At 39.2% G+C, this 63,995-nt stretch overlaps 3 protein-coding genes and 1 long non-coding RNA gene across 5 annotated transcripts in view; all 4 read left to right on the top strand.

Annotated features, from left to right (window-relative positions):
* The first annotated feature begins 11,179 nt into the window (after positions 1-11,179).
* On the top strand, positions 11,180-14,766 carry LOC104113069 (UPF0426 protein At1g28150, chloroplastic). The gene is made up of 3 exons (XM_009623154.4): positions 11,180-11,366; positions 11,468-11,611; positions 14,405-14,766. The coding sequence occupies exons 1-3, from the start codon at positions 11,316-11,318 to the stop codon at positions 14,579-14,581; spliced, it is 372 nt and encodes a 123-aa protein (XP_009621449.1). The 5' UTR covers positions 11,180-11,315; the 3' UTR covers positions 14,582-14,766.
* A 4,064-nt stretch (positions 14,767-18,830) lies between these two features.
* On the top strand, positions 18,831-29,514 carry LOC104113068 (beta-galactosidase 10). 2 transcript variants are annotated; one of them, XM_070197392.1, is made up of 19 exons: positions 18,831-19,284; positions 19,592-19,687; positions 19,789-19,901; positions 20,135-20,201; positions 20,313-20,409; positions 20,858-20,997; positions 21,516-21,604; positions 21,913-22,018; positions 22,165-22,252; positions 22,379-22,497; positions 23,132-23,296; positions 23,804-24,012; positions 24,525-24,634; positions 24,803-24,912; positions 25,612-25,719; positions 27,616-27,726; positions 27,836-28,047; positions 28,508-28,844; positions 29,031-29,514. In XM_070197392.1, exons 1-19 carry the CDS (start codon positions 19,063-19,065, stop codon positions 29,139-29,141), a joined length of 2,610 nt encoding a protein of 869 aa, XP_070053493.1. In that variant the 5' UTR covers positions 18,831-19,062; the 3' UTR covers positions 29,142-29,514. The 2 variants fall into 2 exon arrangements, with proteins under 2 accessions (XP_070053493.1, XP_009621448.1); XM_009623153.4 differs by having other exon boundaries at positions 18,832-19,284; positions 20,313-20,405; positions 20,854-20,997.
* Positions 29,515-37,918: 8,404 nt separating this feature from the next.
* LOC138908288 (uncharacterized) lies at positions 37,919-39,086 on the top strand. Its single transcript, XM_070198946.1, has 2 exons — positions 37,919-38,081; positions 38,281-39,086. Exons 1-2 carry the CDS (start codon positions 37,919-37,921, stop codon positions 39,084-39,086), a joined length of 969 nt encoding a protein of 322 aa, XP_070055047.1.
* A 24,006-nt stretch (positions 39,087-63,092) lies between these two features.
* Positions 63,093-63,995, top strand: part of LOC104105629 (uncharacterized) — a 2,218-nt gene continuing 1,315 nt past the window's right edge. The window contains exon 1 of the long non-coding RNA XR_688409.4: positions 63,093-63,239. This is a non-coding gene — a long non-coding RNA (uncharacterized lncRNA). The remainder of the gene's footprint in view (positions 63,240-63,995) is intronic.

The following is a 63,995-nucleotide window of genomic DNA, read 5'->3' as shown; positions in this document are numbered from 1 at the left end:
TTTTAAGATCTGGGCATGAATTCCGCGTGCATGTCATGTTTTTAAAGCCAGCACTATCGAAACTGAAAATGATAAGAAATTAACAAAAATTAGGAAAATAAAAAGATAAAATTTTACTACGAAAATGGAACTTCATTTCATTGAATTTGAAAGGATAGAAGGGTTAACATCACAGCAAAGCAATTAAACTAAAATATCTGGATTACAACCCTTAAAATAATCCAAATACAGAAAAACAACAAAACAGGCTACCAAGTCTCCTTCCTGATGGGAAGAGGAATTGCTTCCCAGTTGCTGAGCGAAGTATCTGGACCAATCAGTTGAACACTTGCCCGGCTAGGGCCCTCCCCAACTTGAACCATATTGATCTCATAAAACATCTCCTTGAGACCCTGGCAAACTCCGTCAATGTCATCCTGAGTAGAAGGATTTTGAACTTCTTCAAATTGTGGCTTGACAAAAGAGTAGGCAATGTGAGGGATTGGTTTGGACAGATTCCAACCATTCTTTTTGCGGGCCTTGGCTCTGTGTATGTCAGCTGATGTTGGTTTAAAGCCCAAGCTAAAGGTATTTTTCTTCGAAAATAGAGCAATGGGGTTCACAATTCCTTGTAGAGAGGATCCCAATCCTTTTCCTGGTTCATAGCCATTCCTCAACATCAGCGAAGCTACCATCATAGATGTGGCTGAAAGACGGGGATGCAGAATTGGTTTTCCTTCTTCCACTTGGTCCACCTCAATCACCTCAAATGCTTGATATATGATAGATTCACATCCTTCCTTGGCGTCGATATATGGAATGGATGGGTCTTTATAGACAGATGAGTCGTCCTCCCCATGAACAATAATTTCTTGCCCGTCACACTCGAATTTGACCATTTGATGTAGGGTGGATGGTACAGCTCTGGCCATATGGATCCACGGCCTTCCCAAAAGAAAATTATAGGAAGTTTCCATATCTAACACTTGAAAGACAATGTTAAAATCAACTGGGCCGATTGTCATGGTGAGTTCGATTTCCCCAATAGTGTCTCTTTTTGAACCATCAAAAGCTCTGATGCTGACATTACTGGTTCGAATTCTGTTAGTGTCGATGTTCAGCTGTTGTAGAGTAGAAAGAGGACACACATCTACACTTGAGCCTCCGTCAATCATGACTCTTTTTACGTAGTGCCCTTCACATTTGACCATAAGATGCAAAGCTCTATTGTGGCCAGCCCCTTCCTCAGGCAAATCATCATCGCTGAAAGTAATTCTATTTACTTCAAAGAATCTTTCAGCCATTTTTTCTAGCTGATTCACCGTTGTCTTTTCTGAGACATATGCCTCGTTCAAAGTTTTGATCAAAACACGACGATGCTCTTCTGAATGCAAAAGCGGAGATAACAAAGATATCTGAGCAGGAGTTTTCCTTAGTTGGTCAATGATTGAGTAGTCTTGCAATTTCATCTTCTTAAGGAATTCCTCCGCTTCTTTTTCTGCAATGGGTTCTTTCACTGGCAAATGACCTTCTCTGGCTTGCTTAGCTTTTCTCAATTCCTCTGGTGAATAACACCTTCCAGAGCGGGTCAAGCCCCCCATTTCACCTGTTTCTTCAACTATCTCTTTTCCTTTGTATGTCATAACAGTCTTGTTATAATTCCAGGGAATAGCTTTTTTGTTTGTCACTATGAGTTGGGCAACAGGTCGGATCACGACTGGCTCTGTTATATTCCTCAAACCATTATTCGGAATAATCTTTTGAATGCCTCCGGGGATGTAAAGTTTTGGCCCACCCAATTGAACCTCAACCTTTTTGTGCTTCCAGGAACATAGAGAATCGTTTTTCAGAACATGCCAAGTTCAAACTAGAATTCGCACCTTTCACCATCAATGGTGCTAATTGCGGCGGGCTCACTATCACTTTTGGTTCTGACCCTATGGTTCTAACAACCATCTCTGTCTTGCCAGACTGCTTATAATCCCGATCATCACAAATCATCCCAATAAAATGTGTATTATCATGAGTTGGGAGCAGATTGTTTGTGATATTAGGAGTATCCTCATTGTTTGTTACCACAATTGCCTTTGCTTCAATCAAATTTTCAATGGCTTTCTTTAATGTCCAACAGTTTTCAGTACTATGCCCTTAGGTGTTAGAGTGATACTCACATCTTGCATTTGAGTCAAAACCTTTTGAATTTGGATTCACATAGCGCGGCATAATAGGTTCAATCAACTTCAACTGCATCAACTTTCGAAATAGGCTTGTATACGATTCTCCAATTGGGGTGAACTCTTTCTTTGGCTCCTGTTCTCTCACATATTCTTGTCGGGGATGAGGATTATATGGTGCCTCAAAATTCGGCCGGAGTTGACGGGAGCCTTGTGGAATCGGTGCCCGCCATTGTTGGTGATTGGGAGGCCTAGCATAAGCCTGCGCATTAAACACTGTGTATTGTTGCAGGGGAACTGAGTATCGGGGACCTTGAGGCGGATAATAATGTTGAAGAGAATTGGATAGTCCTTGTTGGAATTGCATGTAAGAAGGAGTTATTCCTCTTTGAACTCCTCCGAACCCAGATGCCATCATGGATCCTTCCTCCTTCTTTTTCCGATTTCCGAAATTGCCTGACCCGCTTTGAATTGCTTGTGTGGTTGCCTTAAGGGCTGCCTGACTCATAATTTTGCCTGACTTCATGCCATTCTCAACTATTTCACCAATCTTAATCGCCTCAGCAAAAGGTTTACCGATGGCGGCCAACATGTAATGGAGGTAATCAGGATCCTGAGCTTGGAGAAAATAGTCAATCATTTCTGCCTCTTTCATTGGTGGTTTGACCCTAGCAGCCTGCTCTCTCCACTTGATTGCATATTCTCTGAAGCTTTCTGCTAGTTTCTTCTTTATGTTGACGAGAGAGGAGCGGTCTGGCACTATATCAATATTGTACTGAAACTATTGGACAAAATCTTGAGCCATGTCATTCCAAACGTGCCAGTGAGAGATGTCTTGATCTATGAACCACTCTGAAGCAATTCCTGTCAAACTTTTCCCAAAATAAGCCATGAGTAATTCTTCTTTGCCTCCCGCTCCCCTTAGTTGGTTGCAATACCTCTTCAAATGGGCAACAGGATCACCATGCCCATCATACTTGTCAAACTTGGGGGTCTTGAAGCCGGGTGGCAAATGAACATGGGGAAACATGCATAGATCGTTAAACGAAACACTCTTGTGGCCCCCCAAACCCTGTATGTTTCTCATGGTTTGTTCCAAGCTCTTCATTTTTCTGGTCATTTCCTCTTGTTCCATATTCTTTTCGGGCTTTTCGATCTCAATTGGGAACACATTATGAGAAGTGTGCTTGTATGAATCTGGAACCTTTAAAGTCAGTTCTGGAGAGTAATGTTGGGCATCATGAGCATCCAATTGTGGATCATTATTGGACTTTTGAGCAAGAGCCGGTTGAGGGACAGTGAAAGTATGGACAATGGGTATAGTAGGTGGGTCATTTCTGAGAGGTGCGATTGGAGGACGTGGAATGGAGGTACTGGGGATAGTGGGAAGGTTAATGCTCGGACTGAATCCAGGTTGGTACAATGGGTTACTTGTTATGGAGATAGGCACTTGAGTGGCAACTGACACATTATGAAGATTATCCGAAGGCCCTATGGATAGTGAGGGCGGTGCTTGTCCATTCACCCAGGCTTGGTACATCTCTGCCAATTGTTGCTTCAACACTCTTACTTCTTCAACCAGTCCTGAACCTTGTTCAACCAATTGTCCATGGACATCATCATTATCTGACTCATTCTCACTGTTGTTTGCCATTCTACTTTTTCCTTTTGATCTCGTGTTGTAAGGGTGAGTCGCCAGTTTAAACCACAAACCAACCACCTCTGTTTTACTTTATCTTTTAAAATGACAAACAACAAACATGTTAGAGTTAGGCATTTTGCAGATATTAATCACACATTATATGTTATGCACCTAATGCCATTTTCATTTCTTAAATGATCTTGGAAGGCTTTATGTTTCATCCCGGCTTATTGATTTATTGGTTTATTTTCATCTTGAATTTAACGGGTTTTTTTTTTCATTTTTTTTAGATTAATTATGGTTATGATCGCATCCGATGAGGATTGCCTACGTATCATGACGCCACATGAATCAGACCATTACGTAGTTCAGGGGAAAGTAATAATAGTTTTTTTTTAACAAAACGAAATAATACAATAATAGAAAGGACATTACATTGAAAATGACTTACCAAACTCTGACAAGACTAAAAGACAGCGATTTTAAAGATTCAACAATGACTCAAACTAAAACATAACTACTACATAAAAAGTTCTAACAACTACGACTATAATTCAACTCCACAATCTTCTGGCTTTCAAACACTGGAACATCTGCTCATGGTGGGGCTTGCCCTGGTTGACCCCCTAATGTACGGTACATCCTTTCTAACTCTGCTGCAAGATGACGGGCAAAAGTAGGTGCATGCTCCAAAAACTTCTCATAATCCATCCCTTGGCAGTTCACATAACTTTGAGCGGTATAAACAGCCAAATTATGAACTTGCTCTTTGAAGTACTGGAAATTCTGGTCTCGATCTTGTAACTGCTGCTGGCGAGTGGTGGCTATCTCCCTTATGTGGCCCTCACGATCTAAGGCTGACTCCAACTGAGCCCGAAGTCTAGCCTGCTCGAGTCTCGCCTGAGCCATCTCCCTATCAAAATCTGCATGCTGGTATTCTCTATTGTACCTTCTCATTTCTTCCAACTGTGCATGGAGCTGAGCTTCTGAACGTACCCAATGGGCCTTCTCTCTCGAATTGAGCCCTCTTTTCTTCAAATTGTGTTACTTGGCGATCCTTACTTGATTCGGCCTTCTCATTTAGCTGTACGATCTTTTCATTGGCTTTGTCCAACGACTTTTCAGTCTTTGCCAAGAGGGAATCATAATCTTGCACTTTTTCCATCAGATTGGCAATGGTTCTATGGTCTTTCCAACTTCTCACTGGCACTTCAGAGGCTTTCTTCATCTGTTGAAGTTGAGCACGAAGGGCTTCATTTTTGCAGATTAGACTCTTCTTTTCCCCTTCGGCTTCTTGTTCTTGCAAGTCTTTCTCAAAATTGAGGTTTCTTAGCCTTTCTTCTAAGGCATGAATAGTTGTTTTGTATCCCTTTTCCCGTTCACCCCAAGCCAACCGTTCTTGGATTTTATCATCAAAGGCTTGAACATGCGGCCTTTTTGGGGGCCTTTTGGGCTCTGGCACATCATCCACGTAAGACCTCTTCCCAAACCATATAGCATAACCCGGATCTACCTCACCTCTCGCAGGATCTGGCACCTGAGTATCATATTTCAAGTAGCGACAACCATTCCAAATTTGCTTGATTAAAGCTTCGGGGAGTGGGGCTTCGGGGTGTAGCTTAATAACTTGCACACTTAAATCTTCATCCTTAGGTACTACTCGGTACCTTCCTAGCTGTCTTAGAACTCTGTGTGGCACATACGGCTGGACACTTTTCAAACCCAACAATAGCAAATAACTTTTTAGGGCCGACATGTGTATCACCTCTCTTAGCGGGAGCCATCCCAAAGTCCACTCAATTTGACTTGCATTTAAAGATCTTAGGTGGGATATCCAGGCTTTCACCCCTTCTGGAGAGTTGTAATCTTTTACTCTTTCTTCGTAACTCTCAATGAAATTGTCCTTGTTCGGACCATAGCTCATGAACTTGAGGTGATGTCGGAGATGCTCAATCAACCACATTTGTAACAAAATATTGCACCCTTCGAAGAATTTTGCCCCAGACTTGCACAAAGTCAACGCCCGATAAATGTCTGATAGAATGATCGGGGCAAGAGTGTGATGTTCTTTGGTAGTGAGGACCTGTACAACCCTGGCTATGCGGGTATCAATTGTCCGCTTCTCGTTTGGGAAGACCATAATTCCCAGAAACGCCACTATGAAGGCGAAGCGACGATGAATCTGCCATGTGTCTTTGTTCTGCTTGTTGTTAAGGCCCTTTTCATGCATTTCAAACCCATTTGGCTGCCCGAACCTAGAGTACAAGAAGTAGAAAGAACAACACCCTTCGACTACGTTGGTCTTTCTAATTTGCTTACTGATGTTCAGAAGATCAAAGAATCGGTGTACAGAAAGAGCCCTTGGGAATATGAGCTCCTGGTTTCTCAAATCCCTGCCAAACCCGGAATATCCAGCTATCTCTTCTAAAGTGGGAGTTAGCTCAAAATCGGAGAAGCGAAAGATATTGTGAACGGGGTCCCAAAAAGTCACTAGTGCCTCAATCAAATCGTCCCATGGTTTAATTTTCATAATATCTGTAAGGGCTCCCAAGTGCTTGGTGACTCATTTTTGCCCATCTTCTCCTAAATCATACTACCACATCTAAAGCTGAAGTGGAGTCTCGCCTACAACTGTGAATGGTGTGTTCTGGACAGTGCTCATTTTGTACCTGTGGGTGGCTAAGGTTAGGGTTGACACTAGTCTCAAGAGACAGAACCAATGCACTCCTTTTGCAAAACAATCTTTTGTAAATAACTCAATTTTAAGAAAAATCAACGAGAAGGGTGGCTATTTTTGCAACTATGGCCCCTTCTTACTTTCAAGGATAGCTTTAGGGTCGGGGGAAGGGCATTATGGTCAAAGTGATTCCCAATTGACAGACACGTCCGTTCTTGCGAGAACAACCCTTCAACAATTTTGAAGATGTTCTAAGGCTATTTTGACAGGAACGATTTGGGATTAACCGAAGCTGGGTCTGCTTATTTGTTTTTTTTTTGATTAAAAAAAAAAAATACTAGACACATTTCTTTTTTTTTTTTTAGTTATTTTATAAAAATAGGGCCGAACCCTATGAAGGTTGCCTACGTATCTCACATCCGGTAAGAATCAGACCCGCGTAGTTCGTAGAAATTTCAGGAATAGGATGACACTTTTTTTTTTTTGAAAAATTCAGGCTTTTTTTTTTGGGGTAAATACTGAAATTTTCGAAAATCGGGTAAATTTTCTCCCTCATATTTCCTTCTTTCTGATTTTCCCTCAATATTTTTATATTTTTATTTTATTTTAGAAACCGGTCAACATGCACAAACCAAATCAAACATAATGCACAAGTAGCACATAAGATGCATCAGGATGGTCTTGTAATTTCGGGTACACCTGTCCTAGACGGACCCAACTCCTGTGTTGAGTCCCCAAAGTCAAATGCACATGATGCAAACAAACGTTCCTACTAGGGATCTGGCATGAGGCTATGTTATTCTAGGTTTAAATCCTAAGGGGAGTATTTTAGACCTGGCTTACCCAAGCGGACAGCTCGAGTCGAGGTGGGAGTAACGTACCGGGAGCACGAAAGTCTACCCGGCCTAGTTACTGACCCAGCCTCGTTCTAATTGGTATGACTTCTAACAGAAAAGTGGGTCACGCGCACGTGTACACCATAAATTCAGAAGACTCGGAAGGGAGGCGTAAGAAGACAATTTAATACAGTTCAAATAGTATCAAAGCGGTAAATAAGCAACAATTAGCACATTAGGCCCACAAATATCATACAATCAATAAAGCCAAGTATAAATCACATTACAAGCTCAAATTCTGAACCCTGAACCAAAAGTTCTGGGTTCTTTTCCCCAGCAAAGTCGCCAGAGCTGTCACACCTCCTTTTTCCAGGGGGAATGGTGCCAAAGGAGTTTTTCCAATTTAAGTGACATTAATCGAAATGGAATTATTTATTAGATTCAGAGCCGCCACTTAAGATAATTTCTGGTGTCCCAAGTCACCGGTTTATTTTAAATCCCAAATCGAGGAAATTTGATTCTGTTTTACGGTCCGCGAACACAGAAGACCGGGTAAGGAATTCTGTTAACCCAAGAGAAGGTGTGAGGCACTCTCGGATTCCGTAGTTTTAGCACGGTCGCTTTAATCATACCTGGCTTAATTAAATTATTTAATTACTCATTTTAGAACCTATGTACATTTATCTTTTTACCGCTTTTAATTGCTTGATTATTCATAATTATGAAATTATCTTGAAACGAATCACGCGTACATGTATTCGTTTTGTTTGGTGGGTTAAGAATCATGCCGCGCATGCGTGTACACAATTACTAACGCTTTATTATTATCAAGATTGTTTGACCAAAGTCGCGCGAACGCGTACCTTGATTTCTTTTGGGAATCATAATTATGTCACGCGAACGTGTACACAATCATGATAATAGATTAAGTGCCTAAAGTATTCTATGAATTAAGAATTATTTTTCCTAAAAAAAAAGAAGTTTTGATATTATTGTGAAGCTAAAGTTATGGACGAGAAAGGTGATGTAATTTTGCTATGAATTATTGACGAGTGAATTACACGTGTGAATTATTACTTCGAAACCTGAAGTAATTTATTTGGCCCAATGAATTCATAATACCTACAGTTCATAATACCTTCACGCAGTAAATTATTACTAAATTCATAATTTGTTTAGTAATTTATTGCTAAAGTTAACAAATCATAATACCTACAGATTTTGTTTTAGACTAAACTAGCTAAATACTCCAACTAGCGTCACGTTAATACTTAATGACTTCAAAAAAAAAAAAAAATTATTCCAAACAAATCTACTGCATGACATAAAAAAAGAAACTAACTAATGACCTAAATTATCAAATAAAGCCAACACCCAATATTTAATTTAATATATTTAACCAGTCAAAAAGTTTTTAGTTCCTTCTTTCTCGACAGTAGCTATCCAAGACCAAAATGTCATACAATTTAATAACTGTACAATGGAACTTATTACCCCATATTTATTCTTCTATGGTTGACGCTACAAACATTATGAAACTTGTGAAACAAAATAAATTTTAACTTCACGCCTTATCTTTAAACAATTCAAATATACAAATTCACACGCTAATCGCAATAACAAACACCAAAATACATGAAAAATGGCCAGTAACAGGTAAAACGATAAATTCGAAATAAGAGTTAATAAAGTGAGGTAGAAGACATATAGTAATTTTAAAATCCTTTAAATTATCTTCAAGCCTACAATTCTAGTGAAAATGGTACAAAATTCTCATTATTGATTTCTTTAGCTTACGAAACCGGCCAGGAGCGAACATTTGCTTCTTCTTTTAATAAAATTTTACATCACACTAATTTAAGTAAAGATATAAGACAGAAAAGAAAACAGACGAGGGGAGTGCAGTAAAAGGCATCAATGAGATCTCGACATGAACTCTCAAATTTGAGATGAATAAACTATAATAAAAAGTATCATATTACTGCATACAACTCAGATATTTAAACCATAAAAAATTTACAATGAATACTACTAAAAATGAGAATCCAGACTAACCTTGAAAGCAGAATTTTTCTTTCAATAATACAAGGAATGTCCGCAAATACAACTCCAACGTCCCAACAATTTCAATTTGAACGAAGATGCAACAAGAATCCGAAGATCGCTAACCACAAAATAAGCTTGATCAGCAACCACAAACCCAACCGAGAACTCAGATATATTCGTGGGTGCTTAGCTCTTTTTTCCAAATCTCCCTTCGTCTGTCCTCTTCCTTTTTTTTTTATTTTTTTTTTATAGGGAATAATATTAGTAGTGTTTTTTGTTTCTCTCATTTGGAGTGGGGGAACGTGGTTCATATATTGTGTGTGCAGATGGAGATGTGAGGGAGTGGGGTGAGATGTGAGTGAAGTTGGGAAATGAGGAAGTTGAGAATTGGGATGCAGATTGTATTTTCTGTTTTCGTTAGTTTTTTTTTTTTTTTTTTTTAAAACCTTTTTCTAACCCATTTTTATTAAACAAAAAGATGGTAATATATATATATATATTAACCAACTTACTTTTAGACTTAAATATTATATACATAAGAAAACAAAATATTTACATTGTAGTTTAAATTATATTAAGAAAAATACTAAAGTTAACTTATTTATTATAATTATAATTAAAAGAAATCATATATTTTGTAAATTTTCATTTTTATATTTGCAAATAGAAATAAAATATGTTCTATAAGTGTGTGTGTGTATATATATATATATATATATATATATATATATATATATAAGATTAGACCTAAAGAAAATATTTACACCAAATAGTATAGAATTTGGGTGTGGTTAAAAATTAGTTGTTCACAATGCGTTCTTATACTAAGTTGAAATGCATGATTTAAAAATATTTACTTATTAGTGTTAGATTTGAAACACAAATAAGTTTAATTCCCATAAGTAAAATCGGCACGATAATACCTCTGCAAAGTATTTACAACCATAATATAAATGAAAGAGTGAAGGAAATGAATGTTCTTTCATAATATTAACCTTAACCTCTTCTTTTTCTCCACTGGCAAGGTAGTTACAAGGTTTTACAAGAAAACAAATGTGACTATATTAGACAACGTTACACCTAACTGATGAAGCCTTAATTTGATTAGCACCTGCATTAAGATGGTGTAAGGTTCAGTTCTCACAAGGAAGTATAAGTTTATCATTATGTTCGCTATTCTTCTCCCTACCGTGTGCTAGAGACCTGTTTTGATGAAAAAGGAACATATGCCATCTAAGCAAATTTAGTGTGTTTGGACTAGAAAAGGATTATGGTTTTGTTTCATATTGTGTTTGCTCAATTTTTTTGGGGTGAAAATTATTTACACCCTCAATTTCCTTTAGAGATAAAACTCCTTTAATTTTGAACGATTGACATTCTCCCTCTTCATATCTCAATTTGACTTTTTTGCCTATTAACCCTATAGATTATCAATTTTTGTCTTTTTTTTTATTGGTTTAAGTCCTATGGTATCTGTTGGTGGTATTGATATTGTCTCTTTTCGTTTTCTTGAGCCGAGTTTTTTCGAAAATAACTTCTTTACTCCCTCGGGGTAGGGGTAAGGTCGGCATACATACTACTCTCTCCAGTTGTTGTTGTTGTTGTTGTTGTTGTTGTTTTCATTGGTTTAGGTAGGAGTATTTTTATCCAAATACTTTTTCAATAAAAAGAGGCTAAATGTTGATTAGATTTGAAATATTTGGCTATTGTTTTTATTAGCGGCGTGAAATGTGGCTATAGTAGAGTGTTGCAAGTGTTCTTAGCTCATTGGGCCGGTCCGTCTAGTATAATTGGGCTTGCACTTCGGCCTATGTTTTCTCGGCCCGAATTCGTGGCATTAATCCTGCGCGTTTTGTCTGTTACACCTCCTCCTCGAAAATTCTGGAGCATAAGCATTGCCAGTCCTCACAGCTACTCCAAGCAAATTCAGGGAACAAGTAGCTGAAGAAGAAACAAAGAAGATGTCTATAGTTTTGAACTGTGTTGCTTCCGTATCACCTGCTTGTGCCACAGTAAGTTGGAGTTCAATTTCATTGGTCGATGTCCATTTGTACTGTTACTTCTGCTTTCTCTAATTCCGGTGAGTAATATTTGTTTGACGAATTTACTGCAGCGGAAATGGAAAGCTCCTATGTTTGGGAAACAGTTACCATCGAGAACATCGTCTTTCGAGCCACATGTGAATCCAGCTGGGTTTCGGGTCAATGCGTTTTTCTTCAATCCTATCCAGGAACCCATTCTCAAAGATGCTCTCAAGGTACTACCCTCTATCTTTTTTTCTCTCAATAATTTTTATTTTATACTAGTTTTTATATGTAGGTTAATTTACCAAACTCTATTTTAGTATAATTCTTTTGTCGTCTGATATCATCCAGTTTTGTATTGTTAGCTTCCGCACGTTATTTCGATCCCAACATCTCTCTCGGTCGATGGCCTATTAGTAGATATCAGATATGCTATACAATTCGACATTTCTTCTTCACAATACTGCTGTCTGGTCTGTTATTTTTTGTCCGCGTCATAATTGCAGTAATGCCTGCGCACACGAAATGGCGTTGTATATATTCACCAAAAGAAAAAACAACTGGTTTTGCAAATTATGTAGAGAATTTTTCCGTTAAAAATATTTTCACACAAGATGCCACCATATCTGCTTCTTAGAAATTAGACTTCCAGCTAGTTATTTTTTACTATGTTATTGGAGAATTAATATGTCTGGTGTGGATTACTTGTGCTTAGCTCTTGAATACAATTCTTCGATAGGCATTTCTTTTTGGGTGGGGGTTGGGGGTGGGGTTCCTAGTGTATCTTTTGGAATCAAAATGTGTGAGCTCATCCTGACCACTTAGCTTTGTATAATTCTTAGTGGCAGATAGTGGAGTGAACTATCCAAGCACTCCTCCGGGGTATCAAATTTTTTAGTGAGCTGTTCAACTTATGTTCATTTTTATTGGAACTCCGCAATACCTCTTTCCTTATGTTACATAGTTTTCCAGTTCAGCAGTATTTGACATGGTGTAGTATGTTGTTGCTACCAAGATGAGGTATATGCTGCTGATCTAGTGTATTGCTTAGCTCCTTGGTGTCACAAAGAGGCGTACGCTTGTTGTGCTTGGTGACTGGATTGAAATATTGGCCAGGGACTGCACTAGAATGATTGTTCTTAGTACTATTCTTGCAATTGTTAATAGCTTGCCAGACGTAGAGATTGAAGATGTGTTGAAAACCGACTTAGCTTAGAGTTTGTGTCAATGGACTGGTTAAGAACTCCATTATACTATGCATCAGCTATAGAAGATGATGATGTCCCATTTTCTTTAAAAATTCTAAAGATTTTGGCAATGGGCCTCATCCAGTTAAGGCTGGGATAGTTAATATGGAAATTTAACCTAATTCATTTAGTTAACGACTTAACGGGCAGCCTAGTGCATTAAGCTCCTGCTATGCGCATGGTTTAGGAAGGCCCCGACCACATTAGGTCTATTGTACACACTCTTACATTGATTTTTGCAAGAAACTGTTTACACGGCTTGAACCCATGGTCCCATGTTCTGCTAGTTATTAGCTATTTAATTTTATGTTGGAGATCCCCTTGGGAAAGGTGGAACGGTAACTCATTTGCTTTTATGGATGGAACATGGAAGTGTAGCATGTAGTTATTGCCAATTTGTTTTGTGCTGATATAAAGGAATTAAGAAAAATGCAGAGGGTATAGACCGAAAACCATGAAAAGAATTGTTGAACTCCCCAGCCCTGCTGGAAATGTTACAATGGAACTCTAATCATAATATCCAGAGGGCTAGAAGTTAGATTAATACTTAAATCTTGATTTCTATATTTAATTTTTTTCCTGAAAGCTTAACTTTAGTCGGAAAATCTGAGACATTTGATTAGTAGTTTTACTTAAGTATTTACTTCTTCTACTAAAGCCTTTTTGTAATGTGAGATGTTGCAGTGCTTATTGAGTTGATATTGTTCTCATCTCATCTAGTTCTCACAATCTGACAGTTGCATCTGCTGAGAAGTTGAGATAATGACATCGTGCTGATTTTCATACAGATTTACTAAAAGATTCTAGAAGCCACTCCCACAATGTCTTGGTGTAGAGTTATGCCCATGGAACACTACTTAACAGTTCCACTCTGCTTTAACTAAATAGTCCGATGTCATTATAGTAAAGTTCGTGCCTGTGGCGTGACCATTAAGCATTTGCATTGTTCTCATATCTAGAAGGCTCAGAATCATGCTATTTTCACAGCTAAAGACATCTGAGCTTATTGATATAGGTAGCTTTTGCACCATGTGACATCACAGCGAACAATATTTATGGCATTTTGCATTGATATGCAACAATTTCAAATTAAATTTAAAAAAAAAGAAGCCAGTTGCAAGATCTTGCTGATGGTCGGTAGTTTGTTTGCCATCCAGGGGAGGAAAGAAGAGAATTAATTTTGATTTAACCAAGTATAAGCAAAGAGATGGAAAAACTTTAACAAAATAGAAGTGTAAAAGCAAACTAGAGAGGAGCTTTTCTGTATTCCTTTAAACATGGTAGCAAACAACTACATCTCCCTGGAACATTCAAGAAGCAAAAGTTCTTTGTCTTCAAAACTTTTTTGAACCAATTTGAATGTAGCGATGTAGCTTAATGGACTGTGTAGTGGAAGAAAAGCCAGAGGAAAAGGTATCAATTGGAGGCTTAGATTATTGCTCCATGTTCATTGCGGGGCAAAACAACTTATCTAGTTGTTTTCCAACATCATAGTTAGTTGCACAGATCCCATGTATAACCTCTTCACTGAAGGATGTGGTAGTGGAAAAGCTGGAGAATGTAATGTTACCAAAAGAGTGAACATAGATAAATAAGAAAAAAGAAGATTATGCATTAAGATTGAATGCTTTAAATTCATGTCTGTTTAAATGATGATCTGGTCTCTAATTCTTGGAAAATCCCTTGTCATTCTCTTTCCTCTCTCCTACTTTAATAAGAAATGTGAAGACACTTCTGTCAAGCTTTCTCATGTGAAACTTTTCCACCCCAAATATGCAGGAACCTGTTGCCTTCGCGGGAGGGATATTTGCTGGACTTCTAAGACTTGATTTGAATGAAGATCCTTTGAAGGAATGGGTTGCTAAAACAGTTGAGGCCTCTGGAATTACAGCAGAAGAAATTGAGACTAGTGTTGACCAAGCAGAGGACATCCCACAACAGATAGAAATTGAATGACCTTCTATTCTGTCTCTCCCTGTTGACAATGCTGTAAAAACACAATATTTGTCATTTACCTTAGAACTGTACGCAAAGAAAATCCTAAATCTTACATGAACAGTGAACATACATTTCTACTGGTGTTGTTACTTTCACCAAGCACTGGATTCTGTAGATAAAAGGAAAAAATTATCTTCCATTCAGCTCTTTCTTCCTGGTAGGAGATGAGGCAAAACCCACAGCGAATACCCTTGCATTTTCCTGTTAGATACTTATCCCTCTGACATCCTATACCCTTGCACTATAGGACGTCAAAGGGATCAACTGATTATTATCTTGTATTGACGGTAATCATTTTGCAACATCTGAAGATTTATGTTTCAATGAGCCGTTGTCTGTCCTTAATTTCTTTATTATAGAGGGCGATGTTCTTATTTGGTGGGATTTTAATTTCTTGTTAATCCTCACCTCATGAGCTAACTTTGGGGATCGAGTTAAGTTCAAAGTCCATTTATTAGTATTTGGTTGCGTAATATAGCCGGTTGTTTGTCCATTTATCAGTATTTGGTTGCGTAATATAGCCGGTTGTTTAGAGAATATCTATCAAAATACTGACGCTTACTGTTGTGATAATTTCCTAACCAGAATATTATGGAGGCAAGCAGAAGTGTCTTTTCCTTTCTGAAACAGGCAAGCGGAATTGACTGACTAAACAGTCATGATCTTAATTTGCTAAAGAATAATTTCCTAACAAATTTTCTGCCATCGTAAGGGAAAAATGAGAAAAATTATGAAAGTCCAGGCCTTATCGAAATAGCCTCGACTCTTGCGCTATTACTTGTCTAGTGAATTGTAGCATCCTAATTGAATGACATAAGACAAACATTTCCGACAAACCCAAATTCAAGTATCTTCTCCTAAAGCTACTTGTTTTTCCTTAAAAACTTTAGTCTAAAGTAAATACGCGTTTGTTTTGCTAGCTGGTGAACGTGAATCCAAAAGTAAGTAGTGTATAGAGTTTGAAAAAGGTAATTTCTTGATCTATTTGGTAAAATTCGATGAAAACGAGATATAGTAACAGGTGGCTAAAGGTAAACAGAAAAAGACAGGGAGTTGAAGTGTCACATAATGGTGGTACACAGAACCATTCATTGCCCATGGTGTTTTGTAGGTAGTAAAAAACCAGATCAGGCTTAGCTGTGAAACAATCTCATTTCCCAACGCAAATCTTAAATAGTTTCAGTATCATGTGGTATCCAGTCTAAAATTGGACGTTGAAACTAGTAAAAATGATCAGAAGTGTAATGAGAATTTGGACAATTCTGATAATTGCAGGCCTCTTTCAGCAATTTAGATTTTAGCGGGCACTGCTTCTTTCCCGCCAACCGAACAACATGCTGACTTCAACACGTTATCTCATTTAATCATCCACGCTCTTTTGTTATTCCAACTTTGGCAGCGTCTACCTACCTTTATCCTTAATCCTAGGATTTATTGTCTCTTTGGCAGAAACAAATATTTCTAAGCTTCATTTACATTACTATAAATAGTTCTGTTTTTTTTTAAAATAATTTTCTTATTCAATTTTATCCTTACTCTAATAAATAGAACGTTGCATGGATTATAGTTTTAATGCGTTGCATGTACTCCGAGTTGAAAATTGGCTTCTAATATGCGCTGTTTTAAAAGGTTTTTTTGGGACTCGCCTCGGCGCTTGCCCTGGGACGGGGCACTATCAAAATGCCTTGAGACTCATGTGTGAGGCTTAGTTCTGTGAGGCTTACGCCCCCAAACGCCCGACTGTGCGTCCTAAATACGCCTAACACTCAACGATCGAGACTCGCCCGATAATTCATATGCAAATCATGTGTTGAATTCACTAATTTGCATGGTTGACTCTCAATTTTTTTTAACAAATGAATGATTAAAGTTCTTTTTATCTATATGAATATAAAAATTGTGAATAACTCAAATAACGAACTATAGTACTACATATTTACTAATTGAGAACATCATGAAGGTGATTATCATTTGAATATTTCTTCTAAAAATAGATAACCAAAATTTATATCTTTACTTGATAGATTTCCGCGTCTTAGTTCTATGTCTCTCAAAATTATCAAAGTAAATTTCTTATTTTACTATTTAAAAATTATTTTATATTTACTCATGAAGGAGTAATATTTTAAAGTACAGCGTTGATAAAATTTATTGAGTATTTACTTTTAAAGAGGTAAAATATTCAGTTTGACAATATTTTTCAAGAAATTATAATTTAATTGTTTGAAAGTAAAGAGGTTGTAGTTAATTTATATTTTATAGTAACTTTAACAATATTATATTATTTATACTTCTAAAACATACAAAATATTTTATTTTATATGAGTTTCTTTAATTCTTTTTAATTTTCTTGAACTTATAATGTATCGTTTATATTTTTATTGTGTTATAATGATATATTATTAATTCATAAATTAAAAAATTAGAGATTTGTGGGGCTTATACCCTGTGTCTCGAGACTTTTACCTCGCCCCATATTAAGTAAAACGTCCGTCTTCACACCCTCACCTTTTAAAACACTGCTAATATGTATCTTCAAGAATTGTAACTCGTGTCTAGTTATTCCGTTTGATTACTCTTTTAAAATATTATTCATTTCGGTCCAAAATAAAGAACACTCACCCTTTAAGGATTTGACACACTCATTGTTATATCTTCTTGATTTTCTTGGGATACTTATTTTGAACGCTAAAACGACATTTATTTTGGATCAGACGGAGTATCCAACCAGTTTCACTATGACATGACATTCTTTCTTTTAGTCCATTCCAACAACACGTAAATATCTTTTATATTTTGAGCCTTATTGTTCTTTTATATCTTAACAACATTTCAATTTTATCCTTATACTCTCTTATAAAAACGATCTGATATGTTTAGAACTACAAATTGCATTTTTTTGTATGTTGTATATTTAATTTGTGTGTCACAATTCCTTATATCTTTTTAAAATTCGAACAAAGTTAAGCAATATCATTTGAAAAAGAAATGGAGGGAGTACGATATTTTTTACACCTTGTACGAGTATAAGAGTATTAGTTACCTTTTTCAAATTGTAGATCCGGTGTAGAAATGGTGCATCTAATGTCTTGTTAAAACTGTTGTGGTTAGATTTTCCTTTAAAAATATAAAACTATTTTTGAACTTGAAATTATGAACATGGATATGAAACTTTTCATTTCTTGGTCATTGTTTTTAAATTGTAATGCTCGAAGTTTTTAAAAAATGCAGCTTTAAGTAATAGTGCAATTTAAGAATTGTTCTTTACGCACTTGTATGAGTTATGATCTTTTTATATTTAGATAATTCTTACCTCATAAGTTAATTTTTGGAGTATCTAATATTTGATTAATTTAACTCTGTAAATTATGAGTGCGACATTATACAATTTTTTTTAATGAACTACAATAGATAAAGTTTGATAACCTGTATTATAACTCTATATACACGTGATATTCATGAAATGCCAAGAAGAGGAAGTGGATAAAAAGAACATAAAAGAATATATAGACAAGTTTGTAGCGATTTTACTTTCTGCTATTATACTTAGTTATTTCTTCCATTTCAATCTTGTATTTCATAAAAAATAAGGGCAATATAATCCTTACGTAAGGGCCATCCTATCCAACTTTCAAGCATATTAAGATACGTTTCAAGCGTGAATGATTATCATAAGAGATTCCCAACATATCATATGATTCTCGTTCTTGAAAATTCACACTTTTTCAAACCCAGAAAACAGACGGAATTCTAGGATTTCTCCTGGAGGCAAATATTTTTATGCATATGTTTGAGTTGGCATGAAGTTTAAGGAAAATAAAATTTTGCTTGAAACGTGTAATCTGAGATATATTATGAATGTTTATAGCTATAAAAATATATCATTAGAGTGAGTTAAAAAAACTAATAAGAGTGACTTATAAATGAGATGTAGGGAATAGTTACCAATAAAGACCTTAATCACATGTTACAAATTCAAGATAGTCTTTTATTAGACAGCCTTTAAACGAGAGTAGTTAGTAGTGGTACTTTTTAGGACAGCAAGAATTGTAAGCAGTAAGAACTTCGTTTACCAGATTTGGCCGAAATGACGGTTAATGTTGTTTATGACGCTAGTATTAAACAATTACAAAGGATGCTGTACACTACGCACATGAGGTTGTGCGCACTATTTAAAAAAAATATCCTAATGTTGCAGTTGGGAAAGTTAAATGCACAGTTCCACAAAATCTATTCAAACATACTTGCGCACGCCTATTTAAACCTGATTTCTGCTTCTTTCAGCCGCATCTTCCATTTTCTTTATTCCGGCGATTGCTCCGGTGTACGGACACCGGTAAATTACTCGTAAATGCCAAGCCTCTCCGGTTGCTGAATACTGATAGCACTAGCTAGTAGCTCAGCTAGATTTCCGGCAGTGGCCTATAGACGCCGGAGTAATGAAGACGATGAGTCATTTCTCATCTAACTTCCTGTTCGTTTTCCTCGTGTCGACGGCAATATGTATAACAGCAATGTCATTGTCGTTAGCAGCTGTAAATGCTGCTAATATTACTATTAATGGTAATATTGTAACTTACGATCGACGCTCATTGATCATTAATGGCCAGAGGAAGTTGCTCATCTCTGCTTCCATTCACTACCCTCGCAGTGTACCTGCTGTGAGTCCCACTATAACTATACTATTTCACTAGCATAGTATTAGTGAAGTATTTTGTGCTCTTTTTCTATGCATAAGAGTTTTAAGTTATATGCACCGGGCATAAATAATATTTATGCAATCAAGTCAGTGAGTAATTGCAGGTAACTCTGTTTAATAACATTGATTGGTAAGTAACCTGCTATAATGTGTTAAATTACACTGATGATGTATATAACATAAATTCTTCTAATAGTTATTTGTCTAGTTAATGCAAAGTAGTTATTCCCATGGTTCTGATTTTCTATGCTCTATCGCAAATTTAACAGATGTGGCCTGGTCTGGTTCAATTGGCAAAAGAAGGAGGGGTGGATGTTATAGAAACATATGTTTTTTGGAATGGTCATGAACTTTCTCCGGACAATGTAATACAGATTCAGTTAAAAATTGATGGTTTATCAAAATCTGAAGTTATTTTGAGAGGGGATAGAACTGATATTTATTCTTTCTTGCAAGAAAATTTTAGTATTACTTTGGAGGAAGGTATGATCTAGTCAAATTTTGCAAGATCGTTCAGCAGGCTGGAATGCATATGATTCTTCGGATTGGACCATTTGTTGCAGCAGAATGGAACTATGGGTATATTCCCGTTCATGTTTTGACACATTCATGTAGCACTAAATTTATATTTATTTTGGTACCAAGCACCTCCTGTGCAGAGCTTCATGGGAGAAAGTAAATAGGGGACTTTCTTGACAATGTATACCATATTTTTGTGAAATTTTGGATGCCTTGTTTGCATGGTTTAATTACATCTCCGTGAAGTATTAAAGTGCTCGGAAGAAATCCTAACAGATCATTAAATCATGCAGTGGACTTCCTGTGTGGCTGCATTATGTTCCTGGTACCACCTTTCGAACTGATAGCGAACCTTTCAAGGTTAGCCTATAACAAAACCATCTCATGAATGTCGACTCTAGCTGTTAAACCAATTTTGAATTATTTTCGTAGAAGGATTCCTTTTGACCAATCTGCTGCTTGGTATTTCAGCATTACATGCAGAAATTCATGACATATATTGTGAACTTAATGAAGCAAGAGAGGCTTTTTGCATCTCAAGGAGGTCCTATCATCTTGGCACAGGCAAGTTAGAAGTCTGAAAGTCACCTTGGGCAAAAACCTTTTTCATCTTCAGTTTTGCTTCTAGCTACATCCTAATTTAAGTTTTGATCCTTGTATTTGAATATGTAGCTTTGTTTCTTCTAGAATCATCAAAATAATTTGTTGGTTCATCTTCTAATCTGCTTTGCTTCCAAAATGATTTTACCCAACTTCTATATCAATTTATTTCTCTGATATTCCTTCAGAGAATTATTTGGAAACATAATAAAGATATGCGAACTGCAGATCCACTTATCCATTGAGCCTTGTACTTATCTTGTACTAACTTGCTAGTAGAACCTTCAGAAAAGGTATGCAATTGCAGGACTAATCTTTTGCAACTAGCTTTGGGCTTTTTGATGAGATTATGCTTGTTGACCTTCCTTTTGTCACTGCATCTCGTTGACCAGCTCAGAATCTTTTGTTGCAGGTAGAAAATGAGTATGGCAACTACGAAACAGCATATGGAGAAGGAGGGAAAAGGTATGCCTTTTGGGCTGCTAGAATGGCTCTTTCTCAAGATACTGGTGTACCTTGGATAATGTGCCAGCAGTATGATGCTCCTGATCCTGTGGTGAGCACTTGTTTCCATGCTCTGAAATGGTCCTTTTTACTCTTCTCAGCTAAGATGTCAGGTTTACCGAATAAGTTTGATGCTCCAAGTCCATATGCATCTGTGTAACAAAGTCCAGTGAAGCTTTTATCCAGCTAATTGTAGATTCAAAGTGTCTAGATGAATGCTTTATAATTGACAGGGTGAATAGTTTTTCTTGTCAAATCACTTTGGTTGGTGTACTCTTGTAATCTTCTGTGAAATTACGGTTTCTTTGATTCTGGTTTTATCCATCCACACACTCCAAGAAAACAAAGCTGTTGTCGGAGGGCTTGGAGGCAGTAAAAGTAGATGTATCAAATAAGATAACTTTATGGGTTTAAGTTTGTCTATCAATTAAACACTTGCTCTCCTACCTTTGGGTAAGCCTGAATCGTTATTATTTAAGCAGCTTAGCCATAAGTAAATTTGATTTCCTAGCATGTTTCTTGGGAATTTCGGTTCAAATCAGCTTGTCAATACTTATTTATCCTTTGCAGATTGACACATGCAATTCATTTTACTGTGACCAATTTAAACCAATCTCTCCAAACAAGCCCAAAATTTGGACAGAAAACTGGCCAGGATGGTATGAGTTCACGTTCTCTATTTCTCTGTTTTGTGTATAAAAGCTAACTTCCATACTCATGCATTTATTTCATTTCTTTAGTAGAATGTATAGTTACATTTGACAGTATTGTGGCATGAAATCTTTCCTCAACTCTTCTTTTTTGAGATTACCGTCTCTTTCATTCCATTCAAAAGATGTGCATTTCAAATTTTCAATTTATGAGTAGAAAAAGACATGTTGTGGTGAATTCTGGCCTATTAGAGAGGCAGTGATGAAGTGTAGTCAATTCTGAAGGTGTAATATCAAACTGAACATAAAATTTTCAGGTTCAAAACATTTGGGGCCAGAGATCCTCACAGGCCTCCAGAAGATGTTGCTTATTCTGTTGCTCGTTTTTTCCAAAAAGGAGGAAGTGTGATGAATTATTACATGGTATTCTTACTATTTTGTAACCCGATATTAGCTTTTAAGTAAATCAGTTCTTCTTTAGTTTGATATAGCTTATACAATTGGCTACAACATTTTGTTGAGGGATTTTCCATATCATGCATTTTCACAATAAGTTATTTTATTCATAGTACCATGGTGGGACAAACTTTGGCCGGACGGCAGGTGGCCCTTTCATTACCACAAGCTACGACTATGATGCACCAATTGACGAATATGGTCATCCTACCTCTCTCTGTTGCTAAAGGAATAAATTTGTCTATATTAAATAAATAGCTTTGTAAACACAAGTTCTAACATGTTTAATTGAAACATAGTACCAATCTTGTGTAATATGGCTTCCAGGTCTAGCAAGATTTCCAAAATGGGGTCACCTTAAAGAACTTCATAAAGTCATAAAGTTGTGTGAGCATGCTCTGCTGAACAATGATCCGACTCTTCTTTCACTAGGTTCTCTACAAGAGGTAACTTCTCTTCCATTTCTGATGGTACTCCTCAAGCTTCAGAGTATTGAGTAGTTCCGAGTTTTATTTTCATTTGCTCCTTCATTTAATTCTATTTCTGTTCTGCATATATTTTTCTATAAGTAGAACCTGAAGTTAATGCACACTGCCTTCTACAAGCTACAAGAATTGGTGGAATTGTTACTTCATAAAGTCTTCATACATGCTTCACGCCCTAAATTCTGGGCTTATAGCTTCTAATAATACTGCTGAACTATGTTCATCAGATTCTAAGTGACAGAAAACCACTTAAAAATTCTGGCTCCAAAATGCTTCAGGGACTTAATAGATGCTCTTTTTTTAATGAAGTATTCCAAAATAAAATATGGTACACCTATTGTTCTGGATTTGAATAGGCGGCCAAACCATCTGAACCTAAACTAGCATTTTCATTCCCATATTGATTTGGAATGCCTTTTCCTCCGACTTAGCTGACTAGACTATGTCCTCTTCTTCTTTATCCTCTTCCATAAGCTTGTGTTTTGAACTAAGGACCATGATACTAGTGGCAGCGGGTTCTAATTGTTTTTTCTATGATAAGACTAAGTATTTTGCACTCTATCTGAATCTGTTCTTTTGTTCATTGGTTCTTCAGGCTGATGTTTATGAAGATGCTTCAGGAGCTTGTGCTGCCTTTCTTTCCAATATGGATGATAAAGATGACAAGGTGGTACAGTTCCGGAATATATCATACCAACTGCCAGCATGGTCTGTTAGCATTTTGCCGGACTGCAAAAATGTAGTATTCAACACAGCAAAGGTATAGTGTCTGTTTTAACAAATATCAGCTAAAAAAGGTAATGATTATAATTATTTGTCTCTGAAATATTGAAAAAGTCATTATTTTAGCTTCGTAGTTAATGTAACAAAGCTTCAATTGTCAACACACCTTTAACAAGCTATTGGCATGGAACTAAAGAATAGATAAATGACCTTGGAGGAGAGGTCATTTCATAGTGGTTCTAAGGCCTCTTCTACAGTCGCTGCAAAAGAAAAAACTTGCTGGTGAATTACTTCTGGAAGAAGAGACCTTTGCTATCAAGGTTATATTGTTCATGAAAGGGAACACATTCCACATTTAAATAATTGTGCTGGGTCAAAATAAAACAAATGAATATAAAGGCTTTTCTAATAAGATGTTATAACCCAGTGAATCCAGATGAAAATTCAAAGTTATTATATATTAGTTTTAAGATAAATCACATTTCAGAATGTATTTACTTGTTCATAATACAATCATACCTTGTGCAATTCCTCCTGTTTGCAGGTCGGATGTCAAACCTCTATAGTCAACATGGAACCCCTAGATTTGCATCCCACTGTAAGATCACCAAAGAGAGACATCAAAGCTCTTCAGTGGGAAGTCTTCAAGGAAACAGCTGGAGTATGGGGAGTTACTGATTTCACTAAAAACGGTTTTGTAGATCACATTAACACCACAAAAGACACTACGGACTACCTCTGGTACACAACAAGGTTGGTCTCACTCTGAGGTTGATAACATTTTACCTAAACACATGCATTTAACCAATATGAAAATACTTCGTCTACATGGATGTACTACAGCTATATGCGTGGATGGATGCCATTTTCCTCCCTCTCTTTGGTTTCCGAAACATGAAATCAATAATAATTGCTCAATCTATCATGTCATAAATTCTTGAAGGAAAGAAATTTAACTGAATGTCCGAAACATACTATTTTTGTTAACCTTTTGCTGAGTGATTAACCAATTATTTATGTATTTTGGAATATTTATCCTCGAACTAGTTTAAGAAGTCACTTATTGGTCTGCCAATTTTGGGTAAGCATTGGGTGCATTCAGTTTTCTTAACACTAATGGGATAGAAGGTGGTAAGGAACTTTCATGGGAGGAGAAAAAAGCTTGTTTGCTTTCTATCTGACAAAAGTTGAGAAATTGTAACATTGCATTTTGAAAACGTTTCTATAAACATACACTCATTATTTTTTTTCTTTATTATTGGCAGTATATTTGTTAATGATGAGGAGGAGTTCCTACAAAACAGAAGCAGTGCAATGCTTTTTGTTGAATCAAAGGGTCATGCTATGCATGTCTTCATCAATCATGTTCTTCAAGGTCTGTATGCTATATGCCTACTTGCACGTTAGGGAAATTACACCAAAAGAAAAAAAGGAAACCCCTTTGTATATAAATTTCTTTTGCCTAGAAATAATATATTCCTTTTTGTATAAAGTGCACATGAACCTTAAGCAATTTTGTTCATTTGTGCGTATTGCTCTTTAGCCAGTGCATCTGGAAATGGCACAGTGCCACACTTCAAGTTTGGAACTCCTATTGTTCTCAAGGCAGGGAAGAATGACATTGCCTTGTTAAGCATGACTGTGGGCCTACAAGTAAGTGGCTACAACTATATTCATCTTTGCATAATGTGGTGACTGGATGCATCCCCTGGGAGCCCAAGTTGCATTATAATTGGGAGTGATCATTTTATTGAACAAGTGTAATTTTTAGGTTTTCCAATTTTTCCAGCTTTTGTAAAAAAAAAAAAAAAAAGATCAAATAGATTATTTTTGGCCATCAGTTTCTTACATCTATGTTATACATGAGCTTCCTAGCAGAGTCTTTCAATAAAATTATGATGCAATGCCAACTTATTGCCTCCATTTGAATGTCTTGCTTGCATGTTTTCTTATTTTTTTCATTTTAATCAATTTCCAAGGAATATATGGTTATAATAGCTTCAATTCTTAGGGTTATGATTCATAACATGAATTCATTATGCCAAGATCAGACAATTCCAGCATTTTCTTTGGTGAGGAGTGAAAATGAACCATCCTTACTCTTTCAAATAAAAGACTGTGAAAGAATTTTTTTTATCTATAATGATGGATAATGTTCAGCAATTCTCTGCAAAAAAAGAGTTATGATAACTTGTGCATTTTGGAACTCTGCAAACGCTCACATAGTACTCTTGCTGCAGTTATTGGGATGTTGAAAGAGACCAATACACTTCAAATATTGCATAACTCTTATTTATTCTAAATGTTTTTCCTTAGTCTAGGAATCCTAGTAACTTGGTTTTTTCTTTGAAGACTGCTGGATCTTTTTATGAATGGATTGGAGCTGGTCCAACAAGTGTCAAAGTTGAAGGGTTCAAGAGTGGGATTGTGGACTTGTCTGCGAGTACTTGGACCTATAAGGTATTGCCTTTTCCCTTCAGTTAAATTTGCACTCCAGCTTCCATCATTGTCAATCTAGGAAGCATGTATTCCTCCTTTTAAGGTCTGCACAGAGTTGAAAATATTATGCACCCTCTTCCAGTATTTGGGAAAGCCACTATTAATCATGGCAGGGCATTGACATTGTCAAAATGGGAGCTTGTTCTATTACCTGTTTTGTCTTTTGAGAGGGTGGGATGAGGATCATGCGATGCATTTGGCAGAAAGGACACGTTAATAGTATTCCTTTTGTGTATTAATAGCATGAACCTAAAGGCAGCAACACTGCACAAAAGAATCAAATGAAAAATGTAAGCAAAGAAGTTTTCTACAACTATAATACCTCATTCCTCAACAAACAAATATGGTCATATATGGAGCTAACACCATCTTCTCATACCTTAGACTCTTCTATTGGTAATGGAGCCTGATGAGAACGTCAAAGCTTTGCTTGTAGGACATTGTACTAATGTAGCCTTATCCCATAATGGATACATATGTAGAAATATTTTTTCATGATGCTTAGGTCTTACCTGTCAACAATTTAGGGTAGGTTTTTGAGTGAGATGAGACCTGATATATGGCTAGACTAGAAGCCAGAAGTCCATTGGTTTTGCAATAATTCTGGAGAGGTTGTCCCACATTGTCTGTATAGAGGAACCATTTGTTTCCTTTCTACTCAAATGGCTAATAGGTCAGTTCCACAGTGCGACTATGTGAGCCTTCAGTTATAGGGGCCTTAAGCAGGGGCGGAGATAGAAGCCCCTATTCGGGTTCGGCCGAACCCAGTAACTTTTGCTCAAACAGTAAATTTTGCGTTAAATAGTTAATTAAATATATACAAATATTGAATTTAGAACCCCACTTGAAGTCGTTTTAAAATTTAGAACCCATAAAGTTGAAATCCTAGCTCCGCCTTTGGCCTTAAGCGTGTGATTTCTTCTAATTTGTACAAGGCCCATGTGTTGTTAGTCTTAGTGATGATTCTTTGATTGTTTTTGTGTTTGTCCGATATCTAGTTAACAATTATGTCTTCATTCTAAAACTTGCAAATCAACCAACTCAATAGTGTCCCGGGGAATTCACTATACTAATAAATGAAAAACGATATGGTAGCTAAGTTTTACACGGACCTATGGATTTATAGCCTTAATTGAAGGATATGGCGATTTTGAAATAAAACACATTCATTCCTGATTACTACTTATCAAGTATTTCTCATAATAAATAACAAATCCAGAAGTCCCTTTACAGGACCTTAGTTGACCCTGTTTGATTACTGCGTAAATTAAGGGAAATTTTCTTTTCAGTAGATTACTGTGTTGGAGCTGTAAAACAAGGGCTCATCTGTTAATAAAGATCACCTGGGAAAAAGTAATATGACTTTGTATTATGCCATATAATTTGAATACATGAAGAAAGAAAGACTTTTGCCATCAAGAGAAAAGAGCCCAACAAATATTGAAGTAAAATGAGAAGCAGGTGATGAAAAATTGGGAAAGATGGAATATATCTCTTGTGTAATGCAGTTATACTGAGTATCAATTGGACAAGCTCAATTGGGTCTGGAATGGTTTGATATCAAGTTAGTACAAAAAAAAAGGCTTGATATCAAGTTTTGTTTATGTCTTATCAATAATTATTCTTATCTAGAGATCTTCTCTTGAAGTATCTCAACTACTTATCAGTCCATGATCCATGTGGTGTTTCATTGCCTCAACTCAAACTTTCTCTCCGTATTGTGATTCACATTTAATATATCTTGGTGTTGCTCATGTGCAGCTCAGTACCGCGAAACCAACTTCATTCACTACTATATTTTGTTTGGAATATTGGGAACCTTGATTGCTCATTTAAACAGTTATAATATACTTCTAGGTTGGATTGCACGGAGAATATTTGAGGATACACGAGTCAGGTGGCTTGAACAATAAAATCTGGGCTCTGACTTCAGAGCCACCAAAGCAAAAGCCCCTCACATGGTATAAGGTAAGAAGGAAATAATGTGTTACATTGAACCTATATCTAGTTGTTTCTGAAGTTGTTGTACCCCTTCCAACTTTCTCATCACAGCTGGTACTTTTCTGCTATATTCCAGGCAGTAGTAGATGCACCTCCTGGTGACGAACCTGTTGCACTTGATATGATTCATATGGGAAAAGGACTGGCTTGGTTGAATGGACAAGAAATTGGCAGATATTGGCCGAGGAAAAGTTCTAAACTTGAGAAGTGTATTACTCAATGTGACTACAGAGGCAAATTTAACCCTGATAAATGTGACACTGGCTGTGGAGAACCTACACAGAGATGGTAAGACCAGATGCATGCCTGAACAGTATGAGTAGCATGAGTGCTACTTTAATTATCTCGAACTCTGTCCATAATGCTTTTTGCATGAATTCCTAAAAAGTTTAAAACTCCTATTTAGTTGCTAAAAGAGCACTTCTTTGTTTCCAGCTGTCGATAGAACCAGGGGCGGATCCACCTCCTGACCTACGGGTTCACCCAGTAGATTTTGTCCAAACAGTGTAAATGTGTTCGAAAAATTTACTAAATATCTATAAGTTTGAATGTGAACCCAGTTACTATTGAAAATTTCCTCGAGGTCGTTGCAGGAACCTATATCCTAGATCCGCCTCTGGATAGAACCAGTAGTGTTCGAAGTAGTAAATCATCAATTTGCATGCCTTAATGTTAGTTGGTTTTTTGCTCTTTTTAAGTACATCCATGTTTTCTAAGTAGAAATTCTCAGATTTCGTTTGTTAATTAGGTATCATGTGCCACGATCTTGGTTCAAGCCATCAGGAAATATCTTGGTGATCTTTGAGGAGACTGGTGGAGATCCTTCTCAAATTAGATTCTCAAGGCGAAAGGTCTCTGGAGCTTGTGGTCATCTTTCAGAGGACCACCCATCCTTTGATGTTGAATATCTGCAAGGAAGTGAAATTAAGAATGATGAAAACAGGGCAACTCTAAGGTTGAAGTGTCCCACAAATACTCACATTTCTGCTGTCAAATTTGCCAGTTTTGGAAATCCTACTGGCACATGTGGCTCCTACATGCAAGGAGACTGCCATGATCCAAATTCTGCAGCACTGGTCGAAAAGGTAAATATCTGATAAGCCCCTTTACGCGAATCATTACTTTTCTAGGTTGAACAAAAGGAACAAAGGCTTTGAACAATAAACTATACCAGAAAGTAACATAAGTGATAGCTTAAGTTGACGAGCGATTTCTGAGCTCTTATCTTGAACTAGCATGTGACAACTCATTTAGTTATTTATGTTTTACAGGTTTGCCTGAACCAAAATGAATGTGCATTAGAAATGTCCAGTGGGAACTTTAACATGCAATTGTGTCCAAGTACAGTAAAGAAACTTGCCGTTGAAGTAAATTGCAGCTGAGCACCATTGCCCAACATGAAAGGCATATTATAATCCATTTTTTTGCCACGAAAATGCTCGTCCTTAAACCTTTCTTACATAGTAGAAAAATCTGCTATTCCTTCTTTTGTCTATGATTTAGAGTTGAAGATATGGTTACTGATGTCTCGTTAATTAGCACCACCAATCCCTCTATTTTCTCTGAAGATGAAGACAGTATAGGGTAGTCATATTTGAAAACAAATATTCATCTTTATTCAGTCAGCATGCAAGATTTATTTATGAGATTGAAAATTGTGCAAAAACCAGCTGTGAGAACAAATTATGTGTTTTCTTTAAGGGAACTGTTGATCCCAGTATTAGTCAATTTTCCTTCTAAGATTTACTTTTTAAATGGAACATTGCACGTGTTTCTCCCTATTACGACGCTCCCGAATTTGTATTAAAATCTTTGCATGAAAGAAATTTACTAGGTGCAGTAGGTGTCTTTGAAAATCGAAAGTTTGGATTTAAATAACACACAATAATTTTCTACAATGTCGTGAAAAAAAGTTGTCAAATTAACGCTTGGATAGGCAATCATATTAGACCAGACGATATTTTAAACACTGAAATTGCTCACTGCGCTATTATATCATAACGTTTACATACCTCAAGACAGTATTTAAATTATCTTATGACGCCTTAATTACTTAGATAAGTCTGTAGCTAAAGTGGTTAGTATCCCATTAAGGTTGATGGTATGTGTTATAATTTTACACAATCTTCACTTCATCAGCTCACGTTCGGTGTTGAGTTGGACTAGTGTTCATTTTTCTTAACATGGTATTAATGTTAGTTTTTGGTTGAGTTAAATCCATGTTTGCTAATCTTATAAATCTCTAGTTTCAAAATTGAGCTTTCGTAAAACTGAATTTGGAAACTTTTAAATTTCCTTAAAAATTACGTTTTCTTTGCGGATAAAAAAATAAATAAAAAATCCATCAAACAAATTTTTTTTTGTAAAAAATAAAATTAAGTTTTTTCTATCTCAAGGTTTGCAAAAACTGAAACAAACATCACCTAAATAATTCAACAACTCAAATCTAGTAACTTTCGGTATCTCTAGCATGATTTTCAAATTGTGATCTTTTTGGGTTTTCTCCATATCGAAATAATGATTTTGAAGTCAATCTAAGAAAGTCACGTATTGTTCTCACAAGGACTTCATCATGTGCTATATTATTGTGTTGGACATTACAAATAAGTGAGCTGCAATTGTAGCACACAATGCATTAGGAAATTTTTAAAATTTTCTTCTTTAAAGTTTTACCTTAAATAGAAATTTCCCAAAAGCAAAGTACGTTTACAATATTTTGAAGTAAAAGCATGAAAACGAGAAGATAATGTGCAAAAGAAAGTCGAAGAACATAGTTATTATTGTTTGACTCAAATTTTAGATCTAGGTTTAAACAATTAGATTATCTAATGAAATAGAGTTGATCTTAGCCAATATTAATATCCAAAAGATATATTAACCGATTTTATAGCAAGATGATACGGGTAATATTAAAGTAGAAATGAATGATGGCAACACTGTTGTATTCAATGATCCATAAATGGAGGTAGCATTAAATATTAATAAATAGCAACGAATGACATTTAAGTAAATAAAAGCATGCGAGTCACCCGAAAAGGGTGAGATGCTTTGGTATTCTTTCTGACAATGATGAATAATTGATTAGCCCTTGAATATTCGGATTCTCCTTGGATCGTGGGAGAAAAATTAGGCAAGGATCTCGAGAAAAAGGTATATTTTGTACGTGTATAATAAAGCGAGAATCTTCAGAGAATGTCAATGTCGTTTTTTACAAGTGAGTGTTCAATGTCTCATATAACTTTGTCTCTTTCTATTTATAAGGGGGCATGTGCCACAAAACCATAATAGTACAAATACAGAAAATATTCACAAGAATATTCTCTTTAAAATCTTATCCTAAAACTAGTCGTTATTACTCTGTTTAAGGAGAGTGCTCGGCCTTGATCTCTATCGACTCCTCGACCTAGCCCTCCATCTCTTGTTAGATCACTTTGACCTCGAATATGCCTTTTGTTGATGCCATACTGATGACACGTGGCATCCCTCGAAGGCCCTCTTAATGCTGATATGGTCTAAACATAACTAGGATAATTTTTGCCCCATACAGTTAGTCCATCCGCTTGTTGAAGTCGTCCTCACGGGCGAGATCATTGAGCGAACAACGTCGTTCATGGTTGAGCTTGTCGTACAGATAGTATGCGCCGTAGTCGTTATAGCGAGCTGACGATGTGGCTCTTTGTGGGCCGCATATTTTAAACCCTTGGTTTTCCCGGGTGACCTGCCGGAACCAATTAGTCCAAGAGATGAAGTGACATCGTGGCGTCATGCGTCATGATGATGCTTATTCCCGACGCATTGCGTCGATTCTCGCGTGACCTTTGATTGGCTCTACCGTTTCGATCTTTGTGCCAATTATGGCGAACCATTTCGATTTTGGTGCTTCAAACCTTATAAATAGGGAGGGCTTGTTGAGATTCTAGTTTTTTACACTCTCTTCACTTCTCCTTCGGAATTTCCTCTCTTTCTTCATAAGGTTTCCTCGCATTTCTGATTTTCTCCTCTACCTTCTTACTATCCTTCATAACAATGTCATACCCTTTATCTGATGCCCATGTGGAAGATCACTCTGTTCCTTTGGATGTTGTGTTCCCTGATCAGGGGGAAGATATTGTTGTCGCCGTTGAGGAGGAAACTCTCCCCTATGTGGAGGAGATTGTTCCTCGATATCCTAATGCCAAACCCGATTTCCACAAGTCACAGAAAGTGGTGACCGAGTGGTTTCAATCCACGATAACCGTCGAGCGTTTATTCGAGTTTAAGGCCAAGTTTGGCCTTCTCGATGATGTGTAGCTAGTGCCTGCGGATGACGATGAAGTGCGAGTCCATCATCCTGGATTATGTGCCCCCTATGCCTATTCATTTACCATAGAATATTCGCTCCGCTTTCCACCGCTGATAGAAGAATTTTGCCGTCATTATAACGCGTGCCCTGTGCAGCTCACCCCTTACGTCTTCAAGCTAGTCAAGATATTGGCGAAGTTCGCGGAATTGGCCGAAGTCGAGATCATAGTGCGTCACTTGGTGCATCTTTTCGCCTCTCATTTCTACCGAGGAACGTTACTGAACCTTCGCCACCATGGGGGAGAGTGCTTGGTGGTGAGGATGGATGACAAGGCTGTCGATATTTCTGGCTCGATTATTTCTTCATCAGGATCGAGGCCGTAGTGTCTGGTGTCGCCGGCTTCCCTGAGGCCTGGAACCCCACCCATAAGTACTCGTGTTGTTTGTGCTTCTTTTTTAAAAAAAATATTATCATTGTAGGTTGGCCAATTAACTCATTCTTTTTCTGCAACTACTAACCCCTCCAATTGGTGGCACATCTTGCCAACTGGGTCAGGCGGATCCTTCCCTATACAATGGGGATACATGACTGGTCGAGCTTTTTCCAGAAATTCAGACCGACTCTCCCTCGAAAGGTAATCTCTTCCATATCATCGATGATATTTTTATGCGGTGTGTGTTCTTCAATTATACAGATCTCTTCTTATTTTTCTCTAGGCTCTGTCAGATGGACTGCAAGGAGGGCTAGGGCCCCCGTGCCCTCGTTTCGGAGGATGAGTGCTACTATGCCTTCAACCTCCGCCACCGTCCCAGTTATTGCTACTTCTGTATTCGTCCCAATTCCAACTGTTGCAACCTCGGCCTCTGCCCCTATTCTAGATGTTACAGCCTCTGCTCCTCCTTTATTTTCGCTCGTTGACGAGGAAGATGAACATTACAGGGACCTTCGACCTCAAAAAAGAAGATCTCTGGATGTGGATGGCGGAGTTTATTTGGTCGTCGACGCCGTGGACGAAGGTTTCACATTGTGTGAGATGACGACAATTTATGTTGGCGATGATATTGGGCCGAGTCTTGAGGCCCTGCAATCAGTTGAAGTCAATGAGAGTATGCCCTTGCGCTTCGAGGGGAGACGGTCGAGGAGGGGGCACTTGATGGCAGCCCCACACTTACGGGACAAGAGGAGGCTTCATCCTCTTGGGCGATAATATTTCTTCACCCGACGGTGACAGAGGGAAAACTGTTGCCGAAGATGTTGATGAGTCGGGCTCTGATATTGATTTGGATAACCTGAGATGATCGACGAAGGGCTCACCCAGCCCGAGGTGAAACTGGAGGGAGGTTCGAGGACCATCACGATCCCAATGGATCGTGATTTGCTTGTAAACACTGAGGATGTAGTCTCTGCCCCTGGTCCTCTTTGCTCTGACGTCGAGGGTGACTCTCGAGAAGATAACTAACAGTACTATGTCGAAGAGTATCGTCGACCTCGCTCTCAGGGTAAGTATAACTATTATCCACCCTCTTCCTAATGCCTTAGCTTATTTTTAAGTTCTAGCCTATTTTCTTTGATTTGAAGACGATTATTCTGGAAATCGATAGTGCTCAGAAGGAGAAAAGGCACAAAGAGATTTTTGTGAAGCTGAAAGGAAAGTACACCGAGTACCGCGAGAAGTACCGAGATCTCCGAAGTTGGCTTCATGAGGGGGGCGATGTGTGGTCCTTGAGAGAATATTTGAAGAAGAGAGACGAGGAATTGATGACAGACGTAGAGAAATGTAGCATCCTCGAGGGAATGTTGAGGATCAAAGAAGAGGAGATTGAGCTTAGTTAGGGCGTGGAGGCCCAATGTAGCAATCTTTAAACTCAGGTAGTCCAACTGCAAGGCCATCTAGAAGAGTTCCAATTCCAGGTGGAGGCTCTCAGGGGTGAGATTGCCGAGAAGTAGGAGAAGTTTGAACAGGCATAGTCTTCTCGGTTGGATGCTCAGAGGAAGACAGACATCCTTGAGCTGGCAAACAAAACTCTTCGTGCTGAACAGGAGAACGATCGATCGACAACGAGGGCTAAGGAGGACCGACTTGAGGAAAGTATCGGGGAGCTGGATAAGGAAATCTCTGAGTTGTATGATCGAGTTGCTGCTATGGAGGCCGAGAAGGCTCAAATGCTCGCGCGACCTTTTTGGTCCTATGCTTTTGATTTCCCCAACGTCCCTAGGAAGCTGTATGAAGAGTGGATCCATGCTGAAGCCCGACTGGATGTGTTCCATTATTTGTATGCAACATGCTCCTTTCTGAGGTGGCCCTCGAGGATGCTCGGGTCAAGTCTCATGAGGCTCATCTTGCTTGTGGCTATGATCATGCTATGCCCCGACCTGGTTCCGAGGAGGGTAAGTACGATGACGTGGATAGACTCGCGAACGGTGCCTGGTATGATTCCGCTTACCCTCATGGCGAGGATGAAGAAGATGGTGGGGGCCGAGATGGTGGTGGTATCAATGAAGATCGAGATGACATGGGCATTGAAAGTTGTGATAGCGATGGCTAGTAGTTTTTATTTTACCTTTTTTGTATAATTTTTGTAGGCATCTTTGAACGCCTTTGTAAAAAACCTTTTTCCTAAGTATGAATATCAAAATTGTTCCTTGTACCTTTTTCGTTCCTACGATTTAATATTTTTGCTTCTATGGTTGCATGTTTTGCTTTTTGTCCTTTTATTGTTGTCGCCTTCTAGCTGATCGTAGCCTTCGAACCGAATAGTCATTGCCATATCGGCCCTTTGTTTATATAGGTTAAGTATCTCTTAGTCGAGATGTGGTCGAGGGCCGGTAGGTATTTGTTCGAGCTTGGTCGAACTTAACCTTTCGTTGGAGAAATTTCGATAAATGTGAATTTCTATTACTTTGACGTCATTGATCTGATTACATATTTAGAGAGAGTTACAAAATTTGGGTATTGGGTGACATTCCAGTACCAGTCCCGTTATATCTAACCCCTTCATTGTTCGACTTGGAGAATCTTGAGGAGTCGAGCAATGAAAGAGAAATCAGTTCGTTCTTCGTATACTGCCACTCGAAGTGTCCCTATCATCGCCTCGTTAAAAACCTCCTTGAGGAAATCCTAATGGGATAAAACTCAAGTGAGGGAAAAAATAGTACGATTTGGGGTGCACTTCTTATTTTCTAGAAGTTGAAGTATTTGAGGTGGCTGATATTCCAATTGTTTGGTAGTTGTTTTCCTTCCATTGTCTCTAGTTGGAATGAACCCTTATTCTCTTTGCCTATAATTTTATATGGTCCGTCCCAGTTGGTTCCCAATTTGCCTTCTCGTGGGTCTCTGTTTGCTTGGGTTTTGACTTTGAGTACGTAGTCCCCGATTTTGAGCGGTTGGACCTTTACCTTTTTGTTGTATAACGCTACGCATGTTGTTTCTGTTCGACCATCCTTACGTATGCCATATCTATTTATTCGTCGACCTCATCGAGCTCGTATCTCCTACTCTCGTCATTGCTGCTGTCGCTTTCATAGGAGTACCTCAGGCTGGGTCTCTGATATCGACCAATATAACTGCTTCTGTTCCGTAGACCAGTGAATAGGAAATCTCTCCTGTGCTCGTCTTCGGTGTGGTTCTGTGCGCCCATAATACTTTTGGGATTATTTCCGGCCACAGTCCCTTGGCTACTTCAAGTTTCTTCTTCATGATATTTAATATGGGCTTACTGGAGGATTCTGCATGCTCGTTGCCTGATGGGTGATAATGAGTTGAAAGTATCCTCTTAATTTGCCATTTCTTAAAGAATTCAGTGGTTTTCTTTCCCGTTAGCTGGGGCCCGTTGTTGCAACTTATATCATTGGGTAGGCCGAATCGACAGATGGTGTTTTTCTATATGAAGGCGATTACCTCTTGTTCGCGCACTTGGGCGAACACTCCTGCTTCCATCTATTTAGAGAAATAATTAGTTAAAACTAAAAGATATCGTACATTACCTCACCCTGACGGGATTGGATCTACGATGCCTATTCCCTACTTGATAAATGGCCATGGAGAGGTGACCAAATGAAGGTGTTCGTCTGCTTGGTGAATTATTGGGGCGTAAATCTGACATTGCTCGCATTTCTACACAAATTCTAAGGCGTCTTTCTTCATGGTGGGCCAGTATTACCCAGCCCGTATGAGGCACCTGACGAGTGCTCGATCACCAGAATGAGCGCCACAGTGGCCTTCATAGACTTCCTCGAGAATGCGTTGGGTTAGGTTCGGGCCTAAACACTTCGCAAAAGGGACGTCATATGTTCTCTTGTACAAGTCATTATGAAGGAGGTTGTATCCGGCCGCTTGCATCCTTAATTTTTAGCTTCCTTTTGTCGTTTAGGAGGGTGTCATCGTGCAAGTAGGTAATAATACAATTACGCCAGTCCCAAGTCAAACTTACAGATTTTACCTCGATTTGATCTAGTGACGAGTTGAGGAGATGGACTATGTTTTTATCCCTGGTCGTGATGCTTCTGGTGGCTGTTGATAACTTGGCGAGGCTATCTCCTTCGATGTTATGAGCTATCGGGATCTGGTCGAGTTGGCATTCATCATAATTGGGCAACAACTTACAGATCCCGGCTTGATATTTTTGCAACCTTTGTTCTTTGATTTGGGTCATTAATATCTCGAAGTTTTCCGTTCGGTGAAAATATTCGCAAATTTTCGCATTTGGTCCTGCAATTTTCGCATACCTTCTCTTTCTATTTCTCCATTGCCAAGAATTCTTAGTCGTTCTTTGATTCATCTGTTAAACAGAAACTCAAGGCAAAAAAAGAGAGAACCCAAATACACATTTTTTAGTTTTTACACATTCTTGGCCTGAGCCATCTTTCTGCGGCAGGTTCCTTCCCGTCTCTTTCTCCGGCGACATCGAACTCCCTATGGCCGGCAATAACAGTTTGGAGGAGCAATCAATTTTCAGAAAGAACGAACTTGGTCATTAAAAACTTGGTGGCTGAAGCAATTTATATCTTGAATTGTCCCTCTCGGCCAGCTCATCGCAATCCATCAGCGCCGGCCAGATTTCCATTAACTTCAAGGGTTGTAATCCAGGTTCTATTGTTCCTCTCTTGTCTTGATATTTTAGCGTAATTATATCTCCTTGCCTGCCTATTTGTTCTTGAATCTTTAATTAGTATTTGCCCTAGCATTGTCAAATAATTGCATTAGTGATAGCCTTGCCTACTTGTTTATATTATCATCTACATGTTTACATCTTTATTTTGAATCTTTATTTAATATATCCCTTAGTAGTTCTGCTCTAGTTTTGCATATTTTCTTTTTTACCTTTAGTTGTAGATTATAGTCCCATTTAGCTCTTTTATTGTATTTCTTCACCTGTTTTTCTGACTTTTAGTTGTAAATTATAGTTCCCCTTAGTGCCTTTATTTTATTTCTTCACCTATTTTTCTTACCTTTAGTTATAGATTATAGTTCTCGTTAGTTCCTTTATTTTATTTCTTCACCTGTTTTGTGACCTTTAATAGAAGATTATATTTCGGTTATTCATTTTATTTTTGTCGCTGGTTTTCGGGATAGTGCTTGCGTAGTGACTCCTAGATTATAGTGTCTTTTGGTATACGATGGTAGGGTAAGGTCTTGTCCTTGGGGGTGTCATCGTGGGGGAGGGGGTAAGGGGGTAAGAGGGCTAAGGGAGCTACTAGGCTGAGAGTGGGGTCTTGGAACATAGGAACTTTGACTTGAAAATCTGTAGAGTTAGCGAAGATTCTCGAGAAAAGAAAGACTAATATAGCTTGTGTACAGGAGACTAGGTGGGTAGGAGATAAGGCGCGGGATGTAGACAGGTTCAAACTATGGTATTTTGGGAGAGTGGGGGTAGGAACATGGTAGGTATCTTGGTTGATAAGGACCTCCGTGAAATAGTGGTGGAGGTTAGGAGGGTGAATGACAGGGTGATGACTATTAAGCTAGTTATTGGAGGTTTTACTTTGAACATAATCAGTGCGTACGCATCCCAAGCAGGCTTGGATGAAGAAGTCAAGAGATGTTTCTAGGAGGATTTGGATGAGATGGTGCATGGTATCCCGCATACCGAGAAGCTTTTCATAGGAAGAGATTTCAATGGCCACATTGGAGCGACGTCTGGGGGGGGTATGATGATGTGCGTGGCGGCTTTGGTTTTAGAGATAGAAATGGAGGGGAACGTCTCTGCTGGACTTTGCTAGAGCATTTGATTTTGTGATAGCAAACTCAAGTTTCCCAAAGAAGAGGGAGCACTTGGTCACTTTCCAGAGTTCAGTGGCCGAGACTCAGATTGATTATTTACTCTGCAGGAGGTACGATAGAGGTCTTTGCACAGATTACAAGGTCATCCCGAGTGAGAACCTCTCGAACCTTCATATGCTCATAGTCATGGACCTTAAGATCACGAGGACGAGGAGGAAGAGGGCGATGTATAGCCAACATATGATCAAGTGGAGAGCCTTGACAAAAGCTAAAGCGCAGGAGTTGGGGGTCAAGCTGTTGACTATGGGGGTTTGGAGGAGTAGTGGGGATGCAAGCGCTATGTGGACCACGACTGTGCAGTGCATTAGGGTAGCCGCGAGAGAGGTATTAGGGGTCTCAAAGGGTTACTCTGGTGGTCACAAGGGAGACTGGTGGTGGAATGGAGAGGTGCAAGGAAAAGTGGAAACCAAGAAAGCGACGTATCTGAAGCTAGTGGAAAGTGTAGACGAAAAGGAGAAGAGGGAGAATAGGGAGCAATATAAGTTGGCTAAAAAAGAGGCAAAGCTAGCAGTTACGGCGGCCAAGACTGCAGCTTTTAGTCATTTGTTTGAGGAACTCGAGGGTCGAGGTGGGGATAAGAGGTTGTTCAGGTTAGCCAAGGCACGAGAAAGGAAGACTCGTGACTTGGACCAAGTGAAGTGCATCAAGGACGAAGAAGGTAGAGTTTTGTTGGATGAGGGGCTTATCCGTCAGAGATGGCAGACCTACTTCCATAGTCTCTTGAATGGGGGGATGGGGGGAGGGGAGAAGCATTGTACTGGGTGATTTGGAACTCTCTGGGTGTCATGGTGACTTTGGGTATTGTAGGCGGATAAGAGTTAATGAAGTGGAGGGGGCTATGCGTAAGATGAGCAGGGGCAAAACGACTGGGCCGGATGAAATCTCAGTGGAGTTTTGGAAGAGTGCGGGCAAGGAAAGCTTGGAGTGGCTCACTAGGTTATTTAATGTCATTTTTAGAACGAAAAAGATGCCCGAAGAGTGGAGGTGGATCATGATGGTTCATGTATACAAGAACAATGGTGATATCTAAAATTGCATTAACTATTGAGGTATCAAGATGCTTAGCCATACTATAAAAGTCTGGGAGAGAGTGGTTGAGCTAAGGGTGAAGAGGAGTGTGTCTATTTTCGAGAACCAGTTCTGGTTCATGATGGCACGTTCGACTACAGAAGCCATCCACCTTGTTAGGAGATTGATGGCACAATATATGGAGCGGAAGAAAAACTTGCATATGGTGTTCATCGACTTAGAAAAGGTATATGATAAAGTTCTGAGGGAAGTTTTGTGGAGATATTTAGAGGCTATAGGTGTACATGTTGCCTACGTTAGGGTGATTAAGGACATATATGATGGAGAAAAGACCCGAGTGAGGTCGGTGGGTGGGGACTCAGACCATTTTCCGGTTATGATAGGGTTGCATCAGGGGTTGGCACTCAGCCCTTTTTTGTTTGCCCTGGCGATGGACGTACTGATGCACCACATCCAAGGGGAGGTGCCGTGGTGCATGCTATTTGCAGATGATATTGTATTGACTGATGAGACGTGAGGCGGTGTGGACATGCAGTTAGAGTTATGGAGGCAGACCCTGGAGTCTAAAGGTTTCAAGTTGAGCAGGACCAAGACAGAATACTTAGAGTGTAAGTTTAGTGGTGAGACTCAAGGGGGGAGGGGAGGTGAAGCTGGACTCGCAGGTCATCAATGGGAGAGGAAATTTTAAGTACCTTGGGTCTATTATTCAAGGGGATGGGGATATTGATGAAGATGTCACACATCGTATTGGGGCGGGATAGATGAAATGGAGACTCGCTTCCAGTGTTTGTGTGATAAGAAGGTGCAACCAGAACTTAAAGGTAAGTTCTATAGAGTGGTGGTTAGACTAACGATGTTGCATGGGGCTGAGTGTTGGCCAGTCAAGATCGCTCATGTCCAGAAGATAAAGGTAGTAGAGATGAGGATGTTGAAATGGATGTGTGAGCACACCAGGTTAGATAGGATTAGAAATGAGGTTATTCATGACAAGGTGGGTGTGGCCCCTATTGAGGACAAGATGCGGGAAGCACGACTTAGGTTATTTGGTCGTGTGAGGAGGAGGAGGAGCACAGACGCCCCGGTGAGGAGGTGTGAGAGGTTGACATTGGAGGGCCTACGGAGAGGTAGATGTAGGCCAAAGAAGAGGTGGGGAGAGGTGATTAGGCAAGACATGGCTCAGCTTCAGCTGACCGAGGACATGACCCTTGATAGGAAGGTATGGATGTCGAGGATTAGGGTAGTAGAGTAGATAGTCTAGAGTTTTCATAACATTAGTATCGACACGCAGTCTCACTTTCTGTTGGTAGTAGATTTTTATGACTAACCATTGTTTTCTTACATTTTTGATCACCTTACTATCTTGTTGTTTTTGTTATACTTTTATATGGCTTTTTGGTGATGTCCCTTCTTATCTATATTTTAATTAATGTGGTTCTTATGCTTTCCTCAGCTAAGGGTCTATTGGAAATAACCTCTCTATCCTTACAAGGTAGGGGTAAGGTCTGCGTACACACTTCCCTCCCCAAACCCCATGTTGTGGGATAATACTAGGTATGTTGTTGTTGTTTGTTCTTTTATTTGAAAAGTCCTTGTAAGTTGGTTGACCACGAGCTAAGAGTCACAACGGAGTTTCAGTCGCTTCGTCTTATACTTGAGTTCTAGCCTCAACCCTACGATTACGGCCTCAAACTCGGCCTCGTTGCTAGTCATATTCGGGCATCTTATGGACTGGCGAATTACTTCGCCGGTAGGGACCTCGAGCACGAGTCCCATTCGGGATCCGGAAGCATTGGATGTGCCGTTGGTGTATAGGGACCAGAGGTTTTGTGTTTGAAGAGAAGCACGAGCGGCTTCCTTCTCGGTCTCGGGCATTACTTTTGCGATGACGTCTGCGACGAAGTCGGCGAGCACTTGTGACTTTATTACTATTCAATGCTGGTATGTGATGTCATGCTCACTTAGCTCGATGGCACATTTGGCCAGCCTCCCCGACAACTCAGTTTTATGCAAACCGCTTCTTAAAAGGAAAGTAGTGATGACCGAGGTAGGGTGGCACTAGAAATAGGGTCTAAACTTTCGTGAAGCTACGACCAATGCCAGGGCTAATTTCTTGAGGTGTCGGTACCTTGTCTTGGCATCGACAAGTGTTTTACTGATGCAATAAATAGGAGATTGCGTAGCTTTTCTTTCTCGAAACAGGTCCGCACTTACTGCCACTTCGGAGTTGGCAAAGTAGACAAGAAGGTGTTCCCCGGGCTCAGGCATCGAGAGTAAAGGCGCTGATGACAAATACACCTTTAGTTCTTGTAATACTTGCACGTATTCGGACATCCACTTGAGTCCATTATCTTTCTTGAGTACGCCAAAAAATCTATGACATTTATTGGACGACCATGAGATAAATCTTGATAAGGCGGCAATTCAACCAATCAATCTTTGGACTGATATTTATTAGTCAGATGCTCGTGTATTCCGTCGATAGCCATGATTTGATCTGGGTTGACCTCAATTCCTCGTTGTGATACTAAGAAACCCAAAAAAATTCCCGAGGCTACGCCAAATGCGCATTTCTTGGGGTTTAGTTTCATCCAGTATTATCTCAGTATGTTGAAGGCTTCCTTTAAGTGGTCGATGTGGTCTTCTTCTTTTACGAATGTAACCAGCATGTCGTCGATATTTACCTCCATGGTCTTGCCAAGTTGATCTTTGAACATTTTTGTGACCAACCTCCGGGTGGCCCCGGCGTTTTTCAGCCTAAACGGCAAGACCCTATAGCAATACGTTCTCCTGTGGATGATGAACGTGGTTTTATCTTGGTCTTCTTCTTCCACGAGTATCTGGTTATAGCCTGAGTACGCGTTTAGGAAACTTAGCAGCTCGTGCACGGCCGTTGCGTCAATGAATTGGTCGATGTGTGGCAATGGGAATGAATCCTCCGGGCACGCTTTTTTACCTCCTCGTGGATGACATCGTTGAGAGTGGGGTTGAACTTTCGCCTGACCTGCCTTACCGATTGATGGAAAGGGTCGACGGTCAATTTGTGTGTGGCGATCTCTTTAGGGATGCCTGCCATATCTGCATGACTGAAAGCGAACAAATATGCGTTAATTATTAAGAATTGACTAAACTTACGTGGTTCTTGGAGTTTGCAGCCGATGTAGGCCTTTTTACTGAGATCGCAGTGGTATAATTAAATGGGGTCGAGGTCCTCTATTGTAGATTTTGCGGCTTCGACTGCTTCGGGGTCCACAATGACATCCCTAGCTCCTTCTTGTTGCGACCTCGACCTTGCTTATTGCTATGCTTCTTTTTTCTTATCTTTATTTTGTTGAGTTGTTGGGCTATCCATGGCGATGCAGTAGCATTCTCGGTACGTGTGTTGTTCCCCTTGTATGCTGAATATTCCCCAAGGTATTAGGAACTTGATCACTTGGTATAGGTTGTAGGGGGTGACTCTCATAGGATGTATCCATGGTCGCCCTACTATGGCGTTGTAGGCGGTGGCCTGGTCCATGATGTGAAACGTTGTCTCCAGAATTATGCCACCGGCAAGAACCGGGAGTGTAATTTTTCCCGATGTCCGTTCAACTGCATTGTTAAAACTGGTTATTGTGATGCAGTGTGGCACTATTTTATCCTCGAGTCTCATCTGGGCGAGGACTCAAGGATGGATGATGTGCACTCCACTCCCATCATCTACCATGATACGTTTAACACAAGTATCTAAAATTCGTAAAGTAATGACTAGAGAATCGTTGTGAGGGAAAATCAAATAGTCGGCATCTAACTCGTCGAAGATGATACTTTCTTCGAGTCCATCATACCGTTCGTGGGTGATCGATCTCTTGAGCTTGTGGGTGGCAGTGAACTTGACATTGTTGATGGAGGCGTCGTCGCTGTCACCAATAATCATATTGATGGTACGAGCTGGTGAGGACGACTTTGGTGGGCCTTGACGTTCTCGACCCATGGTGAAGGTGATCTTTCCTTTGTTGCTCAGTAGCTCTTTGAGGTTCCCTTGCTGCAACATGTTCACTACCTCTTATCTTAGGGCGATGCAATCTTCTGTTTTGCGTCTGCATTCCAGGTGGAATTCGCAGAGGACGTTGTATTTCCTGGTACTCAAATCGGACCTCATCTTTGGCGGCCACTTTACCTTTGTTCCGAGTTTTTCTAGGGCGTAGACGATCTCTGTAGGAAAAACACAAAAATTATTAGCAGATAACAAGGGGGTATACTTCTCTCATTACTGTGAGTTCCCAGCCTCGGCCTAGACGGGTCGTTATCATAGCAAAAGGCGGGTGCCCTGATACAAGGCTGGTGTTGTTCCATGTTTGGCCGCAAGACTGGGTGATCTCTCCTTATGTTATCTCTTGGTTCTTTCCTGGACTCGATTTGTACCGAGATGAGTTGTCGATTTTGTAACCCGACCGGTCGTTTTGAGCATTTACGTTCCTTTCAACTATTTGAAGTCTTGAATAACTTCCTACGAGATATTATGACTTGTGTGAATTATCGGTTTTGGTTTTAAGGTATTTCGGAGTTAGCTTGGAAGAATGAATTTTCATGTTGGAAGTTTAAGTTGAAATAGTTGACCGGATATTGACTTATTTGTAAATGACCTCGGAATTTAATTCTGATGATTCCAATAGCTCTGCATGGTGATTTTGGACTTAGGAGCGTGTCCGAAAAAATTATTTGGAGGTCCGTAGTGGAATTAGGCTTGAAATACCGAAAATTAAATTTTGGAAAGTTTGATCGGGGGGTTGACTTTTTGATATCGAGGTCGGAATCCGATTTTGGAAATTAGAATAGCTTTGTTATGTCATTTATGACTTGTGTGCAAAATTTAAAATTATTCTGGATTGATTTGATGTATTTCGGCACAAGATATAGAATTTAAAAGTTCAAAGTTCATTAGGCTTGAATTGGGGTATAATTCATAGTTTTAGCGTTGTTTGAGGTGATTTTAGGGTTCGACTAAGTTCGTATGATGATTTGGAACTTGATGGTGTATTTGGTTGAGGTCCCGGGGGCCTCAGTGAGTTTCGGGGTGGTTTCGGACCATTTCTAGGCCATTTAAAGCTGCTGGTTTTTGGCTACAGCAGTGTGCTATGCGATCGCGTGGAATTGGCCGCGATCGCGAAGCACAAAATAGGGAAAAATGGTCAGTGAATCGCGAACGCGTATGGCCTTTCGCGATCGCGTAGAGGAAATTTTCTGCTGCACTGACCCGACTTTGGAAGCTTATATCTCGCAATCTATAAAGAATTTAGAGATGATCCAAAATTGAAAGTTGTAGCTCTTTGTGTCTAGTTTTCAGAAATATAAACCATGTGTCATTTGGAGTTGTTTAGAAAAGTTTATGACCGTTATTCTAGAGGCTATCCGAAAGAAGTTGGACAAGGCTGTTGGGGAATTTGTTCTTCGCGATCGCGGGAGAATGGCCGCGATCGCATAGAGTAAAAAAGGCTAGAGAAATTTTGTGCTTTGCGATCGCGGGTGTTTGGCCGTGATTGCATAGGGTAAATGACTGGGCAGCAGATTTAAGTTCTGATTTAAGTTCGTCGCATTTTCCATTTTTGACGGATTTGAGCTCGGAAAGAGGCGAGTTTTGGGAGATTTTCAAGGAAAACAATAGGGTAAGTGTTCTTAACTCAATATTGGCTAAATTACCTGAATCCATGGTTGTTTTTAACATTTAATTGGTGAATTAATGTGGAAAAAAATTTGTGAAAACCCTCTTGGTTTAATTTGGAGATTTGAGGGTCGAGTTGATATCAAAATTTAGTAATTTTGGTATGGTTGGACTCGTGGTTAAATGAGGGTTCGGATTTTGTGAGTTTTATCGGATTCTGAGACGTGGGCCCCACGGGTGATTTTTGGGGCGTAATTTTGGATTTTTGGAAAATATTAGTAATTTGATATGGAATTAGTTCTTATAATTTTTGTGAGCTGAATCAAATTAATTGTGACTATATTCGAGCCGTTTGGAAGTTGATACGCGCAAAATGGAATTTCTGGAGCATTGCTTAGCTTGCTCGACATTGGATTTGGCTTGTTCGAGGTAAGTAACTCTTTTAATCTTAGAGCTGAAGGTATGAACCCTGAATATATGTATTATGTAAATCGTTGGGAGGTGACGCACATGCTAGGTGACGGACGTGAGGGCGTGCAATTTAGAAATTGTGACATAATTGTTTCTGTGAAATTTTGTAGTTAAATAATCTTGGCATTTTCCATGCAGTTTTATGTGTTAAAGAAATTGAGCTGAAAAGCATATTAAAAATCATGTTGAAGCTATGTGCTAGTATTATTGGGACCGAGGGAGGTCATATTGCTGTGAATTATTTGTTTAAATTGAAAATTCATACTCAGTCATATTCATTTCATTGCATATCATATCTCAGTCTCTGTTGTTATTTATTGATACATCATATCATCATTTTTGGGCTATTCTCATGACATTGTGAGACCATGAGAGAGAGACTGGAGATATTGATGACTGAGGAAGGCCGAGGGCCTGATTGTGAGGATATTTTTGGGATCAGACTGCACGCCGCAGCAGGCCATGTTGGCTTTATATATATTATTACTATTATATGGATCGGGGTTGCCCGCCTGTAACAGGCCTTATTAGCTTATTATGGCACGTGAGTTGTCCGTGCGGATTCTGATATGATATTATAACACGTGAGTTGTCCGTGCAGCACGTGAGTTGTCCGTGCAAATTATAGCGCTTGGGCTGAAGGAGCCCCTCCGGAGTCTGTACACACCCCCAGTGAGCGCAGGTACTCACTAAGTGCGAGTGCCGAGTGCTGAGTGACTGGGAGGCATGAGTGATTGTGAGGTATGCACGAGGGGCTGATTACGAGTGATTGTGAGGTAAGCCCGAGGGGTTGTATACGAATGATTGTGAGGTCTGCCCGAGGGGCTGTTTATGATTTTATCACTGGGTTGCATCACATTGGCATGCACACATGACATACAGGCATAGAGGTGTATTTTCCTCATGTTGTACAACATCACATCATTCATGATTTTTAACACATTTTGACAGATGGGCATAGTGATGCATTTGTTTTTACATGGGTTATTTGGAAGGAAAATGAAATATCTCATTTATTATTGAAAGGATTTTTGGAAAAAATTATTGTTTTCAAACTTATTCATATTTTTGACAACTTCGGCAAACGATTTGGGTTTTCACTGATATACTTGAAAGGAAGATCTATTATTTTTGAAATCATGATTTGGCTGAGCATTTTATCTCTGAGTTACTTCTGGTATTATTTGCTTTATGTTGTTATGGATTATTGTGGTCTAGTGATTTTGGACCCGACCTTGGTAGAAGCTCGTCACTACTTTCAACCTAAGACTAGATTTGCTACTTACTCAGTATATGGGGTCGGTTGTACTGATACTATATTTATGCACATTGCGTGCAGATGTTGGCTGTTGTTGTTGCTGTGCTCGATGGTTGCAGGATTTGAAGATGTACCTGCGTTCCTGTTGTAGCTGCCTCTTGTTCATGGTAGCCTTAGATTTATAAAAGCTATGTTTATGTATTATTCAAACAGACTATGTATTTATTTATTTTCCGCTTTGTATACTCTATTCTTAGAAGCTCATGATTTGTACTACCACTTCTTGGGGGATGTATAAGATTAAGATCTTTATTCACTTAAATTGCTTTAATAATTGTTATTGGAATTGGATAATTGAAAGTTGACTTACCTAGCGGGTTGGGTTAGGTGCCATCACGACTAGTTGAATTTTGGGTCGTGACAGATTTGGTCCGTTGAGGTCGTCATCATCTGCTCGGACCTCGGCACCATAGGCATTATGGATTTCATCTCAAGTGGTTAGAGGATACTTTATCAATCTGCTCAGTAGCTTTCTGGTAGCTCTTGAACCCTTTATACTCCGCCCATTCTGAAAGGCTGCGACTGCCATCCCTTCGGACACATTTGGTAATGTCATTCTTACCCTGTTGAATCGGGCGAGGAAGTTCCTCAGCCCCTCTCCTAGGGATTGCTTTATGGCAAAGATGCGTTTACTCTCGTTTTGGCTTTCTTGGCCCCGACATGCACCGTCACGAACTTGTCGGCTATTTCTTCGAACGTTTCTATGGAGCGAGCAGGTAGCTGTGAATACCATGTTAATGCCCCTCCAGTGAGGGTCGAGTTGATATCAGAATTTAGTAATTTTGGTATGGTTGGACTCGTGGTTAAATGAGGGTTCGGATTTTGTGAGTTTTATCGGATTCTGAGACGTGGGCCCCACAAGTGATTTTTGGGGCGTAATTTTGGATTTTTGGAAAATATTAGTAATTTGATATGGAATTAATTCTTATAATTTTTGTGAGCTGAATCAAATTAATTGTGACTATATTCGAGCCGTTTGGAAGTTGATACGAAATGGAATTTCTTGAGCATTGCTTAGCTTGCTCGACATTGGATTTGGCTTGTTCGAGGTAAGTAACTCTTCTAATCTTAGAGCTGAAGGTATGAACCCTGAATATATGTATTATGTAAATCGTTGGGAGGTGACGCACATGCTAGGTGACGGACGTGTGGGCGTGCAATTTAGAAATTGTGACATAATTGTTTCTGTGACATTTTGTAGTTAAATAATCTTGGCATTTTCCATGCAGTTTTATGTGTTAAAGAAATTGAGCTGAAAAGCATATTAAAAATCATGTTGAAGCTATGTGCTAGTATTATTGGGACCGAGGGAGGTCATATTGCTGTGAATTATTTGTTTAAATTGAAAATTCATACTCAGTCATATTCATTTCATTGCATATCATATCTCAGTCTCTGTTGTTATTTATTGATACATCATATCATCATTTTTGGGCTATTCTCATGACATAGTGAGACCATGAGAGAGAGACTGGAGATATTGATGACTGAGAGAGGCCGAGGGCCTGATTGTGAGGATATTTTTGGGATCGGACTGCACGCCGCAGTAGGCCATGTTGGCTTTATATATATTATTACTATTATATGGATCGGGGCTGCCCGCCTGTAACAGGCCTTATTAGCTTATTATGGCACGTGAGTTGTCCGTGCGGATTCTGATATGATATTATAACACGTGAGTTATCCGTGCAGCACGTGAGTTGTCCGTGCAATTTATAGCGCTTGGGCTGAAGGAGCCCCTCCGGAGTCTGTACACACCCCCAGTGAGCGCAGGTACTCACTAAGTGCGAGTGCCGAGTGCTGAGTGACTGGGAGGCATGAGTGATTGTGAGGTATGCACGAGGGGCTGATTACGAGTGATTGTGAGGTAAGCCCGAGGGGTTGTATACGAATGATTGTGAGGTCTGCCCGAGGGGCTGTTTATGATTTTATTACTGGGTTGCATCGCATTGGCATGCACACATGACATACAGGCATAGAGGTGTATTTTCCTCATGTTGTACAACATCACATCATTCATGATTTTTAACACCTTTTGACAGATGGGCATAGTGATGCATTTGTTTTTACATGGGTTATTTGGAAGGAAAATGAAACATCTCATTTATTATTGAAAGGATTTTTGGAAAAAATTATTGTTTTCAAACTTATTCATATTTTTGACAACTTCGGCAAACGATTTGGGTTTTCACTGATGTACTTGAAAGGAAGATCTATTATTTTTGAAATCATGATTTGGCTGAGCATTTTATCTCTGAGTTACTTCTGGTATTATTTGCTTTATGTTGTTATGGATTATTGTGGACTAGTGGTTTTGGACCCGACCTTGGTAGAAGCTCGTCACTACTTTCAACCTAAGGCTAGATTTGCTACTTACTCAGTACATGGGGTCGGTTGTACTGATACTATATTTCTGCACATTGCGTGCAGATGTTGGCTGTTGTTGTTGCTGTGCTCGATGGTTGCAGGATTTGAAGATGTACCTGCGTTCCTGTTGTAGCTGCCTCTTGTTCATGGTAGCCTTAGATTTATAAAAGCTATGTTTATGTATTATTCAAACAGACTATGTATTTTTTTCATTTTCGCTTTGTATACTCTATTCTTAGAAGCTCATAATTTGTACTACCACTTCTTGGGGGATGTATAAGATTAAGATCTTTATTCACTTAAATTGCTTTAATAATTATTATTGGAATTGGATAATTGAAAGTTGGCTTACCTAGCGGATTGGGTTAGGTGCCATCACGACTAGTTGAATTTTGGGTCGTGACAGATTTGGTCCGTTGAGGTCGTCATCATCTACTCGGACCTCGGCACCATAGGCATTATGGATTTCATCTCAAGTGGTTAGAGGATACTTCATCAATCTGCTCAGTAGCTTTCTGGTAGCTCTTGAACCCTTTATACTCAGCCCATTCTGAAAGGCTGCGACTGCCATCCCTTCGGACACATTTGGTAATGTCATTCTTACCCTGTTGAATCGGGCGAGGAAGTTCCTGGGCCCCTCTCCTAGGGATTGCTTTATGGCAAAGATGCGTTTACTCTCGTTTTGGCTTTCTTGGCCCCGACATGCACCGTCACGAACTTGTCGGCTATTTCTTCGAACGTTTCTATGGAGCGAGCAGGTAGCTGTGAATACAATGTTAATGCACCTCCAGTGAGGGTCGAGTTGATATCAGAATTTAGTAATTTTGGTATGGTTGGACTCGTGGTTAAATGAGGGTTCGGATTTTGTGAGTTTTATCGGATTCTGAGACGTGGGCCCCACGGGTGATTTTTGGGGCGTAATTTTGGATTTTTGGAAAATATTAGTAATTTGATATGGAATTAATTCTTATAATTTTTGTGAGCTGAATCAAATTAATTGTGACTATATTCGAGCCGTTTAGAAGTTGATACGCGCAAAATGGAATTTCTTGAGCATTGCTTAGCTTGCTCGATATTGGATTTGGCTTGTTCGAGGTAAGTAACTCTTCTAATCTTAGAGCTGAAAGTGTGAACCCTGAATATATGTATTATGTAAATCGTTGGGAGGTGACGCACATGCTAGGTGACGGACGTGTGGGCGTGCAATTTAGAAATTGTGACATAATTGTTTCTGTGACATTTTGTAGTTAAATAATCTTGGCATTTTCCATGCAGTTTTATGTGTTAAAGAAATTGAGCTGAAAAGCATATTAAAAATCATGTTGAAGCTATGTGCTAGTATTATTGGGACCGAGGGAGGTTATATTGCTGTGAATTATTTGTTTAAATTGAAAATTCATACTCAGTCATATTCATTTCATTGTATATCATATCTCAGTCTCTGTTGTTATTTATTGATACATCATATCATCATTTTTGGGCTATTCTCATGACATTGTGAGACCATGAGAGAGAGACTGGAGATATTGATGACTGAGGGAGGCCGAGGGCCTGATTGTGAGGATATTTTTGGGATCGGACTGCACGCCGCAGTAGGCCATGTTGGCTTTATATATATTATTACTATTATATAGATCGAGGCTGCCCGCCTGTAACAGGCCTTATTAGCTTATTATGGCACGTGAGTTGTCCGTGCGGATTCTGATATGATATTATAACACGTGAGTTGTCCGTGCAGCACGTGAGTTGTCCGTGCAAATTATAGCGCTTGGGCTGAAGGAGCCCCTCCGAAGTCTGTACACACCCCCAGTGAGCGCAGGTACTCACTAAGTGCGAGTGCCGAGTGCTGAGTGACTGGGAGGCATGAGTGATTGTGAGGTATGCACGAGGGGCTGATTACGAGTGATTGTGAGGTAAGCCCGAGGGGTTGTATACGAATGATTGTGAGGTCTGCCCGAGGGGCTGTTTATGATTTTATCACTGGGTTGCATCGCATTGGCATGGACACATGACATACAGGCATAGAGGTGTATTTTCCTCATGTTGTACAACATCACATCATTCATGATTTTTAACACATTTTGACAGATGGGCATAGTGATGCATTTGTTTTTACATGGGTTATTTGGAAGGAAAATGAAACATCTCATTTATTATTGAAAGGATTTTTGGAAAAAATTATTGTTTTCAAACTTATTCATATTTTTGACAACTTCGGCAAACGATTTGGGTTTTCACTGATGTACTTGAAAGGAAGATCTATTATTTTTGAAATCATGATTTGGCTGAGCATTTTATCTCTGAGTTACTTCTGGTATTATTTGCTTTATGTTGTTATGGATTATTGTGGACTAGTGGTTTTGGACCCGACCTTGGTAGAAGCTCGTCACTACTTTCAACCTAAGGCTAGATTTGCTACTTACTCAGTACATGGGGTCGGTTGTACTGATACTATATTTCTGCACATTGCGTGCAGATGTTGGCTGTTGTTGTTGCTGTGCTCGATGGTTGCAGGATTTGAAGATGTACCTGCGTTCCTGTTGTAGCTGCCTCTTGTTCATGGTAGCCTTAGATTTATAAAAGCTATGTTTATGTATTATTCAAACAGACTATGTATTTATTTCATTTCCGCTTTGTATACTCTATTCTTAGAAGCTCATGATTTGTACTACCACTTCTTGGGGGATGTATAAGATTAAGATCTTTATTCACTTAAATTGCTTTAATAATTGTTATTGGAATTGGATAATTGAAAGTTGGCTTACCTAGCGGGTTGGGTTAGGTGCCATCACGACTAGTTGAATTTTGGGTCGTGACAGATTTGGTCCGTTGAGGTCGTCATCATCTACTCGGACCTCGGCACCATTGGCATTATGGATTTCATCTCAAGTGGTTAGAGGATACTTCATCAATCTGCTCAGTAGCTTTCTGGTAGCTCTTGAACCCTTTATACTCAGCCCATTCTGAAAGGCTGCGACTGCCATCCCTTCGGACACATTTGGTAATGTCATTCTTACCCTGTTGAATCGGGCGAGGAAGTTCCTCAGCCCCTCTCCTAGGGATTGCTTTATGGCAAAGATGCGTTTACTCTCGTTTTGGCTTTCTTGGCCCCGACATGCACCGTCACGAACTTGTCGGCTATTTCTTCGAACGTTTCTATGGAGCGAGCAGGTAGCTGTGAATACCATGTTAATGCCCCTCCAGTGAGGGTCGAATTGATATCAGAATTTAGTAATTTTGGTATGGTTGGACTCGTGGTTAAATGAGGGTTCGGATTTTGTGAGTTTTATCGGATTCTGAGACGTGGGCCTCACGGGTGATTTTTGGGGTGTAATTTTGGATTTTTGGAAAATATTAGTAATTTGATATGGAATTAATTCTTATAATTTTTGTGAGCTGAATCAAATTAATTGTGACTATATTCGAGCCGTTTGGAAGTTGATACGCGCAAAATGGAATTTCTTGAGCATTGCTTAGCTTGCTCTTTGGCTTGTTCGAGGTAAGTAACTCTTCTAATCTTAGAGCTGAAGGTATGAACCCTGAATATATGTATTATGTAAATCGTTGGGAGGTGACGCACATGCTAGGTGACGGACGTGTGGGCGTGCAATTTAGAAATTGTGACATAATTGTTTCTGTGAAATTTTGTAGTTAAATAATCTTGGCATTTTCCATGCAGTTTTATGTGTTAAAGAAATTGAGCTGAAAAGCATATTAAAAATCATGTTGAAGCTATGTGCTAGTATTATTGGGACCGAGGGAGGTCATATTGCTGTGAATTATTTGTTTAAATTGAAAATTCATACTCAGTCATATTCATTTCATTGCATATCATATCTCAGTCTCTGTTGTTATTTATTGATACATCATATCATCATTTTTGGGCTATTCTCATGACATTGTGAGACCATGAGAGAGAGACTGGAGATATTGATGACTGAGGGAGGCCGAGGGCCTGATTGTGAGGATATTTTTGGGATCGGACTGCACGCCGCAGCAGGCCATGTTGGCTTTATATATATTATTACTATTATATGGATCGGGGCTGCCCGCCTGTAACAGGCCTTATTAGCTTATTATGGCACGTGAGTTGTCCGTGCGGATTCTGATATGATATTATAACACGTGAGTTGTCCGTGCAGCACGTGAGTTGTCCGTGCAAATTATAGCGCTTGGGCTGAAGGAGCCCCTCCGGAGTCTGTACACACCCCCAGTGAGCGCAGGTACTCACTAAGTGCGAGTGCCGAGTGCTGAGTGACTGGGAGGCATGAGTGATTGTGAGGTATGCACGAGGGGCTGATTACGAGTGATTGTGAGGTAAGCCCGAGGGGTTGTATACGAATGATTCTGAGGTCTGCCCGAGGGGCTGTTTATGATTTTATCACTGGGTTGCATCGCATTGGCATGCACACATGACATACAGGCATAGAGGTGTATTTTTCTCATGTTGTACAACATCACATCATTCATGATTTTTAACATATTTTGACAGATGGGCATAGTGATGCATTTGTTTTTACATGGGTTATTTGGAAGGAAAATGAAACATCTCATTTATTATTGAAAGGATTTTTGGAAAAAATTATTGTTTTCAAACTTATTCATATTTTTGACAACTTCGGCAAACGATTTGGGTTTTCACTGATGTACTTGAAAGGAAGATCTATTATTTTTGAAATCATGATTTGGCTGAGCATTTTATCTCTGAGTTACTTCTGGTATTATTTGCTTTATGTTGTTATGGATTATTGTAGACTAGTGGTTTTGGACCCGACCTTGGTAGAAGCTCGTCACTACTTTCAACCTAAGGCTAGATTTGCTACTTACTCAGTACATGGGGTCGGTTGTACTGATACTATATTTCTGCACATTGCGTGCAGATGTTGGCTGTTGTTGTTGCTGTGCTCGATGGTTGCAGGATTTGAAGATGTACCTGCGTTCCTGTTGTAGCTGCCTCTTGTTCATGGTAGCCTTAGATTTATAAAAGCTATGTTTATGTATTATTCAAACAGACTATGTATTTATTTCATTTCCGCTTTGTATACTCTATTCTTAGAAGCTCATGATTTGTACTACCACTTCTTGGGGGATGTATAAGATTAAGATCTTTATTCACTTAAATTGCTTTAATAATTGTTATTGGAATTGGATAATTGAAAGTTGGCTTACCTAGCGGGTTGGGTTAGGTGCCATCACGACTAGTTGAATTTTGGGTCGTGACAGATTTGGTCCGTTGAGGTCGTCATCATCTGCTCGGACCTCGGCACCATAGGCATTATGGATTTCATCTCAAGTGGTTAGAGGATACTTCATCAATCTGCTCAGTAGCTTTCTGGTAGCTCTTGAACCCTTTATACTCAGCCCATTCTGAAAGGCTGCGACTGCCATCCCTTCGGACACATTTGGTAATGTCATTCTTACCCTGTTGAATCGGGCGAGGAAGTTCCTCAGCCCCTCTCCTAGGGATTGCTTTATGGCAAAGATGCGTTTACTCTCGTTTTGGCTTTCTTGGCCCCGACATGCACCGTCACGAACTTGTCGGTTATTTCTTCGAATGTTTCTATGGAGCGAGCAGGTAGCTGTGAATACCATGTTAATGCCCCTCCAGTGAGGGTCGAGTTGATATCAGAATTTAGTAATTTTGGTGTGGTTGGACTCGTGGTTAAATGAGGGTTCGGATTTTGTGAGTTTTATCGGATTCTGAGACGTGGGCCTCACGGGTGATTTTTGGGGCGTAATTTTGGATTTTTGGAAAATATTAGTAATTTGATATGGAATTAATTCTTATAATTTTTGTGAGCTGAATCAAATTAATTGTGACTATATTCGAGCCGTTTGGAAGTTGATACGCGCAAAATGGAATTTCTTGAGCATTGCTTAGCTTGCTCTTTGGCTTGTTCGAGGTAAGTAACTCTTCTAATCTTAGAGCTGAAGGTATGAACCCTGAATATATGTATTATGTAAATCATTGGGAGGTGACGCACATGCTAGGTGACAGACGTGTGGGCGTGCAATTTAGAAATTGTGACATAATTGTTTCTGTGAAATTTTGTAGTTAAATAATCTTGGCATTTTCCATGCATTTTTATGTGTTAAAGAAATTGAGCTGAAAAGCATATTAAAAATCATGTTGAAGCTATGTGCTAGTATTATTGGGACCGAGGGAGGTCATATTACTGTGAATTATTTGTTTAAATTGAAAATTCATACTCAGTCATATTCATTTCATTGCATATCATATCTCAGTCTCTGTTGTTATTTATTGATACATCATATCATCATTTTTGGGCTATTCTCATGACATTGTGAGACCATGAGAGAGAGACTGGAGATATTGATGACTGAGGGAGGCCGAGGGCCTGATTGTGAGGATATTTTTGGGATCGGACTGCACGCCGCAGCAGGCCATGTTGGCTTTATATATATTATTACTATTATATGGATCGGGGCTGCCCGCCTGTAACAGGCCTTATTAGCTTATTATGGCACGTGAGTTGTCCGTGCGGATTCTGATATGATATTATAACACGTGAGTTGTCCGTGCAGCACGTGAGTTGTCCGTGCAAATTATAGCGCTTGGGCTGAAGGAGCCCCTCCGGAGTCTGTACACACCCCCAGTGAGCGCAGGTACTCACTAAGTGCGAGTGCCGAGTGCTGAGTGACTGGGAGGCATGAGTGATTGTGAGGTATGCACGAGGGGCTGATTACGAGTGATTGTGAGGTAAGCCCGAGGGGTTGTATACGAATGATTGTGAGGTCTGCCCGAGGGGCTGTTTATGATTTTATCACTGGGTTGCATCGCATTGGCATGCACACATGACATACAGGCATAGAGGTGTATTTTTCTCATGTTGTACAACATCACATCATTCATGATTTTTAACATATTTTGACAGATGGGCATAGTGATGCATTTGTTTTTACATGGGTTATTTGGAAGGAAAATGAAACATCTCATTTATTATTGAAAGGATTTTTGGAAAAAATTATTGTTTTCAAACTTATTCATATTTTTGACAACTTCGGCAAACGATTTGGGTTTTCACTGATGTACTTGAAAGGAAGATCTATTATTTTTGAAATCATGATTTGGCTGAGCATTTTATCTCTGAGTTACTTCTGGTATTATTTGCTTTATGTTGTTATGGATTATTGTAGACTAGTGGTTTTGGACCCGACCTTGGTAGAAGCTCGTCACTACTTTCAACCTAAGGCTAGATTTGCTACTTACTCAGTACATGGGGTCGGTTGTACTGATACTATATTTCTGCACATTGCGTGCAGATGTTGGCTGTTGTTGTTGTTGTGCTCGATGGTTGCAGGATTTGAAGATGTACCTGCGTTCCTGTTGTAGCTGCCTCTTGTTCATGGTAGCCTTAGATTTATAAAAGCTATGTTTATGTATTATTCAAACAAACTATGTATTTATTTCATTTTCGCTTTGTATACTCTATTCTTAGAAGCTCATGATTTGTACTACCACTTCTTGGGGGATGTATAAGATTAAGATCTTTATTCACTTAAATTGCTTTAATAATTGTTATTGGAATTGGATAATTGAAAGTTGGCTTACCTAGCGGGTTGGGTTAGGTGCCATCACGACTAGTTGAATTTTGGGTCGTGACAGATTTGGTCCGTTGAGGTCGTCATCATCTGCTCGGACCTCGGCACCATAGGCATTATGGATTTCATCTCAAGCGGTTAGAGGATACTTCATCAATCTGCTCAGTAGCTTTCTGGTAGCTCTTGAACCCTTTATACTCAGCCCATTCTGAAAGGCTGCGACTGCCATCCCTTCGGACACATTTGGTAATGTCATTCTTACCCTGTTGAATCGGGCGAGGAAGTTCCTCAGCCCCTCTCCTAGGGATTGCTTTATGGCAAAGATGCGTTTACTCTCGTTTTGGCTTTCTTGGCCCCGACATGCACCGTCACGAACTTGTCGGCTATTTCTTCGAACGTTTCTATGGAGCGAGCAGGTAGCTGTGAATACCATGTTAATGCCCCTCCAGTGAGGGTCGAGTTGATATCAGAATTTAGTAATTTTGGTATGGTTGGACTCGTGGTTAAATGAGGGTTCGGATTTTATGAGTTTTATCGGATTCTGAGACGTGGGCCCCACGGGTGATTTTTGGGGCGTAATTTTGGATTTTTGGAAAATATTAGTAATTTGATATGGAATTAATTCTTATAATTTTTGTGAGCTGAATCAAATTAATTGTGACTATATTCGAGCCGTTTGGAAGTTGATACGCGCAAAATGGAATTTCTTGAGCATTGCTTAGCTTGCTCGACATTGGATTTGGCTTGTTCGAGGTAAGTAACTCTTCAAATCTTAGAGCTGAAGGTATGAACCCTGAATATATGTATTATGTAAATCGTTGGGAGGTGACGCACATGCTAGGTGACGGACGTGTGGGCGTACAATTTAGAAATTGTGACATAATTATTTTTTTGAAATTTTGTAGTTAAATAATCTTGGCATTTTCCATGCAGTTTTATGTGTTAAAGAAATTGAGCTGAAAAGCATATTAAAAATCATGTTGAAGCTATGTGCTAGTATTATTGGGACCGAGGGAGGTCATATTGCTGTGAATTATTTGTTTAAATTGAAAATTCATACTCAGTCATATTCATTTCATTGCATATCATATCTCAGTCTCTGTTGTTATTTATTGATACATCATATCATCATTTTTGGGCTATTCTCATGACATTGTGAGACCATGAGAGAGAGACTGGAGATATTGATGACTGAGGGAGGCCGAGGGCCTGATTGTGAGGATATTTTTGGGATCGGACTGCACGCCGCAGCAGGCCATGTTGGCTTTATATATATTATTACTATTATATGGATCGGGGCTGCCCGCCTATAACAGGCCTTATTAGCTTATTATGGCACGTGAGTTGTCCGTGCGGATTCTGATATGATATTACAGCACGTGAGTTGTCCGTGCAAATTATAGCGCTTGGGCTGAAGGAGCCCCTCCGGAGTCTGTACACACCCCCAGTGAGCGCAGGTACTCACTAAGTGCGAGTGCCGAGTGCTGAGTGACTGGGAGGCATGAGTGATTGTGAGGTATGCACGAGGGGCTGATTACGAGTGATTGTGAGGTAAGCCCGAGGGGTTGTATACGAATGATTGTGAGGTCTGCCCGAGGGGCTGTTTATGATTTTATCACTGGGTTGCATCGCATTGGCATGCACACATGACATACAGGCATAGAGGTGTATTTTCCTCATGTTGTACAACATCACATCATTCATGATTTTTAACACATTTTGACAGATGGGCATAGTGATGCATTTGTTTTTACATGGGTTATTTGGAAGGAAAATGAAACATCTCATTTATTATTGAAAGGATTTTTGGAAAAAATTATTGTTTTCAAACTTATTCATATTTTTGACAACTTCGGCAAACGATTTGGGTTTTCACTGATGTACTTGAAAGGAAGATCTATTATTTTTGAAATCATGATTTGGCTGAGCATTTTATCTCTGAGTTACTTCTGGTATTATTTGCTTTATGTTGTTATGGATTATTGTGGACTAGTGGTTTTGGACCCGACCTTGGTAGAAGATCGTCACTACTTTCAACCTAAGGCTAGATTTGCTACTTACTCAGTAAATGGGGACGGTTGTACTGATACTATATTTTTGCACATTGCGTGCAGATGTTGGCTGGTATTGTTGCTGTGCTCGATGGTTGCAGGATTTGAAGATGTACCTGCGTTCCTGTTGTAGCTGCCTCTTGTTCATGGTAGCCTTAGATTTATAAAAGCTATGTTTATGTATTATTCAAACAGACTATGTATTTATTTCATTTCCGCTTTGTATACTCTATTCTTAGAAGCTCATGATTTGTACTACCACTTCTTGGGGGATGTATAAGATTAAGATCTTTATTCACTTAAATTGCTTTAATAATTGTTATTGGAATTGGATAATTGAAAGTTGACTTACCTAGCGGGTTGGGTTAGGTGCCATCACGACTAGTTGAATTTTGGGTCGTGACAGATTTGGTCCGTTGAGGTCGTCATCATCTGCTCGGACCTCGGCACCATAGGCATTATGGATTTCATCTCAAGTGGTTAGAGGATACTTTATCAATCTGCTCAGTAGCTTTCTGGTAGCTCTTGAACCCTTTATACTCCGCCCATTCTGAAAGGCTGCGACTGCCATCCCTTCGGACACATTTGGTAATGTCATTCTTACCCTGTTGAATCGGGCGAGGAAGTTCCTCAGCCCCTCTCCTAGGGATTGCTTTATGGCAAAGATGCGTTTACTCTCGTTTTGGCTTTCTTGGCCCCGACATGCACCGTCACGAACTTGTCGGCTATTTCTTCGAACGTTTCTATGGAGCGAGCAGGTAGCTGTGAATACCATGTTAATGCCCCTCCAGTGAGGGTCGAGTTGATATCAGAATTTAGTAATTTTGGTATGGTTGGACTCGTGGTTAAATGAGGGTTCGGATTTTATGAGTTTTATCGGATTCTGAGACGTGGGCCCCACGGGTGATTTTTGGGGCGTAATTTTGGATTTTTGGAAAATATTAGTAATTTGATATGGAATTAATTCTTATAATTTTTGTGAGCTGAATCAAATTAATTGTGACTATATTCGAGCCGTTTGGAAGTTGATACGCGCAAAATGGAATTTCTTGAGCATTGCTTAGCTTGCTCGACATTGGATTTGGCTTGTTCGAGGTAAGTAACTCTTCTAATCTTAGAGCTGAAGGTATGAACCCTGAATATATGTATTATGTAAATCGTTGGGAGGTGACGCACATGCTAGGTGACGGACGTGTGGGCGTGCAATTTAGAAATTGTGACATAATTGTTTCTGTGAAATTTTGTAGTTAAATAATCTTGGCATTTTTCATGCAGTTTTATGTGTTAAAGAAATTGAGCTGAAAAGCATATTAAAAATCATGTTGAAGCTATGTGCTAGTATTATTGGGACCGAGGGAGGTCATATTGCTGTGAATTATTTGTTTAAATTGAAAATTCATACTCAGTCATATTCATTTCATTGCATATCATATCTCAGTCTCTGTTGTTATTTATTGATACATCATATCATTATTTTTGGGCTATTCTCATGACATTGTGAGACCATGAGAGAGAGACTGGAGATATTGATGACTGAGGGAGGCCGAGGGCCTGATTGTGAGGATATTTTTGGGATCGGACTGCACGCCGCAGCAGGCCATGTTGGCTTTATATATATTATTACTATTATATGGATCGGGGCTGCCCGTCTGTAACAGGCCTTATTAGCTTATTATGGCACGTGAGTTGTCCGTGCGGATTCTGATATGATATTATAACACGTGAGTTGTCCGTGCAGCACGTGAGTTGTCCGTGCAAATTATAGCGCTTGGGCTGAAGGAGCCCCTCCGGAGTCTGTACACACCCCCAGTGAGCGCAGGTACTCACTAAGTGCGAGTGCCGAGTGCTGAGTGACTGGGAGGCATGAGTGATTGTGAGGTATGCACGAGGGGCTGATTACGAGTGATTGTGAGGTAAGCCCGAGGGGTTGTATACGAATGATTGTGAGGTCTGTCCGAGGGGCTGTTTATGATTTTATCACTGGGTTGCATCGCATTGGCATGCACACATGACATACAGGCATAGAGGTGTATTTTCCTCATGTTGTACAACATCACATCATTCATGATTTTTAACACATTTTGACAGATGGGCATAGTGATGCATTTGTTTTTACATGGGTTATTTGGAAGGAAAATGAAACATCTCATTTATTATTGAAAGGATTTTTGGAAAAAATTATTGTTTTCAAACTTATTCATATTTTTGACAACTTCGGCAAACGATTTGGGTTTTCACTGATGTACTTGAAAGGAAGATCTATTATTTTTGAAATCATGATTTGGCTGAGCATTTTATCTCTGAGTTACTTCTGGTATTATTTGCTTTATGTTGTTATGGATTATTGTGGACTAGTGGTTTTGGACCCGACCTTGGTAGAAGCTCGTCACTACTTTTAACCTAAGGCTAGATTTGCTACTTACTCAGTACATGGGGTCGGTTGTACTGATACTATATTTCTGCACATTGCGTGCAGATGTTGGCTGTTGTTGTTGCTGTGCTCGATGGTTGCAGGATTTGAAGATGTACCTGCGTTCCTGTTGTAGCTGCCTCTTGTTCATGGTAGCCTTAGATTTATAAAAGCTATGTTTATGTATTATTCAAACAGACTATGTATTTATTTCATTTCCGCTTTGTATACTCTATTCTTAGAAGCTCATGATTTGTACTACCACTTCTTGGGGGATGTATAAGATTAAGATCTTTATTCACTTAAATTGCTTTAATAATTGTTATTGGAATTGGATAATTGAAAGTTGGCTTACCTAGCGGGTTGGGTTAGGTGCCATCACGACTAGTTGAATTTTGGGTCGTGACAGATTTGGTCCGTTGAGGTCGTCATCATCTGCTCGGACCTCGGCACCATAGGCATTATGGATTTCATCTCAAGTGGTTAGAGGATACTTCATCAATCTGCTCAGTAGCTTTCTGGTAGCTCTTGAACCCTTTATACTCAGCCCATTCTGAAAGGCTGCGACTGCCATCCCTTCGGACACATTTGGTAATGTCATTCTTACCCTGTTGAATCGGGCGAGGAAGTTCCTCAGCCCCTCTCCTAGGGATTGCTTTATGGCAAAGATGCGTTTACTCTCGTTTTGGCTTTCTTGTCCCCGACATGCACCGTCACGAACTTGTCGGCTATTTCTTCGAACGTTTCTATGGAGCGAGCAGGTAGCTGTGAATACCATATTAATGCCCCTCCAGTGAGGGTTCTGTCGAAATTCTTCAGCAAAATGGAGGACACTTGTTCCTTGGTGAGGTCGCTACCCTTCATGACGGTGACGTAATGAGTCACGTGGTCTTCGGGGTCGGTTGTCCCATCGTATATTCTGAGATACGGTGGCATTTTGAAGCGGGCTTTGGTATGACACGTGGGGTTTCTCCCTCGCTATATGGCTATTTTCGAACCTGTTGGCATCCCTTTTCGGTAGTCGCTTAGGGGCTCAGGGTATCTTGTCGATTCATTCCTGGTGTTCTATCATTTGGTCTCTGAGCATTTTGTTCTCATTCTCCATTTCTTCCATTCTTTTCAAAACACTGGTGAGGACGTCGTTACCTTCATTGTCAGTAACATTGTGAGTTATACCTGAAGTTGGAGGGTCTGGTTGATCGCCTTGTTCGTCTCCTCTATATACCGTATGGGCTCTCGTGATTTCTATAGTCGTGTATGGATCTTGTTTGTTGAGCACACTTACTAGGGTATCAGTTAGCCATGCTTCGAGGAGCTTTTTCATAGCAAGTGGTGTCTCTTCTCTTGTAGACGTGGAAGCCCATTTCCCATTTGGTTTCGTTGTGCTGCAATGAGGAGAAGGTGACCTCTCGTGCGTGGGAGAGGCAGTGGGTGTCACATTATCGCCCATTGTTTCATTGTGATAGCATTCATGAGGTTACTGAGGACGTTGCCTGTCACCCTAGTTCCTTTTTCTTCGTTACTTGCCATAGAAATTTCTATACGTGTAGAGAGGAGAATGACTTTGTGGCTTCGCCACTGATTGACAGCAATGGGTGAGCTTTCAAGCATGTCTAATGCATATGTATAAACATTTAAATTTTCTTACGATTAACAAGGCTTGTATAAATAACGTATTTCAACACTTAAATATTTCATGAGGTATGTCCTATATTGTGCAATATCAATTTGATCCAATATTGCTTATTCAATTAGTAGAATTTTTTATTTAACGTAATAGAATTTTCTTTTATATAGAAAATAGAAGTTGGTCGACCAAGGGAAAAATTATTATTTTACCTTACCATTTTATTTATTTATTTTATTTCTATTTCTCTTGGTTGATTATGGGAAAATATGTCATTTGGTTCCCTAAACAAATACTACTAATCTGTTTCGCCATTTCTCTAATGATAGACACAACAAGAAACCCTCAATTCTTTCATTTGCTTTTAGGATTTTATGCTCTCGACACTTTTAAGGACTAATCTTTAATTCTCTTCATCACCTCAACGGGCTCTTTCAATTTCGGGTAAGCTTTTCTCTCAATTTTTGCTTTAATCTTCCTTCCAATTCTTTTTAAATTTCTTAATTTCATGGCTGAAATTCATAGTTGTTTTTCTACTGTGTTCTTGTTCATATGTTCGTCTCCTTCCTTTTGTTTCTCTCTTTCATCCTTAAAATGTTACTTTTGCATAATCTCTTTATGTTTCTTCATATTTTCAAAGACTTATTTTTTCAATTCTTTATATCTTCTCAGCTGGGTTGTTCTAATTCCAGGTATTTTGCCCCAATTTCTTTCAATTTCTCTTTAGACTTCTGAATTTCATTCCTGGAATTCGTGGCTAATGTCTGTAATAGTGAAAGCGGTAGATCTTCGAAAGGTTTTCTATGCGTAAAATATAGTTGGGAGACCGAGATAAATTACGATGAACAAATAGATTATAGTAGTAATTTCATTTGCTTTTGACTTCTTTTTGAATTTCGAAAATGTCCCTTCAAATTTTGTTATATCAATCTTATGGTTCACTTTTTCGTTTTCAATTATTAAAAAGGTAACTTTCTATTTTCATCTACCGTCAATTCTTCCATTTACTCTTCTCTGTTACTATCTTTCGTAGAAGCTTTATTATAGTTATCGATTGATTGAAAATTTTATAATTATAAATGATCATATTTTTAAAATATTCTGCTTCTTATTGTCACATTAGTTCTTTTTGAGTGAGTGCATTTTAATTGGTGTTACTTCAACTTCGGTATTTTTTTACCAAAGAGTGATCATCTAGGT

This window comes from Nicotiana tomentosiformis, chromosome 3 (genome assembly GCF_000390325.3).
Source record: "Nicotiana tomentosiformis chromosome 3, ASM39032v3, whole genome shotgun sequence".
Lineage (NCBI taxonomy): Eukaryota > Viridiplantae > Streptophyta > Magnoliopsida > Solanales > Solanaceae > Nicotiana > Nicotiana tomentosiformis.
The sequence above is the reverse complement of the archived record's forward strand: the minus strand, read 5'-3'. Positions and strand labels throughout refer to the sequence as shown.

Coding starts and splice junctions, on each gene's coding strand:
- LOC104113069 (XM_009623154.4), top strand. CDS start 11,316: ATGTCTATAGTTTTGAACTGTGTTGCTTCCGTATCACCTGCTTGTGCC. Junction 11,367..11,467: donor TATCACCTGCTTGTGCCACA/GTAAGTTGGAGT, acceptor AATTTACTGCAG/CGGAAATGGAAAGCTCCTAT. Junction 11,612..14,404: donor TTCTCAAAGATGCTCTCAAG/GTACTACCCTCT, acceptor CCAAATATGCAG/GAACCTGTTGCCTTCGCGGG.
- LOC104113068 (XM_070197392.1), top strand. CDS start 19,063: ATGAAGACGATGAGTCATTTCTCATCTAACTTCCTGTTCGTTTTCCTC. Junction 19,902..20,134: donor GCAGCAGAATGGAACTATGG/GTATATTCCCGT, acceptor TAAATCATGCAG/TGGACTTCCTGTGTGGCTGC. Junction 20,998..21,515: donor ATGATGCTCCTGATCCTGTG/GTGAGCACTTGT, acceptor TATCCTTTGCAG/ATTGACACATGCAATTCATT.
- LOC138908288 (XM_070198946.1), top strand. CDS start 37,919: ATGGTAGGTATCTTGGTTGATAAGGACCTCCGTGAAATAGTGGTGGAG. Junction 38,082..38,280: donor GGATGAAGAAGTCAAGAGAT/GTTTCTAGGAGG, acceptor ATTTTGTGATAG/CAAACTCAAGTTTCCCAAAG.